Source organism: Acanthochromis polyacanthus, chromosome 11 (assembly GCF_021347895.1).
Source record: "Acanthochromis polyacanthus isolate Apoly-LR-REF ecotype Palm Island chromosome 11, KAUST_Apoly_ChrSc, whole genome shotgun sequence".
Lineage (NCBI taxonomy): Eukaryota > Metazoa > Chordata > Actinopteri > Pomacentridae > Acanthochromis > Acanthochromis polyacanthus.
This window is the reverse complement of record NC_067123.1, coordinates 22344049-22416137: the sequence shown is the minus strand read 5'-3', so window position 1 is coordinate 22416137 and position 72089 is coordinate 22344049. Positions and strand designations below refer to the sequence as shown.

The window sequence follows — 72089 nt, the reverse complement described above, 5'->3', positions numbered from 1 at the left end:
CACTGCACTGTCCTTAATTCAGGTTAAGACGTTTTCATCAACAATAATGTCTCGAACACACTCCGTTTCATATTCGATTAAGTCGCATAGCTTATGTTTTACAGCTGGAGCTAATGCTAACATCAGCATGGTCACAGTGATAATGCTGGTGTGCTGATGTTTCTGATGTTTAGTTTGTTTGACGTCTTGTGAGATTACATGCTGTCATCTGCTAATTAGCACTAAATGCAATGTACAGCTGAAGAGAAATGCCATCAGCTTGCTGGAATTTGGTCTTAAAACAAAGTAGAGGTAGTCAATGTTCTGATGCCACACCTTTTGTTGTGTCATCGATCAAATCTCATAAATCTCAAACTGAATGTTTTTTTTTTTACCAGTTTATTAGGAAAAACAATTACTTGGTTTCTAAGAGTGTTTATTGCATTTAAATGTTGGGGGAAAAAATTAGAATCCTAGATCTTTCTTTGGATATGAAACAATCAAGACAAGATACTGCTAAGTAAGGCTACATTCCAAAGCTGATTTTTTCTAATCATATCGATTATTACACATGTAAGGTTTATTGTTTGTCTTTTACTTCTGTAAAGGTACACTGGTTATACTTTGATTCTACGTTGCAATAAGTATTTATACTCCATGACAGGAATATCACTTGAAGGTTTTCCATGCAACATTGTAAAACAACTAGATCTCACTGAAGCACCGGCATCTTAGACCAAAACACACATGTGCATCGACCACACTTACCACCTCCATTTGTTTCATTTACAGCTAGACAGGTTGTGTACATGAGAGCCAATAACCAACCCAGTTAGAACCATTAGCCTATGTTAGCACTGTAAAATACATCGAATGGTCAACTTGAGTAATGTAATTTTCCCTTGACTGACCTGTGCTTCACTCCACTTCATCTGCTCCAAATGTGTCTGTTTCCACACGACGTCCACAACTCGCCAACCAAGGCGAACTGTGTGTGGAAAGGGAGAAGCAGGAAACACGCTGAGTTAAAATAAAACGAATGGATATAAATTAGGTAAATAACACAAATACAGCCTTTTAAATTATTTATTCTTTCAATTTTTTGTCTTTTTATGGAACTACGAAGCTACAAAATTGCACCTGAGGCTGAATACTCCAAAATTACTGCACTTTTGCTTTTATAATGCGATGTGGGAGGTCACTCTTAGTCTATTTATACATGCTAGGAGGGCCTCTCGTTTCAAAGGGAGGGATTCACATGCACTAACGTGTGGCCATACTGGCTGCAAAGATATTAGACTAGGGAATCTCAGAACACAAACAGATGAAGGGAGCTTCATTCTCTGCTAAATCTGCGCAGGTAGTTGTTTGCTGCTACATGCTATATTGATTTTCAAAATCTGTCACATTGCACCTTCAAGTTATACAGTTCAGGGAAACATGGCTCTATGTGCTCAGTTTTATTGCATCCCACTCAATTGTGCTTCAGGCATTTTATCCAAAATCAAAAATGTTAAATTCATAGTAAAACTAACGAAAAAGACAGAAGACGCCTGAAGTCAGCAGGTTTCTTCCTCTGCGGACATTTGGAAATGTCTTTCCTCAATTTCATGACAATCTATTTTGTGGCTGTTCAGACATTTCAGTCCGGATTTGAAGAGGTAGACTGACTGACCGACCAACATTCTCAATAAAAACACAGAGTCTGATTCCCACTGTGTCTCGCAGCCACAATGAGCCTCTAACCCCCCCAGTGGAGGGTAAAGAGATGCTCTGTTGTCATTTTGACTTCCTCTGGCTTTGCTCTCCACTACTTGACAGGCTGAGACCGAGGTAATTGGTGCCACGCATGATTCTGTCAGCTTGGACAGCAGGTAACAAGAGACAGAGAAAGACAAGAGAGACGCAGACGGACAGATATTTATTTCAAGGGCTCCTATGAAACAGAGTTTCAATAGAAAATCCGATTGTGTCTCTGTTGGCCTCCACACTCACTTAAAGGCATTAGAGGAGATTTAATTTCCTACAACTTTGAATGTAGCATGCGCATGCGCACATACAACCTCTCCCTCACCCCCCTCTAACCTCCCCCTTCTTAACATTTACGAAGAAACGCCCCCCTCCAGAAACTTCGTAGGACTCGTGAAGTTGTCTTTTACGGCTGGGTCCCCCTGGATCTTTATCTGCCATTATGTAAAAAAGATGAGCAAAACAAGTGGCCAGCTAACTACGAAGCTATACCAAAGCAACACATACAGAAAACACCTAAGTCCAAGGCGTACGTAATCTACGTAACTAGGCCTGAGCCGGAAGATTTTTGATTGACAGGAAAGGGAGCAAACCAAACGCCTCGGTCCGAGCGCATTGATTGGCTGATGTTTTTCAGGTCCTGCCATGTCCACAGTTATTTTTTTTATTTTTTATTTTTTTAGAAACCATACATACAAGTCCACTAAAGGTCAGTATATTCATTTTATGTGAATCAGACAAATTAAACAAAAAAAAAATCCTCCATAATGCCTTTAATTTGATTCCTCTCCGTTTTGTTGATGTAAAAATGGCTGGGGCAGAAAAATTATTTTAAAAAGTCATTTGCCATATTTTTGCGCCATATTTAGTATTTTCTGTTACACCATGAAATCCTTGCATTCAACCATCTACTCTCGATTTCTCAAAAGTGTGTGATCTTTCAGGAATTCAACCATTCAACCCTGAACGCTCAATTTGTTTGAGTAAATGCATGCATTTGTTTCCAGTTTCTCCCTTTACTCCACTTCGCAGCACTGCCTCTCCTCCCCCATCAGCCAGAGCCTCACATTTTTAAGCAGCATTGCAAAAAACGTATATTCCATATCACATTTGAACACGTGCATGGCATACACTTGTGTGTACAACCTAAACACACACACAGACACACACACACACACACAAACCTGGCTCAGTTTCAGTCTCAGGCATTACAATATATGGCACCAACAATTCTGTCTACCACATGAGCAGCCATTTGCGCAGAATTAGGTCAACACTACAACACCCCTCCTTCTCTCTTTCTCTGTCTTTGCTGATTACCAACTCATTTGCCTCGTCTAGCTTCCTGGTTATCAGTTCTCTTTACTGTAATTTATATAATCGGGACACCACCTCCGCTTTAAAACTTGCTACACTGCACACATAATGTGCCTAATGTAAAGATTTTTTGGCTCCATTTCACAGGTGCACAATCTGCGTTAAGACTTGAGAGCGTTTCCAGTAAAAATGATCCACTAGGAATCATTTTTGGGATTTGCTCAATATGTGATGTGTGTTTCTTTGATATGGAATTTTCAAAAGCTCAGTCTGTGATTGCTGATGGTGAAGCTGCAGATGTTCTGATCTCCGCAGATGAATTATTCCACGCGCTGCGCCTAGTTGAGCAGTCGGGCTCATATACAGTCTTTAATTTAACGGGAGTGCGAGAGGCAGGCTGAGCAGTGCAGCCATCTTGCCATCCCTGGATCGCTCTCTCTTTTCAGTCTCATCCTTGGGCATGCAGCCTCCCTCCCCCCACCACTCCATGTGCCAGCCTAGAGGGTGTGCTGGGAGGCCAAAGCCAGTGTGTGTGTGTGTGTGTGTGTGTGTGTGTGTGTGTGTGTGTGTGTGTGTGTGTGTGTGTGTGTGTGTGTGTGTGTGTTGCCAAGGGCAGCCTTGCTACTGTAGCTTTTCAGGCTTTGCTGCCAGTATGTCAGTGCCACTGCCCTTTTTCTTACAGGTCTACATTTCCCTTCCAGCCTGTCCTCAAACAAAAAACGACCACATAGGTCATCTGTACACGCCCGTATTACGACCCAGTGTTACGTTTTGACGTATGCGACCTCTAGCGGTTGAGTAAATATCGACACTCTGGAGTCGCAGGTGAAACGTCACCATGAACAAACTTTTATCTAACACTATCCCTGTCCCTATCCCTAACCCTAACCTTAACCATAACCCTAAACCCGTGTTGGGAAAGTGAGGAAAAAGCCGTTTTGCGACGGAAAAGCCGTTTCGTGAATTAAATCCCGTAATGCGTTCCTTTTCCCCGTAGGGGCGCTAACGTAAATACGCTCTCACGGGTCGTATTCCGGTGCACGGTGCATACGACCGATGCGGTCGTATGAATTTGAGGACTTGTTGTTCCCTTCCTTTGCTGCCTTCCTCCATGACCCATACTTGACCTCATTCCCTCACCATGATGCAGAGCACATGCTAAACAAATTCACCTCGTACTGAGACTGATACAAATTCTCTGCATTCTTTGGAAATGATGTGACCTGTCTGTGCAGCCCTAAGCTAAGTTAGGCTGGGGATGGTGTGGTTTAAGAGCTTGGGTTTACATAGTGGACCTTTATTCCCCCAAACCAGCTGACTGTCTTGTCCTACGTCAGCAGCACTGTAGGCTAAAACCCCATATGGTTGACAGCGAACCTGTCTCACCTTCCTCCTCTGTTTATTCACACCAAATGGGATGATGAAATGTTTTATGCCGCTAACAGCCACGAATACAAACAAAGACCCCGCATTCAATGAGTCCTCAACACTCTGTCTGGCCTATTTTTTTTTTTAAGGGAGATGACATCCCACTGGTGTGTGTTTTCACTGTGGAAGGCCTTTAATGGTGATATTAAAGGGCCAGTGTCAAGCCACCCTGAAAGAGTGAACATCCAGCCAGCGTCCTTGCACCGGCCTGTCACTACCTCTCAGTCACATCCCTTCCTAATACTGTGCACTGCGAGTGTGTGTGATTCCTCCTATTGGTGATGTGTGTTATCATGACTTTTTAGTGTGTGTTTGTGCATGGAACCTTCTTCCAGAGACACATCCAGCACAGATAGTAGTGGTGTCCTTGGAAAATGTTGAGCTTTTAATTAGATCTATATCTGCTTAACTCTCATACTGAGCTAATTAGGTGACTATGCAGATAATTTTTCCGGTGTATAATGGGTTGATAGGTTCCTTTACGGTATTAATAACAACTTACGCAGCTATAATAGTGATGAGCATCATATTTTAGTGTCTCTTGACAGCCTTAACATTTTCTCAGAGGCTTTTCAACTGTTTTAAGGAAATGTTTTACCCAGAAAACACTGAATCTTTGGAGCTTGAGCCATTTGAGGTTGCAAAGATTTTTCACAAATGCATTTTAATTTAAAAATAATACCAGAATGCTTGAAGACACATATTACTTGACCATTCATGTACTCTGGGTACACGCATTGGGGTTGACAGCTCAGTTGTGGAGTTGCATGATGGAGTCGTGATGAACCAGGAAAGAACGCACTGTGAAAGACAAGCCTGGTGTTCTACTTTCCACATCTCCAAAGGTTAGCTGGGGTCCATGTGAAATAAAATTTCAGCACCACCCCAAGTCTGAGAGAGTCCGTGTGAATCCCTACGAACACATCCTGCAGCCCAAAATTTGTGTCTGAGTGGCAACTATGTAACAAGGGCAGTACTGTTTATGCTTGGTAGTGGTGTAGAATACATAAATATGACCCAATGCACATGTATTCAGTGGAGTTTTGCAAGCAGACTACTGCGGACTAAAAAAGTAGTATACAAGGTGAAAAAGTGACTGTGGGAGTCTTTATCATTGTTTCCAAAACTTTCTGTTTCTTCCTGTCTACACAATGTAAATGGGTATCCAAACTCAATATCTTCACCTTGGAAGGGGTTTTATCAAAACGTCAGCTTTCAGTGACATAAAACTGTGTGTATGAGTCATAAAAGACTGCCCAGATATGCAGTTTTTTAAATTACCAGTGTACATGAAGACCTGGTCTGAGAGATACTAATTCAGTTTCATTCACATAGCACCAATTCACAGCACATGTAGTATTTTATTATAGAGAGAAACCCAACGGTTCCATGTGAGCAAGCAGTAGGTTACAGTAAGAAGATACAAGAAGCCATATTTCGTTTTGATAGGAAGAAGAAGAAGAAGCATGTTGAAAGCACTGATGAGTCCCCCCCCCCAAAAAAAAAAAAAAAAACACCCACCAGAACAACTGTGGTCAGTTACAACTTTTGGACTTCCACAAACAATTACATTTCAACTCCACTTTTTCTGAAAATTCTAAATTAATCTCAGTTTGTTTTTTGTTATTCTACCACCGCTCCTTATTAAAGTTGTATTTCCTGGCCAGGTGCAGTAACTTACTGGTATCTACAGTTTGGTTTTGTGCATATTAAACAAACAAACAAAAAAGATTTCACGACTCAATTAGTGGGCTTTAGTGGCACTAATTTTGTTTCCATTGGTCAATACAAGAGTGTTACCAATCTTCTCATCTAACTGTCAGGAACATATTGAATAAGTGTGTTTACCATCTGTTCCTCGAAGGGAGAAAGCTTGAAAAAGGTCTCAAAAAAAACACCTACAAGTGGCCTTGACATCTTAACATTGCTGGTGCTGCTTTCTCCCTCAGACAGCTCTCTACCTTTACACCTCTAGAAGACATTAAAATGGAGAGGAAGTACTGGAGCAGGGAGTCTGAGTGAAGGATGATGAAGAAAGGGGGATTACAGAATGAAATACCAGACCGTATGGGTTTGTTCGACTGCTCTCCCACTACAGATAGTCACATTGAATTTTATGATTATCCAAAATTTCAAGTGTAATTCAAATTCCATCTTTAGATTTCTTTCTGCTGCACAGCAAACCAAACTGCTCTGGAATTTGTAAGAGTTCAAGCCTGCACTACAAGTAACAATTTGACCTGGGGGGGTTTAACATTTAAACTTTTGACATTAAGGTTAAGGACTTTCAAAGGGGGTGAAAACATCACATGGCGATCATCCTCAGAAGACCTGACATGCTGGAGACTTCATTTGAACTCTCTCTCGCCTGCACAGTCAACACGCACGGCTTTACTCTGAAACTCATTAGACTTTCTAAGCCAAAAATACATGTGACAGATTTAGAAACCCAGTGGGGGCAAAAGTTGTGAAACCTGGTGCTCGTTTCCTGTGCTGGCACCGCATTGCTTCCTCCATTTTATGACCTTTAATAACGTACAGGCAATGGTGTTAGCAGAAGTGTGGTTTCCATTGCTTATTCGATACATATCCAGCAGTATAAGTAACCCTTGCCTTTTGTCAAAAAATGTCCCTTGTTGTGTTGTAAGGAGCAGTAAGTCCAGTTCAAAGGACTCATTAATTTGCTCGTATCAGTGTGTGTATGTGTGTTTCACCAGGCCAGACGGAGCCACTGGCAATACAGCTGCAACATTAGTGGGTCAGTGTGCCGTCAACCCATTCATCAGCACTTCTCCCTCTCATCTCTCTGCCTCCATCTCCCCTCTGACTCACCACCCGTCCATCCATGCCTCACTACCTACCGCTCACTCCCTCTCCAGCTCACTTGAGTCTGCAGTGTGTCCACATGCACAGTGTTTTTAAGTTCTGAATGAATTCCTTCAGATTGGAAGCCAAATGAGGGGTATAAATGAAGTGAGCCAATAAGGTGCATGTAATCAATGCAAATGTTAACAGGCTCCCAGCAAGGATTTAACAGATGGGAAATGTGCAGGTGGTGGCGAAGCTCGGTGTCATCCAGAATGAAATGAAAATGGAAATTCCTGAAAGTCATGCCAAAACTTTTAACTTTTTAAACAATCTTAGGATATGTAGGGTGTAACTTTTTAGGAGGATGGAAGTAGCATCTCAAAAAGGCCAATGGAGCTGTCAGGGTGATGCTACAGAACATCTACACTGGTTTCAGCATTCAGCTTTTCCCAGTAGTTCCTGAAACCTTGGATTATATTGACTTGCTTAAAAATCGATAAGGTCAGTTCTTCAGTGGCTAAATGCATACAGGAAACATTTTCAGTAATTCAGCCAAATAAAGTGGAAGTGGGTTGAGGTGTTTTTAGACACGCTTAGTGTGTCTCCAGAGATGGTAGCTTGGTCATTCCACCACTTCAACTCATATGAATACTACTGGGTGAACTGGTATTTGCACTGGAACTTGTAGTCCTCAAAGAATGTACTATATACTGATGACTTTAGTGATCCCTGGTTTTTCTTCTGTCACCACCATTTGGTTGATTTTGAATGCATTACCGTGAAATTTCGTACAAACATAGATGCTTCCTTTCAGATCATTTGTTCCCTCAACCTTCCATATATGACTGTGATGAGGTAACCCAATACCTGCTAAGCTTATAGCGTTGCATGTACTTTGTGTTAGGTGCTATTAAATTATTGTTAATATACAGGCACACTGAACTAGGATTGTTTCATTTATGGTTCTGCATTGGTGTCAGTTGGTGTAGCTCTTCACATATGTGGTAGAGACTTGCTTGTCACCCAACAAGGGTGATGGCACAATGCGTAGGTCGAACAGGCTATTAACTGGATGAAAGGTTAGCTTAAACCAGAAATGGTATGATGATGACTAATGGATATATTTAAAGGCAATGCTTGTGAACGCTAATGCAACAGGCCTGCTGAGTGACTTATAACTCTGTTTCACCTCGCTCTACAATGACTTCTGCCTTATATGTGGCAGAGGCAAAAGCAACAGCATATATACAAATGAGTAGCCTAGCCTTGCGGTTGTTCATATTTTTTGATATTGGCCCACAGTGACATTGGACAGCTACAACAGATAAACCTGCATCTACACAGCTGTACATAACACCAATATAATAACTGATGTAGCACAATGCTGGAGCTTTTAAAGATTCCCTCCAGTAAAAACCCAGACTTTTACCTTGTCTACTTGTCCATGTGAGGCCATGAGCTGAATTAGCAACGCCAAAACTGAGCATGTAGTTTGAAATTGCACTCTAGTGATAGGGTTTTACACATAGCAAATCTAAAGACCCAATCCTGTTGACTTTCATGGTGGAACTTATGAAGTCATTATTCTTCTGAAGAATTGGTTTCTGGCTTGGACATGTATGGCCTAATTACTAGTTATGCAGTGTTTGTTGGTATGCTTGAGCTGCAGCAAGTGGGTTGAAGTGATTGGAGAGAGAGAAGGACATCATATATCTGGTCATTCTAGAGGAGACAGCAGTGCAGATTTAAATCTAAAACATTAACACAAAACAGATTATCCTAAAGATCCTGCTGATGTTAAGTCTTTACCTTATATCAGCTTGCATGGCCGCTGATTCTCAGTCTTAAGATGCTTTTTGTTACCAGTAATGTGTAACAATTACAATCACATTAGTTACTTTGTGTAACAACAGGCATTTACTCTAATGTAACTGTTAAAATACTGACCTCCTATCACCAACTCTTACTGTCTCTAAAGGCATTACACAAGTACAGTTTCTGTTTTTACTCCTGTTTTATTGTCACTCTCCTTAAAGCTGCTTGCCCGCCATGCATTCATGAAGTAAACACAAAAAGACAAACCGAGCCTAAGACTGTCATATTTTTGGTCAAAGTAGCACGCAAAAGCCTGATTTCCTCTTTCGTGGTCTCCCCGTTCCCCTACTTTACTTTGACATTCTTTCTCTCCGTCACACACACTGGATGGATGGAGGAAAGTGAAGTAGAAAGGAGGAGGCAGAAGAGGAAAAGGGAGGGGGTGGATGTGTTGTTCAGTTCTGCTGAATGCGCTCACATGTATGAAAGAAGAAGCATTTATTTTAGGACTCTCGCGTGGGTGTACACAGATTTGAAACACACACCCGCGTGCACACACACACACACACACATTGGAGAAGTGAGAGCTCACAAGCCCGGAGATAGGCCTGACCTACCTTTATATCAATCTTGTTTTGAAAGCTGCTGGAAGGATGCTTTTCTCTCTAGCTCCAAGACTTGTCCTTATATCTGAATTCTCCAAGTGCATTGCACATTACTCAACACACATACACATTTATAGAAACACACAGGCAAAGCAGGGCAAATAAGGAAAGAAAAACACAAACCACAAGAGGCGAGAGCAAGAAAGGAAAAGAGGGAAAATAAAACGCGAGTGGTTCACCTCTCAGCAACACATCGCACAATAAGTGTCCACGTTGTTGTGTCATATTGTGTCAGCATTGCCACAGCGTTATTATCTGCTAGAAACTGTTGTCATGGTAATAAGGTCACTGGCATGCTCATATGTCAAAAGGGATTTATACTGGGCTGACACCATTTCCAGTGCTGCATGTGCCAGGCGTGTGTTCCTTCATGTGTGTGTATATAGTATGTTAGACAAAGAGGCTGGGTGGAAATTTCTTTGTTGGTGAGTAACAGTGAGGTTGAAATTCCACATTTAGGACAAACTGCTTTACTTCCTAAAAATACGGCCCCTGTTTCAAAATCAAGGTTTTTAACAATACCCCATAACAAACGCTGGAAGTTTTCACAGTTCTTGAAAAAATACTTTTTACAGCATTCAAAAAGTCCTCTGGCAGCCCAGCCTTTCTCTGCATTCAATTTGTATTATTCACACCATGATGCATGCATATAAACACCTACTCTGGGGAAATCCCCACAGGGATTCCCCCTCTCTGACCATAGAGTTGGAGTAAGAGGACAGAAAGTAAAAGTAAAATGTCATGAGTGCTTTTCTTGATTGGTATAACTGGTTTAGTAGTGTCTGGATTGTAAATGGAAATCCCCAAACAGTTCCTGAAAGTGACCACAAATACAAGCACTCCATAGACTCGATTATGATCAAACATGTGAAGAGTAAACTCTAAAGTTCTCCTATACCATAAAAAATAAATACATATCACTTACTATACAAACAAATACATATCACTTACTTAGCTGGTATTTAGCAGGACTTATGTACCACACAACAATCCATTGTCTAACTCTAACCCCTTGACCCCCAGCCACTGAAACTGCTTCAAAGCTAAAGTCAAGATTAATTTTTTTCCAACTCTCTGTTTGTCCAACTTGGACATCTGTCAGCTTAAATGCTAAGCCATATGCTATCTATTGTCTGAGAGTCAGTACTTACATGAATGAGTGAGCACTTAAAAGATATTGACCGTAGCTAGGCTGTCTTTGATTAAAATGACTGATTGTAATCCAGGGCAGTCACTGTTTGCTTTTCAAAAATTTAGCTTGATCATCTAAAAACTGCTTGTTTAGAACAGCAATGTCAAAATAAAGGGAACGAGCCTTTCATGAACTTTCAGCACACTCTCAGTTTCTGCTGATTTAATACCCATAATCCTTTGTCCCCTCAGTCTCTCTGTCTCCTTTCCTTCACTGGCTTTAACCACACATTGCTACATCCTCCTCTCCCCCTCCAGCCAGACTTGTGATGCTCATCCATAGGGTGACAAGGCGCAAAACAATGGAGCCTTTGGGAGACGGAGCTCACCCACAGCTCAACATCCAGGAAAACATACACAAAGCTTCATTGACTGCAGCTCAGCAAAGACAGAATGAGGGGGTGGGGTTGGGATCATCCATAACTTAAAAGAAGCAGCTGATATGGAGATAAATTACGACTACCGCAGGATAAAAGGCACGGGGCAGGTAACAGTAACCCAGATTTGAAGTCGGCATTCCTGCACCGAGGGTAGAGCTGCATGTAGCGCAGCCTCAGGGAACAACCTCCAGTCATGCAATAAAAGGATGGGAGTGGGCCATGTCAAAGGGCAGACACAGCTTGGAGTATCCCCCGAAGACGATCTGTTAAGCTTAGTGTGACAAGGTGATAACAAGCAGTAGAGAAAGTTAAAGTGTATGATTGGCTCCATTACACTTTTAGTGAGGTTCCTATTATTCGTGTTCTGTCAGTCTGAGGCGGTGAAAGGCTGGTTCAGGCTGAGAAACTAATCTGACATCTTGCCCTCTGAAACCTCAGTGGAGCTTTTGGCAAGTTTTTAAATGTGAAATACACGCAGAAGTACAAACTGCACTATGATGTGGCAGACCAATAAAGATGAATGACCTGTTGTTTACCTGCTGGTAAATGTTTGCCTTTGTGAGCGTGACATTATACTTTCAGTTTCCCCACCTTCTTATCTGACACCTGATTGAAAAGTACCTTACTTTCACATGCTCACATTGACGCAATACACAAAGAGTTAGGTGACTTCCTCTGATGAAACCTGAATGCCCCTGACTATTTATCTCATACCTGTGAAAAGTACGTCCATATTTTAAGCTGTTATTCTAACTTTTGTGTACCTGAACAAACTAAATGTATTCATTGTACTGTAAAATCAGGTCAGTCCAAATTACAATACAAGCTTTCATTATTTCTCTTACTCATCTGAATTTGTTCATCGTTGGTTCCATTAACCTTATAACCCAGATCAGGCTTGCTGATGTTATGTAGCTGATCGGTAAGTCAGCTCATTTAACTCTTGTGTGTTCAAACCCATTAAGTACACAAATCAGCCACAGCATTAATGTCTACCTCATGCTGCCAAAACAGATTTGACCAGCATAGAAGCAGGACTTCTCTGGGTTTCCTGTGGTGCCTGGACATTGACAGCAGATCTTTTAGGTCCTGTGGATTGTGAGGTGGAGGCCTCTGATTCCTGAGATGTTGTTACTGTGTGGAGGCTGCTGCAGTTGTGGTACATGTCAAAGTAACATCCAGTTCTTCACTCTAAATGTTAGTGGTTTAAATGTGTCTGACTGATGTATGTAACATATAATACTTACAATGACCTCTTGCTCACAAAGGTCCAATCTGATGTAGGAAGTCACTAGCTGGAGTCCAGTTAGTAGTTAATAAGATGTCACCAAAAATGTAGGAATTTCCAAGTAGCCAACAATCCTGAGGGCAACATTTTTCTCACTTTCAGGCACACAAAATAGAAACTGGTACAAAACAACAAGCCATGCCATCATCAACACAAAAAAAATACCACTGTAGGCCTTCAAAGCCTACATATCATTTTTTCATTCCCAGTTTGCATCACTGCATAAGCCGTTGTCCCCACTCTGCCATCCATCATGGATCTTTATCAACATGGTGACGGCTGGATGGGGCGGGGGTTGACGGTTGGTTGACAACCTCTTATCGCTTCCCCTGACTACATCTAACTCTATTACTTGGCTACCTCCACCTCTGGCTGCCTTCTTCCTCTCCCATCTAAGGCCTCGGCTCTATCGCACACCATCAGAAACCCTCGCTCCTTCTCCCTCCCCTCCTCCCCGCATTCCAACCCTCAGTACATCTATATGAACTCTCTCACAGCTGATGCCCCGATGCTTTGTGGGAGTGTGTGCGTGTGCGGGTGAATAATGTGGGTCTATGTGTAAAGGAGTACTTCTTTGTGCCTTTCACCCCCTGACGCTTACTGGTCCCATGACAATGCTTCCCTTATATGCACATAACACACAGACGCACATGTGCAAACACACAGGCGCACATTGCACAGAGCAAAGTGTCAAGTGTGCTGGCAAGGAGATGAGGAGACGATGAGCAGCCTCGCAGCCCTCAACACCGTCGTCATTAGCATCACACGGGGACTGGGATTCATGGAAGAAGAAGAAAGGAGCGCTTGATGTAGTTCCATCTGCAGAAGTTAACCATGATGCCGTCTCTCTCGCTGCCCCTCCTCTCCTAGCCTGAGTTACCTCAGGCGGGGTGAAGAAGCCCATTCACAGGAGAAGATGGCTTGAGGAGACGGGAGGGCCTGCGTGCCAGGCATTCCACAGTACACAGTGGATACATTATTATGACATTTACAAGTCCAGCTAGATAGATACAGCGTGATATGTGAGTGAGAAAAGCTTGTCCTTGCAGCGTGACTGCCATGAGGTGAGCCCAGCGAGGTAAAACCACAAAGCAATGCAGAGTGAAGGAAACTATAAAAGCCCATGATGTATGTATTTGGACTCATTTAGCCCTGCAAAAAACAGCAATAAAAGCATTTACAGCTCCCCATAATCATCCTGTTTACATTAGTAGAGAGCTGCTACTTATTCAAATCCTGAGCCAAGGTAGGAATTACACTTTTGTGAATACATTTGTTTTTTGTTCTGCCACTATAGAATTTTCTTTTATCAGTGGCTATTATGCACTATAATATACTAAACCTTATCATTGTACCACCTGCTCAGTTGTTCAAAGAAAATCCATAGTATGTGAGTTTACCGAGGCTTGTGTTAATAAAATCTCATTTGCATTGACATGAGGGATATGCACGGTGTAGGGAATGTGACAAAGCATGGCCAAAAGTATGTGGACACTCTGGTTGGGATACTTTGGAGTACTTCTGGTCTGGGGATGCTGGCAATCGAAGGAGAAACATGGTCTTCGATCTTAGTCTTGACTTATGTTCCACTCAGAATATTCAGTAATGTTAGGGGTCTACAGATTCAGTCTTAAACCTTCTGGACTGCTTTCAGGGTCATCGAGGCCACCCTGATAATATCAACCATGTTTGATATTTATGAATTAAAATCAGGATGGATACAAATAATGCCCTAACACCTGGAGCAGTGGCAACTTGGGATATTTTCTCAATGTAAAGCATTATTGTCGTTACAGGAGTCACCCACCACTTCTGAACTTTTTTGCCAAGCCAAACTAACCAGCTGCTGGCTGCTTCATATTCATCCTACAGACATGAAAGAGGCATCGATCCTGTCATCTAACTGTCAGCAAGAAAGCAAAAATTTTTCTTTTAAAAATCAACTATTCCTTTAATGTCAGTACTTGAACAATCACATACAAAGGTGTAATTTTCAGAACTTCCCATCTGTTGTTCATGTGTTTACATACTTGTGGAAACGTAATGTATATCCATGCCTACACTGACTAATTCATGTGCACATCAAGAAAGAACTCTATGTTACCAGGAGCGACTTGAACTTATAGCACAACCCACTAGTACAGTCACATGAATGTTGTATTTGCAGTTTTACATAATTTGATATTTACCATACTTATCAAATGTTTGTGGGCTTTCAAATACTTGAACAGCTTTCTTAACCCCTTTATAAATGCATTTTTTTTTAGAATTACACAATGTGGTTGAATGTCACGTCTGTTCTGCACTGATTAAGACACGTCACCAAAGTGGGCTTTAACTTAGATGCAAACTGCAGAACTTGAGGGTTTAGCATCATTACAGGCTGCTGACACGCATTTCAATGTTCCCAAGTCTTGCAAAATCAATTAGGCTGATTGGCTGCAGGAAAGATCAATTTGTAACACTGAACACTGAAGTCTTTTCCTCCCATAACTGAGATTTTTGGCTTTAACAGCTGTTGCAAGGAATGTGTGGAAGAAAACGATCAGGTGGAATGTGCATGATCATCACACTGACATATTTCGCGGCTGGTATGTTGTTGACAAGCGGAAGTGAACAACAGATCTAGTCATGGAGACATGAGGAGTCAGCGTGACACACCATTAGCCGAAACGCAGATCCTGTTCTCCAGTCGGATCGCCTCAAAAATGAGTCCCCATAGCCACAGTGAGAGGGCAACACTGAACAACAGATTAAACTCTCATTCACTATTGTGCTGCATGACAAAAGTAGGTCCATTTTACTATTCAGCTGGTGGAGACAGAGAGAAAAAGAGTGTGAGTGAAGAGGAAATTCTACATTTTCTACAAAACTTTTCAGCATTTTGCAATACTTCATGCGGTGTACCATTTCATCTGTCACTTATTTTGCACTCGTAAGAAGAGGCTTAACTGCAGTCAATAAAAACTGGTTTTGTGTTGAGTTGAACACCAAGAGATGTTTGGTTTCTGATAGTGCAACAGCATGGTGAAATGATCTCCATTTTCTCTGGGACATGAGCAGATAGAAACAGTAAGGATTGTCTGTAATCGCCTTCATGGCATAACATGACCATGAATCATGGCTTCATAGATATGACAGATAGGCTTCTGGAAACATCTGTTGTGTCATTTGATTTTTTTTTACTGAAAGTCTGACTGCATGCTGAATCAGATTGTAATTTAAAGATGTGTGACCTTTTTTAGTTATACCGAAACCAAAAGAGACATACTCAGAAAAGTCCCCCATGCTCCAGTAACACTCAGAAGTGAAACCATGACAGCAGGGTGCATTACTTAATGCCCTGGAATAAGGTGGCAAATAGAAAGTAGAAGTAAAATGAAAATAGTTGTTGATATAGAGTTGCCTTCTATAATAAAATAATTAAACCTGTTAAAAAAAAAAAAGAAATTATAGCACAATTTGATTGTAATTTTTTTCTTTGACAATAGAATGTATATTATTTATGGTGCTGGCTGACCAGAACAAGCAGTGGAAATACATTAACTTGAGATTTCAAAAAGGCAGTTTATAGGAGGTTTAACCAATTTCAAAGATTAAAAAAAAACACAATTAAATGAGACCATAATCTATACATAAATTTACAATGAAAGTAACATTAGCTGCACCTCTAGTGGAAACTATTGCTATTTGTTGACAGGGTATGGATGTACCCGGATGTTGTGTAAATGAACCACTGCAGTGAATAAAGTTAGAAAGAAAACAAACCTAGTTTTAAAGCTGGTACATCTATTTCCACTGCAGATTTCTTGGTATAAGCTAACTTGAGGTTGTAAGGGAGTGTGACAGGTCCGCGGTGATTGCAGCTTCTACATACACTTCCACACACAAATGCTGTAATAACTAATCAGTACTGTACCTCATTCTTCTCCTATTATAGTCAACTCTCACTAGTAAGAAGTTTGTTACATATTCCTTATCTTGTCTTTTTAGTGGATAATCAAGCATCACACCAAAAAGGTAAATAAACTCACACATAAAGTTCCAACAAACTGCAATTAAAAAAGAGAACAAATTATTTCACCGGTAAATGGGTTCTTACTTTTATCTTTATGCCGTGTCAGCGTTGTTTTTGTAGTTTCATGCCTATAAAAAGCTGGATTTAGTTGAGCTGAATTGATTTCGCTGCTGGGGGTCTTCTGGAGGGGCGGGGACAATTAGGGGGGTGAGAGGGGATTGGCCAGAGCGGACGGGAGGAGGCGCTGATTGGTCGTAAACCGGCAGGCCCCGCCCCCGCCTTGAACCTGCTGTATGTTGAAGCGATGCGTTGAGCAAGCTGAGTTTAGAGGGTCTCTCTCTAGCAGGGTGACAAGTCAGACCACTGGACCGACCAAGGGGACGTAGCAACCGTTTGAAGACAAAAAATTAACCTAACACTTTTCCTCGTTTCACCGCTGGATACGTAACTCGCCCTGGGGTTGGATTAACTTAAAACCCACTCTTTTTTAGTTTTTCTTTTTAATTTGCTTTAGAAGACACCGCAACTCACCGAAGACAATGGGATCCCAGTCATCCAAGGGAGAGGTGGCCGCGGAGGCGAACGCTGCTTCCGCCGATGCTGCGACTGTCAAGACCAACGGGCAGGTAATTACACCCTGCTGGCTCTCTGTAGGGGTTTTAATAACGGAGGAGACTAGTAGAAAGGAATAAAAGTTGGTTTTCTCTCATGAAAACTCGCGTTTAGCTAATTTAGTCGACGTTGAATTGATTAAACCTGGATGTGAGGACATTTGGAAGTCAGGTGGGGCTTTGAGCATCGCCTCTGAGGGGGAGCTGCTCACAGTGGATCCCGAAAAGTCACACATTAGTCGGTGAGGTGAAGTTATTTATGTGTGTTGTCCAAGTTTAAAGCGAGTGTGTGTTTATTTCTGATGGAGGTTTAACCCCAAACCCGCACAACGTGTTGGATATTGCCAGGCGTAAAGGGGGAGGGGGGCAGCCTGGGCGCACGTAGGCAGTCTACTATACTCCTCCCTGCTTAAAAACAAGCCGCCTGTCGTCTGGACACCTCTGCTGCGGACTGGGACTTTCCAAAATTCAATTTAAGTCAAATGAGTCATATTTAGTCGTCGATGAGATGCGTGTAACCATTAATAGAGTATTATGAAGGTAAATTACCCACACAGTCATCAAGTAATAAAAATGTAAATTGATTTCTGAATGACTTTTATTATTTGACTTCTACTAAATTAAGTCACATCTTTAAATATTAGTGTTTCTGTCTTTTTTCCGAGAGAAATCAACTAAATTGGTGTGTTTTTATTCTCATCGATGGGCTCCAGCCTGGTCTTTGTTGAGCCTGTCTGTCTGGTACCTCAGGCGGTCTGTGGGCAGCTACCGCCGCCTATCGGCTGATTAGAGTACTGCAAGGCGTCGCCTCTGAGCCAGGCGACACGGTGGTTAATTGATGAGCACAACGATCCTCTGAAAAGAAATGAGAAATACACAGCAGAAATAGTTTTTCTTCGCTTTTTATGCATGTTCAGAGATGTTTTGAAAGTAAAAGCATTCAAACCATGCAAACAGACAAGTTGTCTGACATTTTTATCTTTTGACCTTTCTTCCAGGAGAACGGACACGTGAAAACCAATGGCGATGTCTCTGCAAAGCCTGACGGGGATGCTGCTGCTACCAATGGCTCAGCCGAGGCAGCCAAGGAGCCCGAAGCCGGCGCAGGAGGTGACGCTATTGAGCCAGCACCTGCTGCAGATGGAGAGGCTGCCAAACCTGAAGGCGAGGCTGCGGCCAAGGAAACCCCCAAGAAGAAGAAGAAGAAGTTCTCCCTGAAGAAGTCCTTCAACTTCAAACTGAACCTGAAGAAGAGCAAGAAGAGCGAGGCTGTGAAAGAGGAAGCGGCCGCCACCGCCGCCACCGCCGCCCCCTCTGAGGAGAAACCCGCTGAGAATGGAGCTGCTGCTCCTGCGGAGGAGAAGAAGGAGGAGGTGAAGGAGGAAGCTGCTGCTGCCGCTGCCGCTCCGGCCGAGGCTCCAAAGGCAGAGGAGGGGCCGGCTAAAGAGGAGGCCCCCAAGGAGGAGGCCAAAGAGGCAGCTGCTGCTCCGGCCCCTGAGGCCACGAAACCAACAGAGGAGAGCAGCTCGACCCCCGCTCCCTCTGAAAAGAAGGAGTGATTGTACCTTTTGCTCACAATGAACTGGGTGAACTGTTTTTCAAGAGAGAGAGAGAAAATTTAAGAGTATATATATATATATTTATATATATATGTGTATATGTATACATATGTATATGGATATATGTATATGTAAATATATACACATGTATGTGAGAGACTCCTTCGACGTGCCACTTTTCGTCATGATAACAAGACGACAGACTAGATTCACTAGATCACTTCCCTGGTTACTGCTCGACATCTGGACCTGGACTGAGTTTGAGGCTGTGGGTTGGTCGCTATGTGGAAAATGGATTTTATCGGCTAGAACGCCAGCTAATGACACCCTGAAGTATAGATGGATGAAGGATGAATGCAGAAGGATGGAGTCGAAGCATCTTTTCCCTAAAAATCTACAGATCAAGATGCCTCCTTGCTGAAGGAAAGATGCTAGATAAGATACTAGGACACCACCACCACTTGAAATGACTGTTAAATAGAAAAAAAAACAAACATGAAATCAGAAAATTAAGAGACTCGCCAACTTTTTACATTCCTATATTTTAACCCAAATTTGAAGTATTTTGTGGTGTATTATAGAGAACCATCTTAAAGATTGAGAAGCTATGTCTTGTTTGTTTAAAGAAAAAAAAATAGACAATTTTGATTTTTACCTTACTATGAAAAAAAGAACACTTAAGCTTGCTATGTCCACTGTTGCGGTTTGATATGAAGCAGAGTTGTTTATCTGTCGTGTGTGAGCCTGAATCTGCTTTGTCTCTGTAAATACATTGGATTGATTTCTGTTCTTTATTTTGCTAATGTTGACAGATGTTCCTGGTTTTATTGTAAAGTTGATAATGGTAAATAAATGTTGGTTACCTGCCTGTTTATGTGTCTTTACGGTTATTTCCATCATGCATTACATTAGTTGTTACAAAGTAGCACTTTTCAGTAAGAAGATGTGGAGCCTGTTTGCATATGCAAAGTTTTTATAGCACTAATAGTAGCCTTGTAGAAGGACAGCAAGAATGAGAATCTGTCCAGTTTTTGCACAGATTGAAAATGGAAAAAAACATACTTTAAAGGCTGCTCCACTGACTGATATTTTAGATTTTTGTTATTACATTTATGGCTGCATATCAGACAAAGGGAAGTACAAAGATTAAACAATTGGAGCAACTGTGCTATTCCCTTTCATGTTTGACCTCAAAACCCAGTTTAAAGTGAAACTACAACACTTCTGAAAGATGAAATAACCATCATCTAAAGTAAAAGTAGCAATAGCATAACTTTGAAATACTTAGTTCCAAGAAAAAGTAATTCCAAACCTTAATGAAGTAAATGTATGTAAATATAATCAGCAAAATGTACATAAAGTAGAAACACTTGGCACAAAATGGGATCAGTCGGTGATCTATTTTTACGTCATATACTGTTGGATTATTATTGCTGATCCATGAACGCGCAAGCAACATTTATTGCATTTGACTGAGCTGATTTTACTCATTTTTAAACACTGTCAAATGTAGAACAGTTCATTAGAAATCATTCATTATATTCTGATAGTCTGCTGTAAGGTACCTCAGACAAATGTAGTGGAGTAAAAAGTCCATTGGAACGTATTGAATCCAAAGTAGAAAGTAGCATTAAATTGAGTACAAGCACCTTGAAAGTGTGTGTAAGTACAGAACTTGACTAAGTTTGCTTTACACGACTGGAAATTTTGATAATTTTGCCGAATTCATAAAGAAAAAAGACACTCTTTGACAGTTCAACACATTTCCTGCTATAGTATTTCCTGATCTGATGTGAACAGTGTTTTCTGTATAACTCACATTGAAATCATTTTTCTATTTCTGCTACATTTACTATTATCTCATAATAGTACCTGTGGCTACAGGTGCTGTCAGTCAGCAAAACCTACATTTTTTTTTTTTTTTTGCTTTAATACGTCAGTCATTTCCATGAAGAAAGAGCTGTGGCAGCAAATGATTTCACCCCCAGGTGATTATAATACACTGTGAGAAACCCAAGCAGTAGAGTGGGAGTAATAACGTTTATTAGTGCTATATTTGTGTCTGCTGTGACACAGTAAGTCTGAACAGTTCAAACTTCCACATCAATAATATTTTACTCTACTCATTCATTTAATTAGTAGCCATTATTAGACTGATAATCACTCAGCTTTAACCCCACAGTGGTATGTAAAGAACTGTAGAGAGCCAGAGTCGTACTGTGAGGTATGGAAAAGCAGCTGGTACACGATATTACAGGTAGTTAAAAAGTAAATTTTAGTATGCATTTCTAGGATTTTATTCACTTTTCAATACAAAAATGATGCAAGTGTGTTATGTTTCTTGAAACTTGTCATCTGGGGCCTGAAGTAATGGTTTTGAAAAACAATTAAGCTGGAAACAAACACAAAATAGACAACACTTTTACTGCTATGTTGATCAGTCACTCTGAAAGTCCAATATTTTAATAATAAGTGAGGGAACAATTTGGGGCTGCAAAGTGGCTCAGCGGTTAGCACTTTCACTTGCAGCTTGATCCCTGGTTCGCGTGCCTGCCTTCCTATCTTCCGAGGATCTTTCTGCATGGAGTTTGCATGTTCTCCCTGTACATGTGTGAGTTTTCTTCGGATACTCCAGCTTCCTCCCACAGTCCAAAAACATGCTGAGGTTAACTGGTAGCTCTACATTGTCCGTAGGTGTGAATGTGAGTGTGACTGTTTGTCTGTATATGTAGTCCTGTGATAGACTTGTCCCTGCCTTCACCCAAAGTCAGCTGGATAGACTCCACCGAATGAGGATTTTATATATATTTGTATAGATAATGGATGGATGGATGGGAACAATTTGTTACACATTGCACTTACTTGACATGTCAGACGAGTCATAATCTGTGATTTCCTATTTAGCACCCACTCACTTTTGGCTGATTGGTTTAGAGATAATTGAACACTTTAACACTCCAATGTTAGTTCCACTGACCCCTGGCCCTCTATTAGTCCCCTGGCCCTGAGATCAGCACCATTACCTCTGCCTCCTCCCCTCCACGTCCACACTCTTCCCTCCATTTGGAGGCGAGCAGCCTCCTGAAAATGGCTAACCGAACACAGCAGCCCTGCTCTGGGTGAACTGACCTAGTTCACATGGTGATATGATGAGTTGAGATCTGAGCTACATTTGGATCCAGTCTTCAAACAATTATGAATTATTTAACCAAAGCTGAAGCTCCCACTTGATACAGCTCTTTGGCTCTTGTATCAGATGCATCTGTTACCCTCAAACAGAAGATTTTTTTGTTTTTATTAATAGACTTGAAATTGGAAGCCAGATCATCACAAGGCCGGTCTAAACTGTGCGAAATCATCCACATGCTCTCACTCTGAAGATACGCGGATGATATAGTGAGCTGTGGATTATTATAAATAACTGCTCCACATACAGTTCACTTGTGCACTGTTTTGTTTTTTTCTGTATATCACTGCTTTGTTTGCACTGTATGTGAGATTCTGTCACTGATCACTTCAGAAGTGCTGCATTTCTCATTCAGCAGAGACAGGGTCTGCAGAGATTTGGAAGTTAGTGAAACACGAATGAGCTTGTACTGCAACCTGCTGGTGATTATGTGGAACACCACCACGCTGATCCCCATTGTCTGTTTTCTAACCTGCTTCAGTGAAGTTTAAGAGACAGGATGTAAACCTTTAAATCACTATCAGTGCACACTACAGTATGATAAAGGAAACGAATATTAAAAATAGAATTTATAGCTATGTTTTAAAAGAAATGCATGTTAACATCTTATGCAATATCCAGCATAAGACAAAATACATTGACCGACACAAGATGCATCTACTTCAAGATGTTGCTCTGTTAAAAAACATCTTTTGAAAAGTGGTCCTTCACTCTAGGACACAGTTTTGTTTTATATATACATACATATAAAAGATGAACTGTTCTCATGACATATACAAATAAAATAAATGTAGGAATATATATTTGCGAAAGTAAACCAGAAACTCCAAATGTCCAAGATAAAAAAAGACAAATAGATAGATAGATAGATAGATAGATAGATAGATAGATAGATAGATAGATAGATAGATAGATAGATAGATAGATAGATAGATAGATAGATAGATAGATGGATAGATAGCACACAAGAATTCAAACCAAAAAAATTGCCTAATTTAACACAGACAACTGTCATTGTCTAATTAAGACAAAAAGATATAACTGAACAATGGTTACTCAAGTACAAAGAAGTAATACATGGAGATGGATGATCTAAAGCCACTGTGTCAACCTTCTGTAGCTGACATGAAGGTTAATGAAATTAATTACTTATCTGAAGCTTGATGATAAACATTAAACAGCTATTGAGCTGAGTATCAGGCCCCTGTTGTGTTCTATGGTCCAGATCTGTACATACAGTCAGCAGTCTAGACACACTCGTCTGCCAGGCTGAGGCTGCAGTCAGTCTCGGTGGTCTTCGGTTCGTTCACCGGCGCCTCCCAGGCGGGCGGCTGCGCTTCTGTGATTGGCTGACGAGAGCTCAGCGCGAGCTCCCTGGTGCAAGACAGAAGCCGGTGAGCTCTGAGGGGTAATTGGTGTAAAATGGCGCTGTCTCAAGGAACAAAGAAAAAAGTTTGCTATTACTATGACGGTAAATATTCAACTTTTGCACCTTGGTTTCTCTAATTATTGAAGCGGCCGCGGAGGCGTGTAAATGTTTAGGGATTTTCATTTGTATTTCTCTTTTTAAAAAGTGTGCCATACGACCAGGCTATCTAGCCGGTATAGCAAGCTAACATTAGCTTGCTCGGTTGGCTAACTAGCTTGTTTTAGCTACATGGAATGGTTGGTTAGCTGCTAGCTTTCGACTGCATGCTGTAAATAATCTGGTTTTATTCCGCATTTCGAATTATTCAATAACCGTTTTAGTTTCCTTTATTTAAAATAGCATTGTAGAGAATAACAAGGACTGCATGTGAGCTAATATGGTCTTTGTGGGAGCAAAGAGAAGCCGTGAAGCTACCGGCGCTAATCACATCAGTGATCCTCCAACTTGCTAACAACTTCCGACCTGACAAGATTGATGCACCGGCTTTCAGTTTGATTAGTATTATTTGGCTAAATGAATCCGTAGAAATAAGTGTCGTTCAGTTATGCGTAATTGCTGTTCAGATGAATGAATGTTAGATGTATAATTACAAGCGTTGGAAGTTACAAGCTGTCTTGATGTAAAATTAAATGACCACACTGGACTCGTGCTAAAACATCTGCCCATTTAGTATCTGTAGTTATCGCATATAAGCCTTAGTTGAGGAAGTAATTAAAGCTAATTAAAGCTGTATGACAGACACATTGATCGTGCCAGGGTTTGATATCAGTTCATTTATGCCTCCACAATGTAATGTTCATTATGGGTTTGTTGAATCTGGCTTAAAAACAGATTCATACTGATTCATAAAATTCTCTATCTTTGTTTGCTCCAATGTATATACCATTTGATAATAACAGGGCACATTGTTATTGAAGATATTATCACACAGGAGAGCCAAGCTACATCAGTATACCTTTTTCTGATCTTGAACGTGTTTTAATGTTGGTTTCTTCCATAGGTGATGTGGGAAACTACTACTATGGCCAAGGCCACCCTATGAAACCCCACAGGATCCGCATGACACACAACCTCCTCCTCAACTATGGACTATACAGGAAAATGGAGATTTATGTGAGTTATTCCACTTGGACCCTGCTAAAATTGTAGATGCATACACCTTAAATGTTATTAGATCATCTCACAGTTGGCATTGTCTTTATTTGAGGAGAAAGCTGTCAAAAAAATATATATAGAGAGAACATTTTCAATCTGGGGTTTCTGTTCAGTGCTTATAAATTGCACACATTTAAATATATACAAGGTAAATTGGTATGTAAATTGTTTTGTGTTTGCAGCTTACACTGATTAATCACGTGCATGTTTTTTTACATTTTGTTATGAGATCACATGAGTTAGGTGGTCATTATGCTTATCTGATTCAGTGATAAGCATAAAGCAAACTTTCTTGATGAGAAATCAGTCAGGAATTGTCAAGCTTATAGGAAACCAGGGTGATTATTTTCGTGGTTGATTAATGTGTCGATTGTTTTATCAGTTAGTTGTTTTGTCCATAACATGTTAGAAAAATTCAATGTTAAATAGTCAGTCAGTGTTTTCCAAAGGCTTAGTTGACCCCATTAAATATCTTGTTTTGTTCACATCCCAGTTATAATCAGTTCACTGTCATAGAGTAGGAAGAAAGCTTGAAAATATTCGAATTTGAGAGTCTACATTTAGAGGGTTTTGACTGACCTCAGACTAGCAGATATTCCATATTTAAAAGTGTCCTTTGTATTTTCATTTGCTTTGTGACCAAAAAAATGTTTTCAGGTCAGCATTATTTTTGTTATGTTGTAAAATATTTCCTAAATATCTGTGTTGAAGCCAACAGTGTTATATTTTAACCAGATTGTTATGAAATTAGTGAAATAAGCCATGTGAAGTCACACGAATGGAAGCCTACAAATTAATTATTTACAATTTTCTAATATAAACATGAATTCAAAGGTATGAATTCCACTGAGAGAACTTGACAGTTAGTTGTTGATTGAGAATACGGGTTTAATTGTCAATAGTTTGTGACTGTCAGTTTCATATTTCATCAGCTCTCTGAAATGAGTAAAGTGGCACAACTGCATTACCTATATGTCATTAAAATATTGGGTTAATCCTGCTCCTATAGACTTGGCAACACATCCTAGCTACGACTTTGATCACACCCAGTTACTGATAGGTGGAAAAGTGCCAGCCCTGACTTTCTGAATCATTATCTTTCTGTGTGATTTCAGAGACCACACAAAGCCAGTGGTGAAGAGATGACAAAATACCACAGTGATGATTACATTAAGTTCCTGAGGTCAATCCGACCAGACAACATGTCCGAGTACAGCAAACAAATGCAGAGATGTGAGTGTTGTGTTGTCTTGTGTACAGTACGATCACACGTTCTTCATGTTCAGTTCTATTAAAATTATCTGTCTTGTTCTCTCTCTCTTTATTTTTTTACACAGTTAATGTCGGAGAGGACTGTCCAGTGTTTGATGGTCTGTTTGAGTTTTGCCAGCTCTCAACAGGTGGCTCTGTGGGTAAGTTGTTTCAACCACACACCACATGATCCTTGCACACTGTTCTCATACTTAAGGAACATGCATGACTTTGTGAACAACTTTATAGTTAAGAGTCATCATCTTGTGCCTTGGACAACGTTAAAGGATCATATTTTTCACCCCTTAAGCTTCAGTGTACCGCCGGCGGTACACCTACTAATTTGCATAGGAATTTCAAGAATGTCCGACGGCTGCAAACACGATTATACAAACACTATACACCGATGGAAAGCTTAGGTTCTCATGAATCCGCCGGTATAAACCACTTTCAGATGTGATTACCACAGCGGGTGAGAAAAACACATTTGTGCGACAAAAACGAATATTCATCCATCCGTTCTCTATACACGGCTTCAACGCACACAGCGCGACTCACATTTCCGGGTTTATTATTACACACAAAAAAAAAGATTCCCAAAAAAACGGCCATAATCCAACCTTTTACATCCAGATGACACAAGCCAGTAAACTATTTTATCCAAAACATGTCCTGAAGTTGGTATAAAATCCCCGAATCGGTCATTTTCAAGGAAATGCACCTCGCGATGCCCGTCCAATATTCCCTGTATTTTTCGTAATTTTTTTATTTAAAAATAGAATATTAGCGATTTTTTGTACTGAAAACGGCTGGAATTGACTGAAGCTTAAAGGGTTAACCATTTAGTATTAGTGAGAGTAAGAGCACACAGAGCCTGCTAAAGGATTCTTATTAATACTGTTAAGTGTTGCAGCATGTCGACAGTCTTACAGTAACTTGAACATAAAAACAACTCACAACCACGGTACTATGGAACTTAAGTTTTATAGCAAGTGTGAGCTCTAAGACTTAAAATGTTTTTATACACACTTGAAATGTATTAATCAAGCAGTCTCGTTTAGGTCAGTGCATGCCCATCAGATGCATTCTGCTTGTGTTTACTTTTCTCTAGCTGGAGCAGTGAAGCTGAACAAGCAGCAAACCGACATCGCCATCAACTGGGCCGGTGGACTCCATCACGCCAAGAAGTCTGAAGCCTCTGGTTTCTGCTATGTCAATGACATCGTTTTGGCTATCCTAGAGCTGCTCAAGTAAGTGTTTTACCACCGTTGTTTTCATTATTCAGTGTGCTGATATAGATGTTTATGTCTGATGTTCACAATAGTTTTGATGCCGAACACCAGATCGCCTTTTTACAATGACAAGGAGTGCATCTCTTAGTACAAGATTTTTAGAGACTCTTCTGACAGTGTTGTTTTGCATGGACATTTGTTTAGTTTAAGACAGACTCAGCATTTTCACCTCGCTGTGAAGGTGGTCAAATGTATTTTAAGCCACTCGTGGCGGTTCTTATGATGAGCAGATGACAAATGTATGCGGTTTTCATAGGTTTTGGTTCCACTTACCTTTTTGGGGTTCATATTTTTTCATGTGCAGGATCATAACCCTCAGAAAAAAAACAAAAGTTCAATATAATGTTTATTATAACTTGTTATATATTTATTTTACAAAAGTCAGAGGGAAAAATGGGTACACAGGTGGTTCTACATTCTGCAGTAGAGTCATTCACAGCTGCATTGGGGCATTGTTTTTTTAAATTTATTTTTGCAGAATCTGTTTACAACAGATGCTTTGTCTGCTTGCTATATATATATATATGTATATATATATATATATATATTATGTGTGTGTGTGCAGAATTGTAAATGAGACATGTAAAATAAAATGATCTTGCTGAATTATGATGTTTAGCGTAGACGTGGTCAAATCTGACAGTGTAATTTTGCTAATTAATAAACACGTGCTTTTGGAACCTGACAAATTTTGGGGTTTAGAGGGTTAATATATCATGAACTGAATTCTGTTTCCTGTGTAGATACCATCAGAGGGTGTTATACATAGACATTGACATCCACCATGGTGATGGTGTGGAGGAGGCCTTCTACACCACAGACAGGGTCATGACTGTTTCATTCCACAAGTATGGGGAGTATTTCCCTGGCACTGGAGACCTGAGGGTTAGTTTTCCTGTTCTAATAGTTGTTGCCATTTTTTTCTAATCTAAAACATCATCTGTGTATGTTGGACATATGTGAGCAATGATTCAACGATGTTTCCAATGGTTACAGGATATTGGTGCAGGAAAGGGCAAGTACTATGCTGTAAACTACCCTCTTAGAGACGGCATTGATGATGAGTCTTATGAAGCCATCTTCAAGCCTGTAAGTATTCTTTTATCATGGAAATACAATTTATAAAAAAATGAACAAAGAGCTACAACTATTCCGGCTCATTCTCTGACTAATACTTTAATGTTTATGTTTGTGTGTTAGATCATGGCTAAAGTCATGGAGATGTACCAGCCAAGTGCTGTGGTTCTCCAGTGTGGAGCCGATTCACTTTCTGGAGACAGACTGGGCTGCTTCAACCTCACCATTAAAGGTGTGAACAAACCTTACAGTCCAGGCACAATACTAATAGCTGCTCTTCCAATATTCAGCATTTAACATGTGTATGTGTTGATGCTCCAAGGTCATGCCAAGTGTGTCGAGTACATCAAAAGTTTCAACCTCCCTCTGCTGATGCTGGGCGGTGGAGGCTACACCATTCGCAACGTGGCCCGTTGCTGGACCTACGAAACCGCCGTTGCCCTGGATTGCTCAATCCCAAATGAGTTACCCTACAACGATTACTTTGAGTACTTTGGGCCGGATTTCAAGCTGCACATCAGCCCCTCCAACATGACCAACCAGAACACCAACGAATACTTGGAGAAGATCAAACAGCGTCTGTTTGAAAACCTCCGTATGCTGCCACACGCCCCCGGTGTCCAGATACAGGCGATCCCAGAGGACGCTCCTCACCCAGACAGTGGAGACGAGGATGAGGAAGACCCAGACAAACGAGTCTCTAGTAAGAAACCTCTACAAGAATTGATTTTTCTTCAAGATGTTATAAGAAATGAGGTCAGTCCGTGTCATTTCACATAGTCAGTGTTGTCCCACCGTCTCAGATTTTGTGATTTTTGAGTTTACTAATATGACATTTGAGACCCACAACCAACTTGTGTAAAATATTTTGGCAGTATTTTTGAAAATTTAATATTTTTCAGACCTGGGGGATTTTTGAAATTTTACCCTCAAATATAAGTCTTGCCTGATGCATTGGCTTATATTACTTGCCACACATCTTTTTCCACTAATATTGGAGGTCTCAAAAATTGGTGAGATGTCAGTCTAAAGACAGCTTTTTGGTAGGAAACGTGGATATCTGGTGCCCTCATACAACCTTCTCTTGAAAATCTTTTAAAGAAAACATGGACTCTGCTGGAGACATCCATTCATTTAGATCTGCTGGAAACAATCCTGCGTCCTCACCAAATGTCATGGCTGTGGGAGTTTGATTTCTGGAGCAACTGAACCTTAAAACAGGTTCCCAGATGAGATGTTGTGGGCTAAATTACAGAAATTCCTAGATCTGACAACTTCAGAAAAATTAGCCACATAGTTTTGATGAGTAAACTCGTAAAATCTGAACAAAATCCTAGATTATGCAGCAACACATTTCCTGAATTCTGTGTTTTGACACAAACCGACTACACACAAACTGGAGGGAAGGTGTGGATTTACAGTCGAATGCGTCACGGGAAATTAATGGACCATGTGGACTGTGTGTGTTTTGTGTTTCAGTCCGGGCCCATGACAAGAGGATAGCCTGTGAGGAGGAGTTTTCTGACTCTGAGGACGAGGCAGAAGGGCAGGGTGGAGGACGCAGAAATGCAGCAAACCACAAGAAGGCGAAACGAGTGAAGAAGGAAGAAGAGAAGGAAGTAGAGGAGAAGAAAGGTGAGACTCTTCACAAGACAATGTGGCATTTAACAATGTCAAAAACTATAGTGATGCATGTTTCTTTGGTTTCTAGAAGTGAAAGAGGAAGAGAAGGAGGAAGAGAAGATGGATACCTCAGGGTAAGAAACACTAATGTTGTGATGCAGTGGTCCAAGTCAGGCGGTAGTCTGCAGACTAACAGGTCAATTAGCTGCTCAATATGCTTTCATCTGATTTCTTTGGTTACTTATTTTTCCAAACACTGAGGACAATTAGAATCAGCATATGCAACATTTTTTCCAAGTATTACCAGTACTGAAAAAAACATGGTTGCAGATATTTTGCTACTTACACTTTAAATTTGTTTACATACCACTTTGCTCTGTGTGAACACAGCCTGCAGTTAAACCAAAAAATCTCGTCACATGACTGTTGGTTGAAGCTAACTCTCTTGTGGCTTTCAAATTGCTCAAAGGAGCACACTTTTTTTTTTTTTTTCAGGAACTAGTGTAATCTGTGTATTTTGGTAACTATTTTAAGATACATGTAGAATAAAGTAATATTGATTTAAAAGAGTATACAATTTTAAGCTTAATTTGATTATCCTCATGGAATGGCAAATTACACATGAGTAGTTCAAGGGCCTTTGGGAAGTTAACTTGATTGTGGTTTAAAAGAGTCTGGGTGTCATCCTCAACATAACTCTACGTAGCTTTTCAATCTCACATCAGTAACATTACCTGGTCCGCCTACTTTCACCTATGAAACATCAGTCGTCTCTACCCCCACACCGCCACCATCCTTGTCCACAGCATCATCACTTCCCGTCTAGACTACTGTAACTCTCTCCTCTTTGGCCTCCCTAACAAATGCCTCCGTAAACTTAAGCTTGTCCAGAATGTATCTGTCTGTATCATCACTCAAACTGCCTCCATCCACCACATCACTCCTGTCCTCCAACAGCTCCACTGGCTCTCTGTTCAGTTCCGCATTCAATTCAAAATCTTCCTATTAACTTTGAACACCCCCCACAACCTCGCTCCCACCACGTCTGTCCAACCTCCATGTTCCCACTCCCTCCCGTTCTCTCAGATCCTCTTCCTCTATTCACCTGTCTGTCCCCTCAGCCCATTTCACCATCACTGTCTCTGGAATTCACTACCACCCCAACTCAGAAACATCGATTCATTCCCCCATTTCAAACCCCAACTCAAAACACTCTCTTGTATTGTTTTTAATGTGTATTGTGTATAAATGAAAATGTTTGTATGGTGTCCTTGAGTGCCAAGAGAGGCGCCTTCAAATAAAATGTATTATTTTTTGAAAAGGAGAGGATTATATTAGAAATGATTTAAATATCATTTTAAACAAATGTAAGCTTTTAGGGCTGACTGGTTCACCTCAGAGTGATTCAGATCTGTAGTTCAACTCCAGGAGCATTTGCAATTTCTGCCTCTGTGCAACCGTTATGCAGCTGTTGACGTAAAAGGTGAAAAGTTTAGATATTAAAATATAAATTGTTGATTTGAAAGGATGTATTTCAACTCAACTGTTTGTGTTTCAGACCAAAAGAAGAGGTGAAGACAACTTGAAGTCCAGCACAAGGAAGAATGGGTTATGTTACTGTCGTCCTCAAGCCCCACTGATTCCTGTATTCTCCTACTGCAATGATAGGACCTTTTTTTAATTCCTGTTTTATTATGTGATCTTATCTGCAAACCTGGTTTACGCTGCATTGCTTACATTGGTGTCCAAGCTCAGTGGGTGGGTGTTGCACAGCTACAGCGGAATATATGATCGTTGGTTCAGGCCCCACCCACTTAGCACTTAATGTTTGACAGAAATGCCACAAATCCTTCTGAGCTGCTGCGTGAACCAGTTCTGCTCTATTATGAAGAAATCCCAGCCAGAGTATTACTGTTCCTATCCTGGTATTTCAGAATTCCACCTGTATGTGGGGCTGCAGCTAAAATACCTGCAGAGACGTAGATGATTTACAAGTCAAGTGCTGACATGCAAAAAAGGCTTTTATTAGTTTTTAAACATCTATTTATGATACTGTTAGAATAAGCAGCAGTAGACAAACTGTTGTTTGCCTTGCTGTGTGAATTCATCAGTGAATGCATGTTTAGAATGATGTCGCCTTTAGCATGTACATGTTGTTCTGCCTTTGCCCAGACAGTCCCTCGTCTCTGCTCAGTAACTTATTTTAAATCATGAATACAGTCAGTCCCTTTAGGCCGTCTTCCTAGATGATGTTTCCTTTTATTTTCTTCCTGAATTGTTTGTATGTTCATGGATGAGTGAGTGTGAACCTCTGTTGGGGAGTGAATGACTTATTTTAGATATTTTGTACCATTATACATAAAGGTGGAGTAAGCCAGTGAGGCCCTCTACATGTGGTTGTTTGGAGTTCTATCCTTGTGAAATGTGCATTATCATAACTTTGTTATAAAAAAAATAAAGAAAACAGATCCACTTTCGCCATAGGAGTGAATTTGATACCCAAACCTGCCATTTGTAGGCTACATGTGAGAAAAGTTCTAAACTGTCCAGTAGATGTTTAAAATACTTTCCCACATGTGAGTAGACAGAATGGTTCAACTTAACTATTACAGTGCGTAAGATTATACAGACAAAAATCTCTGGTAAGCAAGTTCATGTTAACTAAATGGTAGAGTGTTGCAGAGATCACACAGACAACTCCATTAAGCAGTTTTATGGTGGAATGGTTTCAAAACAGAAATGCATCAATAATTCAAACTCTTATCAAATTAAATACACTTAAGGATTCAGGAGTATGGGATTTAAAGTCCAGTCGCAAAATCTTTGCACATCCAGGGTACAAAAATTGAAATCCAGCTGTTCCTGATGTTACCAAGAGTTTCCAAATTATGTTGGAAAAATTGCTTTAAAAAACACACTTGTCACAAAGATGCAGTCACAAACCTCTCCTGACCTCTCTTCCTTTATTTTGAAGCAATCTGTGAGAAGCAAACACGCTAAATTCAATCACTGGAAAGACGAGAGATGAGGTGAGCTGATCGTAAATACACTGTCTGTTACTCCTCCTTCCAGACTGGACCGAGCCTGATGTTAGTTGAAGCTGTGGGGTTGAGGGGACTGGCTGTTTACGCCTCTAGTTCAAAGTCAAAGTACTGTGGGTCAAAGTAGTGAATCCTTACGTATCCGTCTTCTCCTCCACTGCTGTAACTGTAGACAACCACATCAGGAGAAAAATGTTAGTGGTGAGACAACTAAATAGTGTTAAACAGACTACATTTTAGGGCAGGGTATTACAAGTATGGCCAACTTGTACCTCTTGCCATCAGGGTGAAATGCCACACAGTTGATTGGGCCGAAATGACCTTTGACCCTGCCAAACTCCTCTTCGTAGGCAGCATGGAAGAACCTGGGTATAGCAAAGAAGACAGATTAGCATTAAACATTCTTGAAAATGTAACTCATACAAGTGATGTCATCTAAATGTTTTTCCATGTGATTTGATATCAAATAAGTGACAATTTGGTTCCTGGCGAGTACAAACTCAAAGCACTGAGCTTTAAGTATTAGGATGAACTTAATCTGGGGAACTTGCAACCAAGCTGCCACATTTTAGCTCACCTAGCCTCAAACTTGCCAATCCTGGTGGAGGTAGTGGTGACCTCCATGGCTTCTTGTCCACCTCCCATCACAACCTGAATCACAACCCATACACAAGTGCTTAAGGTTAGTAAGGACATGCTGTTTTCTGTCGCAAAGTGCCAAATCAAAGTGCACATTGTAACAGTACACGCAGCTTTGTGTGCCATTTCTTACATGATCCATAATGGGGGAGATGGCAGCAGAGTTGACAGGTCTCTCTGTTTTGAATGTCTTGATGTGGTCCAGAGAAGTGGAGTCAAACAACTACAAAGAAAAAGAAAGACATCAAACACTCAGTGGCAAAGACCAAACAAAAGTTAAATGACAAATCTGACTGAACTGAGGACATGTTATGAAGCCAAAAATCTGACAATAAGCCAATTTCATGGAAGAGAAGTAAGGTTTTAGTGACCCACATATCAACAAAGTGAGTTATTGTGGCTGTGTTTAAAGATCCTACCTTTGCCGTGTTATCCTTGGAGGCACTGATGAATATAGTGAGATCCACTGATGGCTGGATGTCATTGATCTGCCTGGAGTGTTCCTTGGCCTTCTTCAGGACCTCTCCGGACTATCCACAAAAAAAACACAGTCCCAACATCCAGTTTTAAAGAGTTGGAGCAGTCACTGTCATACTATACACACATTCTCCGGCAAGGAGGCATTTCCCCATTCTGGTTTGTTTATAAAACAGCACTGAATGCTTCAAACCTTGGCGCTGAACTGATTGATCTCTCCATTCTCATGTCCAGCAATGACAAACTCTCCCAGAGGTCCCCACACAGCACTAGTAATCTTGTGGTCACTGCAAGGCACGGACAGGTACGGCTGGTTGTCATCTGCAAGACAGGAAGAGAGATTTCCTAGTCAAACCACTGACAGGTACTGCAATGTTGCTGAGCAGCATTTTTGCCAAAAGTGTGAATATTATGTATGAAATGTAAATAAACAGTAATGTATGACTTAATCACTTTATTACATATTTGTAAAGCGCAAAATTTTATTTGTAACAATTTAAAACCAAGGCACTTGTGAGTTATAACCTAGTAGAAACCAATAATAAGAAGGCGATTGTGATTCCATGGCTAGCCCTTTTTCAAGGTCATTGTGCCTGCTGGGTAAAACAAGTATGTGTGGTATGTACCTATCTGCTGTGGATCTCTCAGGTCAAAGAAGTTCAGGTAGCACTGGTAACCCATCTGTTTGTCTGTGGAGAACATGATGATATTCCCGCTGAAGTCAAAGCCGCATGTCCTGACAGCAGAATTGGTGTTGAGTAGAGCCAGCTGTTTACCTGCGAACACAAGACACAATGCAGGCTTAACAAGATAATGGACTCATTAACAGCAGGCAGAAAAATGTACACAAGGAGTCTCATAGTTAACCGGCCCAGTTGCAGGATGTGGCATCAAGAAAACTGCGCCACCGTTTATTATACAGCTTGTTTTTACTCACCGGTCTCACAGTCCCATAGTCGACAGCTGTTATCTGCAGATCCTGTTAATACGTTTTTAGTGTCCCCTGAGAGACGACATGTTAAAGAACCACACTTGTACATGATCAGCAACCACAGTACAGATGAAGTATCACAGCGCCAGAGGATCCCCCTCAGAAGTGTTAGTTTCACACAAGAGATTTAAAGGATCATTAGTGCCTGAATTACAAGTACTGATTTATTTAGAAAAGGGACAACAAAAAAATATTTTTTACACTATTTGTGTTACCTATGGTTTCATCTGCTCAAGAATAACAGACATTTTTGTTTTTATCAAATAGTGACAATAACAGGAACAAACATAGATTTCTGTCAAATAAACTCATTGCCTTTATGATATGCAGAAGGATCAAAGATCAAGAATCAAGGATGTTTGTTGCCATTGCATTTCTACAACAAAATTTTGGTGGTACTTGTGTAATAGTGCAATGAGGTGCAACTTCTGCTTTAAAGTGATCATGTCTACTGTTGTAATTGCTCACAAAACCTTTAATTTTCTTCAGAATAAATCTCATATCCAAGCATATTTCCTAATAAAGGATACAGTCACAGTCAACACACCACACAGCTCCTGTGTGTCCATTGTAGGTACCAAGCCTCTCGCCGTTCACAGAGTACCAAACGTTGGTGACCTAAAATTGGACATTAACGAGAGATAAACAAAATAAATCATAAGATTCCAAATAAACTTGCATGTTAAATTAATCAACTGAATTAGTATAGACTCACTGTGTCTTTGGCTACAGAGAATAGCAGATCTCCTTCCCTGTTGTACTTGATTTGAGTGATGGACCTCTCATGGCCCTGGAGTAGGATGGGTTTCTGTGAAGAACAGCGAAATTATTTGTATACAATTACGAAGGTAGAAAGGTTTAAAAGGAGAAATATATTAGATCTACAGTCTGTGGTGACACATAGCATCTAACGTTGTGTTTGCTTCCTTATCTTGACAAAAATATCATCTGTCCAGTTATACAAGAGGCCGGTAAAACATCACGCAGCTACCATTAGCCAAAATGTCTTGCTAACATGAGAGCTAAGCTAGCGTTAGCCCCGGTTCATACGCTAGATAAACTGTAGCTAACACTCGCAGCAACAAAATGGCCATAATTCGGCTCAAAACATTGCTCGTAGAAAACGCTTATCAAAATATACTAACCATTTTGTCAACTACGTGTCACCAGTCGGTCCAGTATGTTTACTGCGCCTCCCGTATAGAGAGAAAAAGTGAACACTCGTGTATCAGGCGTCGGAGCTCCAGCGGAAGAGGACGACGATACACTTCCTGTGTGAAAAAGCAAAATGGTGTCTGTGCGACCCCTACCGGTCAGTACATGTAGTACACATACTATTGAAAGAGCCGAAAGCCTTCAAATGTTTTACCATGACATTTTTTTATGTAAAATTTGTTTTTGCAATAGCACCTCATTAAACTTGATGCAGCCTGCAGTTAAAAATATTTTCATCCACATCAGTTCAGGCACATACTGTATAACTGTGCAATATGGTCACTGTAAGCACATAGGGAAGTGACATCTGGAAATGATGATAATTAAATGGCATCTGTAATCTGTTAACTGACATTTGTTAAAATGCGATCAGTTTATAGATTCAGGGTCCGTGTATATTTTGGCAATTGGATTTTCCGTTCTGAAACAGGTATTGAAAAACAAAAAAATGAGTGGATATTTGATTTTCATTTTAAAATACAAAAATTAAAATTTAATACAAGGTGTTTTTTTGTGACAGAAGAGTTCAAGGTGGAGGTGGGACTACATCAGGGATCAGCTCTGAGCCCTTTCTTGTTTGCTATGGTGATGGACAGGATGACAGACGAGGTTAGACAGGAGTCTCCATGGACTATGATGTTTACAGATGACATTGTGATCTGTCGTGAGAGCATGGAACAGGTGGAGGAGAAACTAGAGGCGTGGAGGTTTGCTCTGGAAAGGAGAGGAATGAAGGTTAGCCACAGCAAGACGGAGTATCTGTGTGTGAATGAGAGGGACCCAAGTGGAAGAGTGAGGTTACAGGGAGAAGAGATCAAGAAGGTGGAGGATTTTAAGTACTTAGGGTCAACAGTCCAGAGCAATGGAGAGTGTGGAAAAGAGGTGAAGAAGCGTGTACAGGCAGGCTGGAACGGCTGGAGAAAAGTGTCAGGTGTGATGTGTGATAGAAGAGTTTCAGCTAAAATGAAAGGAAAGGTTTACAAAACTGTGGTGAGACGAGCCATGTTGTTTGGTCTGGAGACAGTGTCCCTGAGGAAAAGACAGAAGGCAGAGCTGGAGGTAGCAGAACTGAAGATGCTGAGGTTCTCTTTGGGAGTGACCAGGATGGATAGGATCAGGAATGAGTACATCAGAGGGACAGCACATGTTAGAGGCTTTGGAGATAAAGTCAGAGAGGCCAGACTGAGATGGTTCAGACATGTCCAGAGGAGAGAGAGTGAATATATTGGTAGAAGAATGCTGAGTTTCCCACTGCCAGGCAGGAGGCCTAGAGGAAGACCAAAGAGGAGGTTTATGGATGTGGTTAAAGAGGACATGCAGGTAGTTGGTGTGGGAGAGGAGGATGCAGAGGACAGGGTTAGATGGTGGCAATTGATTCGCTGTGGCGACCCCTGAAGGCAAAAGCCGAAAGGAAAAGAAGAAGAAGATGCGATAATATGACGTTTTTTTGAGCGTCATGCAATACTATGACGTTTGTGATGTGTTTTTCACGACATGCTATAATATGTTTTTCGAGCAACCTGCTATAATATGACGTTTTTTGGATGACATGCTATAATAAGATGTTTTTTGGACAACATGCTATGACGTTTTTAGAGCGACATATATACTATGACGTTTTTTTCGACGACATACGATACTATGACGTTTGTTGGACGACATGCTATAATATGACATTTTTAGAGTGACATGCTATACTATGACATTTGTTCGGCAACACGCTATACTATATCCATCCATATCCATATATCCATCCATCCATCCATCCATTTTCTTCCACTTATCCGGGGCCGGGTCGTGGAGGCAGCAGGCGAAGCAGGTCGTTCCAGACGTCCCTCCCCCCGGCAACGCTTTCCAGCTCTTCCTGGGGGATCCCGAGGCGTTCCCAGGCCAGACAAGATATATAATCCCTCCAGCGAGTTCTGGGTCTACTCCGGGGTCTCTTCCCAGACGGACGTGCTCGGAAAACCTCCAAAGGAAGTCTCCCTGGAGGCATCCGAATCAGATGGCCAAACCACCTCAACTGGCTCCTTTCGTTGCGAAGGAGCAGCGGCTCTACTCCGAGCTCCCTCTGGATGTCTGAGCTCCTCACCCTATCTCTAAGGCTGATCTCAGCCACCCTACGGAGGAAGCTCATTTCGGCCGCTTGTATCCGCGATCTTGTTCTTTCGGTCACTACCCAAAGCTCATGACCATAGGTAAGGGTTGAAACGTAGATGGACTGGTAAATCGAGATCCCTCTTCACCACGACGGTCTGGTACAACGCTTGCATGATTGCTGACGCCGCACCAATCCGCCTGTCCATCTCTCGCTCCACTTTTCCCATCACTCGTGAACAAGATCCTGAGATACTTGAACTCCTTCGCTTGGGGAAGCAATCCACTGGCAGTGGTACGCTATACTACAGGCTTTTTTAATTGACAAATTACTGTTTTTTTTTTGTTTTTTTTTAGCAACATATACATATTTGAACAGTTTTAAAAATTTCTATACTTTTACTTGTACAATAAAATATTGTTCTCTGACATTTTTTAGGCAACATATTATACTCTGTTTTCTTGAATAACATACTATTTTGACAATATGCTGGAGTATGACAATTTTTGAATCAAACGTTTTTAGAGCGACATGCTATGTTTTTAGATTGACATGCTATACTATGATGTTTTTAGATTGACATGCTATACTATGATGTTTTTAGATTGACATGCTATACTATGACGTTTTTAGAGCGACATGCTATACTATGACGTTTTTTGGACGACATGCTATACTATGACGTTTTTAGAGCGACATGCTATACTATGACGTTTTTAGAGCGACATGCTATACTATGACGTTTTTTGGACGACATGCTATACTATGATGTTTTTAGATTGACATGCTATACTATGACGTTTTTAGAGCGACATGCTATACTATGACGTTTTTAGAGCGACATGCTATACTATGACGTTTTTTGGACGACATGCTATACTATGACGTTTTTAGAGCGACATGCTATACTATGACATTTTTTGGACGACATACATATATTTAATGTTAAATACACAAACTGTTCTGTTGATAATTGAAATATTTATGTAATATTTAAAAGTTTCACAAACTTTATTTTATATCATATTTCAAGTACATTTTTAAAGTTTTTAAAGATCAAAACTTTTTTACAGTAAAATATGAAATGAATCACATTTTTAACTGTAAAATCAACAATATCAATACATTTCTTTAATACAAATGTTGAAAATGTTTTCCCGTAATTTTACAGTGGTGTCCTGGCAACCACAGCTGCTGGCATTTTACCGTAAAATTTTTTTTTTTTTTTACAGCGTAGCCCAGATCATGGGTCGCCCACCCCACCAGTTGAGCTATCTAGGTGCCCAAATGCTCACAAATTTAACAATCTCCATCAGAGACCATTTGCTGCATAAGTCTTTCTCACATTGAAACCTGCAGTGAAATATGAAGTCCTTTCTAAAGAAGCAAAGTCATCAACTAAAATATACACCGTTACATTTTTTATTGAACAAGAAACAAAATATACAGGGTCAGATAAAAGTACTGCAAAAGACAAAAAAAAGGAAACATCTTTGGTTCCTTCTCATGGTCGATGGACCTCCCTATCCACTGCAGGATTCAGGGAACAATGAACGTGTCCTGTGGGACAATGCAAGAAATGAGGTTTGCCGTTTTTATTTCAGCTGAAGATGACCGATTCCATTAGGTGTGTTACTGATGCTACATTTTGAGTAGAACAAAAGAATGTCTGAAGAAAAATGGACACGTTTGGTGGTGAAAACTACGATTCTTTTCCCCTAGGTATTCCCACTCGGCTCAGTTGTTGCACCTTTTAAAAGCATCAGACAGAAGATGACGTTCATTGACAACCAAAAAAAGAGTAGCTCAACAAACATGGTCTAAAAAAGGAAATAGAAATAGAGTTCTGCTGTGAGATATGTTTGTTTTTACAGTACATCCATGCAGGACAGTGGAAAAAAATGAATATACATTCTCAGCTAAGTGCTTGTCAGTTCAGACTGCCACAGAATAAAAACCAAAACACAAGCGTTGCATAGAGGTCCTTGAACATTCTCTTGTTAAAACCTGATTACAAGCTACTGCAATTACCAGGACTTGGAGGAGACAATCATAAAAACACAGAAATCAAACACACACACACACAAACAAATGCACAAAGATGGAGTTAGATCAAAGTGGTCCTTGTTACAAAGATATAAGCAGACTGAAAAACAACCGAGAAAACAGCCAGAAGCAACTGAACTCAAAAAGACGAAGAATGAAGAGTTGGTCATAAAAGTAACACCTTTAGAAAAGGTCTAAATTAATACAAAATAAGCAGATATATATTTTGTACAGCATGTTCTGTTAGATACATACATTTCTATATCACAGATTATGCTAAACAATAAATACAGACCACAAACAAAAATGCTGAACAAATAAAGCAGTGTGACGCCAACACAAAAAAAAGAGAGAAACATTTTGGTAAAGGTGTGAAAATTCAGAAAAAATATTGTAAATAATTCTAAACATTTCATCTGAATGAAAAAAAGAATGAAAGTTTTCCTTCAAAAATATGTAGAAATCTAGATTATTTTGATGTTAAGAATAGGACTGACTAAATAAACTGACATCTCTGTTAAGACTTTGACCGACAAACATGAAGTTACACAAGCTATGAGTGAAACCCCTTCCAACACAGACTCAAGGTGCAAATGACACAAACTGATGGAACGCGCGCACACACACACACACACACACACACACCATTCAACCTCTGATAAGTCCTCTTGGAATAAACTGGTTTGGCTTGTGTCTCCCCAAGCAGCACTGATATTTAGATGGTGCGATCAAAAAGTTCTGAAACTGTCAACAGGGCCCGTGTTATACACTTTTATGTGACAACTGGCAGGTGCAGTTTTGTGATTCCTGCATGCAGAGAGAAAACCATCGCATTCTGTGTCAGTCAGCAGCTGGATGATCCAACCTTCATGTGGAGGACCACCGCCCTGATGAGAGGTGGGTCTGCAGCTAGCATCAAGAGAAGAAACGGCAATTTTGACAGTGGAAGAGCCGCTCTTTCAAAACCAGAAAAGGCGCGATCAGGTGAGAAGCACGCTGGAAGCATACTCATCATTCACGTGGTTGTGCACCGTGAGTCAGGAATCAAGTGCCCTGAGGTCGGACTGTCAATGCCGAGTTCTACTGTAACATTCTGAGGCATCTGAGGGAGAACATTCAGTGCGAACTCTGAGGTGCTGTGTGCTGTCTGACAAACTGGCGATCACATGCAGGTTCAACAAAATGAAACCCAGGTTGAAGTTTCATTGCTTTGACACGGAGATTCAGCCTCACTGAAAATGTTCTTGATATGTTTACATAACAGAACTTCCAGAGAACGCTACAAATGTTACAGGAGAGCTGGGAGCAGTGGAATACTGCACAACGGGACTACTTCATTGGGGAAACTGCCTACAGCTAAAATAGGTAAAGTTTGATTCTTACAGTCTGAACTTTTTCATCGCACAAAGGTAGTCAGTGCAATTACACGCACACTAATAATGAGGCTGTTACTGATTATTGCAAGCATCATGGAAACAGTGTTTCTTAGTGAAGGTATGGTTGAGGCTGGGATAAGCACATCAGAGTCCAATAACTTGTCAAATCTTTCAAATTTCTCAGACATTTTATACCCATGAGTATGGTGTATATATTAGGGGGGAAAAAAACACCTTTTGGGTTGGGTTGGCAGACTGAGTCCAAAAAAAGCCCTTGGTTTCCTTATAATTTCTGTGGATAATAAGATGCTGCCTGGAGGGCTTGCAAGCACATGCTAAAGCAGCTATTAAATGAGTCATGACAATCTAATTATTGGAGGAAATTGGGTTATTGCGAACCATGTAAATGCTATTACATTAATCAGGTTAGTCACAGTTATTAAGTTACATTGTGCATGTAAATACACTGACAGGTGAAGCACAACTTTATTCTCACCTTCAGAAAGCCTTCAGAGGACACTGGGAGGACACAAGCTAACCCTTCTATTAAACGTCGCTCAGATACCCAACATAAAAGACACAAAGGTGTGACTATCCGATCAGCTTCTAGACCAGTGTTTAACATCAGCTTCATCCAGCCGTGGAGCAGTGGCTTGCAGCTGGTGGCTTATCTTTTGGTGGCTTGACGCTGGAGGGGAAGGAGGAGAGTGTGAGAGCAGCGCTGCTTCATTCCTGCGCAGAAACAGGCTGAGCGTTTGCCCCTTCTAGTAGGGTATCTGTGTCCAGTTCGGGGTCACAGTGGCAGGTGTGGGAGCAGGAGGAGGAGGAGGTGTCTGGGACAGGACAGCTGCCGGGCTCCAGCAGACAGTCTGTAGGTGGTGGAGAGGGCGAGTCAGTCCCTGGGTCGGAGGTGGGGGCTCCTGCCGTGTCGCCGTGCTGACCGCTGACGTTCTGGACCTTCTTGTTCAGCTCGTTTCGCTCGACTTTAAGTGCCCGCCGCAGCTTCTCAAGCCGCTGGACTTTCCCCTGAAGTGCGTCAAAGTCACGGTCCCGCACAGCTTTCTGTGGACACACACAAGTTATGAAAACTCTGCTGTGATGGTTGTTCTGTTTTATCCATTTACACAAAATGTAAGAGACAAACTCAATCTATCACAATATTTCAAAATATCTTCAAGTCCCTCTTCCAGATCAGTTGCAAGTAATACATATATATAGTTTCATTGTTGCAATCCACTAAAACACGAACGTGAAATCGTATCTTAACTCTAATGCCAAAACAGTCTTGGCCTCTATGGGTAAGACACACATGGGAGGATTTAGAAATACAATGCTTCTGTCCCAGTGACATTTTGATTTCAATTAAAATCCAAAGCTTCCCCTAAGGTTACTATTTTGGGATGTGGGTTTGCAGCACTGGTCGAACGTTTCCCCGTCAACTTCTCTCTCCCATTGCTCTCTGTGTATGCCAATTCATAATAAACATCTTTTACTTGTCATTTATTATCTGCATTATGTTCGATAAAGGGCTACACAGTGGCTTGGTGGTTAGCTAACAGATCCTTGGTGCACATCCCCCACCTTCCTAAGTTTGCATGTTCTCCCTGTGCATGCATGGGCTTTCTCTGGGTACTGTGGCTTCCTCCCACAGTCCAAAAACACACTGAGGTTAACTGATTACTCGATATTGCTCGTAGGTGTGAGTGTTGTCTTTATATGTAGCGACGGACCGGTGACCTGTCCAGAGTGTCCCCTGTGTCCCCTGCCTTCGCGATAAGTCAGCTAAGGTAGACTCCAGCCCCCCGCAACCCTAATGAGGATTGAGCGGTGTATCAACAATGTATGTTCAATCAGTGCTCTGTAACCGTTTCCTTGAATATAACTGTGGATAGAGGGATACAAGAATGTACTGAGTGAAATTAAGTGTATTTTTGCAGCTAATTTGATCAGTAGCAGGCTTGTAGAGCCACATAACGGTCTCTAGTACTCAAATAGCAATGCTGGATGAAGGTCTGTCCCTCCTGGGCTTGTCAGGGGCTGCAGCTGTAGCGTTTTCAGCAGGAGAGCTGCTTCTGTTTTGGCCAAGAATGCCTTCTTTTTCGTCAGCATCAGAGCTTCTCGTTGCCTCGCTGCTGTTGCCAGATTCAGATTAAATGCATTTAAAAAAGCAGATATTTTGGCATGACTTAGACGTCTGGGGCCAACATCTGCTGTCTTTGGTTGTAGATGGATTAACACTTCAGGAGCTATTAAAGCTAGGTTCGGTCATTGGACAAATATTCTCCAACATTTCAGCAAATTGCAATTCAAGGGTTCACAGATACAACTAGATTTCTTTGTACCTCTGTTAAAATAACGAGTTTGAGGCAATGAAAAGGAAGCACAACAACACTGCCTCTCTCATAGTTAGAGCAGTACAAGGTGAGAGATTTGAGTATTTCAGAGAGCTGCTTTCACTGTGGGCAACAAGAGTCAGAGACATGACAAGCATAAACACCAAAAGCTGTTTCACCTCCTCAGCCATCTCCAGCAGAGCCTTGTTGCTGCTCTCCCACCTGGAGCGATACATGGCTGTCTCCTTCTCCAGCTTTTTGATCTTTTTAGTCATCTGTAAGCACAAACGAAACAAGACAGTCGGTTCAGCAGGTAAACCCAGCAACCCACAGTTCTTCTCTCTCTCTTACGAGCTCACTGGAACAGAGACCTCACCTTCTCCATCTCCTGTTTGAAAGTGGTGAAGACTTCATTGCTCTTGGACAGAGTGGTCTGAAACTCTTCAAACTTCTCTGTGTACAGTGACAGCTAGGAGATCAATACAACACAGGTTTGATAACAGCAATGGCAAAAACATTTCACTTTCAATCTGATCTCATGCTGAGCTACAAATCTGAAAAGTAAAGACTCGTAGGAAACCTGCTGTTTGAGATGAACTTCCTGCTGCTTCATTAGCTCACACATCCTTTGAGACTCCACCGCTTCTTTCAGCAGCTGCAGAGGGAGAACCACACAAGGGAAGAGAAACAGGTATATGTGAGGAAAAATCCAGTCCTTGTTGGAGGCTTTAGGTTTATCGGTATAAAATGGATAATTACAAAATCTTTCTCTCTGTCGTGGCGTTCCTCTGACTCCTTCAGCAGCTCCTGTGCCTGGTGCAGCTTGGCATCCACCAGCTGTTGTTGCAGGTCTTTGTGCTTCACCACTTTGTCTATGTGCTGGTGGAGGATACATAAAGGTGGAAAAATAAATCCATGCCACACATTCAGTAAAAATGTGGCAATGTGACATGAGAATGAGAACTCGCATGCTGCACTTTAAACAAGCAGATGTGCTAAAACTGCTCACTCACTTCTTCCCGCAGTTTGTACTGTTCATACAGTTTCTTCAGTTTCTCAGCCAGCTCTGTGTTCTCCTGTCGGAGGCTGGCGTTTCTCTCGTTGTGCTGCTCCATCTGGGCCTGGATGTCATTCAGTGTCGCCTGGAAATGAGAAGTCACCTCCTTCCTTTTCTCTTCCTCCAAACGGGTTCTTTGCATTCCTTCTTCCTACACAAGGAAATGAGACAGTGTAGCGTACACGCTTGGCCTTTGGAATTCCAGAGGAGACGACAAATTGGATAAGAACACACTCTCTTAGGATGGGGGTCTAGAACCCACATCAAACTAGAACCCACATCCAGAATCTTCCCCTCTCCCAGGAGAAAAGCACGTTATCTGAAAGAATTACAGCTGGACATCTGTGATTCTGGTCTCACAACCCTCAGTTTGTGGAAGAAAACTGGGTATTTCTTTTACAGCAAAGGACATTCAGACCTCCTGCAGTGGGATGGAGTTCCCTGCAGAACTTTGACATCTTGAAAAACAACTTAAAAGACAATGACTCTCACTTTATGCTGCGAATGTTTTCTTTTAATCAACATTTATCCAGACCTAACCTTCCTTCCCCCAGGAATGCCATGTTGCCTCCCTTTAGCAGGATCTGATAAGAACTGGACGTAAAACTTTTACGACCCACATGGAAAGCCTGAGAGTGTCACAGTTTTACCTTGAAACATAAATGAACTAACATGTTTGTTTCTGACATGTATTTTGTGTTCTCAGGTTTACCAAAGTAACAGTGAGCATTTCCTCTATCACATACTCAAAATTCATATCTGTGGGTTATATGAACATAGAGTTATTCATTTGCTGGTTTAATCCAATTTCTTCCACAGTCCCACAGTGCCCCCTACTGACGCTGGAGGACACGATGATTTTGGAATGGATGTCATTATTAACCTCTGAATTTTATCCCCATTAACAATGTAAAAGGTGAAACTTGTGCTATTCATTACTATATGTATGACATGTAACCATATCTTTACTGTGACATATATTTAGTATCTAGAGCACATTCACATATAGATTGAATGAATTAAATAACTCACGGATTTGTTAGCTTATATAATTATGATTGTGTCACTTTTGGTTGACGGGATTATGGTGAGGAATAAACAGATTGTGTTTGCATGTTTAATACCACGCGTTTTAGTTTGTTTTGATAAACATCATCTCCCTTTTCTCCTGAAGACAAAGGAAGAGTAATCAGATTACTTAAAATCACGCCAAAGAAACACCAACTCGGCCCAGGCCCTCCAGCCCTGATAAAACGTACAACATCCTTGTCCATCCTCTCTTTTTTCCTCTTTTGATTTGCTCCGAGAACGTGCTGGTTCTCCTTTCAGTTTTTCCTTTCTAGATGCATCTTTTCTTTATCTTCTGAAGCTCCTTTGTTCCAGAGTTTGGTCTCTGGTAACTAGTTTTTTTCTTGACATTTTTATGATCTAAGATAGACATTTTTTCTCACTTTCAACGCAAGCCTGAATGTTTTTGTTCTTTTATCTATTTTTCTGACAAGAACTAACTGGAACCAGTTTTCCTTTTTCCTAAATTTTGCGGAGGCTCTCCAGTCAACATCCATCACCCGGCCAACACCGGCTAAACTAGAACGAGAGCCACCATTTTAATTAAGTGACTTTTTCATCAACCCTGGACACCGGCTCTGCTCATCGCTCATAGTATCCAACGCCTCAGAGGTCTGCTGGTCCAGATCCACTTGTCCCGAACCGAGCTCCCAGAGCAGGACGTGAACCGTTGCCATAGCAACGACACAGCGCTTGGGAAACAAAGACGTCCTGTCGCGTTGTGAAGGCGTCATCAAGTGGTGACCTCGGCCCAGGATACGGAGACTCTGACTGACAGTTCTGCTCACAGTAAGATCCACTAAGTTCTCTGTTCCTGATCTGGGTTGATTATTTAAATCCAGCCGCTTTGTTCTTTTTGTGTATCGATCGGAGGCCAAATTACTGTTTCATTGAGTCAGGTCGTCCGCTATCTGGCTTTCTGTCACCATAATCCTCATCTTTTAATATGCTGATTTGAATCTGATCCACACACACACACACACACACAATCTCACACGCACACACCCATACATGCACACACACACATGTTGCATGTTTCACTGCATATAGCTCACCTGTATTGTTTTGGTAGAATAGTTAATAAATATTTTCATTTAGACCAATCCATGGTCTTGTGCATTTTCTGTGTGTGAGAACAGAAGTCAATTTCAACCAAGAATTCTAGACTTTCAGATATCAGACTGACCAATTATATCTCAGTTTGAGTCTCCTTGAGATTCTTACTTAAATTGATAATTTTCCTCAGGTAAACTGAGGTGGTGCCCCTTTATTTTAACAAGCACAAATATAATCACTTCAGTGGTTATGCTACAACAGTATTAAGTCTCCTCAAGGAACATTTATGTTGCGTTCTCCAACAGCTTTAACCCCTGTGTCATCATGCGGATCAAAATTGACCCGTTTTAAAGTTAGAAAATGTGAGGAAAAAAAATACATTTCACAGTGAAACTTCTGATGTTCACATGTTCAACATTTTTGAGAAATCTTTGAACATTTTTGGTGGAAAAAAAGAAATGTTAATGTTTCTTAAGAGCATTCACCAAAAAAAAAAAAAAAAAAATCACTTTTTTTGTGAATGTTCTTAAAGAAAATATTTGAAATTTTACTGATATATACGTAATCATTTTATATATTTTTCAGATTTTTTTGGAAGATTTTTACTCATTTTTTTGAAAATAGTTACAAGAAGTTTCTTGCAACATTTGTGGGATTTTTTTAGAATAAAACTTTTAATGGCAACTTTTAAGGAATTATTGGACTTTTCTTCCTGAAGGTTTGGCAAATTTTCAGAAATTTGGGGAATTCTTTTTTGCTGAATTTTTGGATTTTTTTTCCAACAAAGAAACAATATATTTTGGTGCCCATAAATGAGGACAACAGGAAGGTCAAACATCCGACTCATTTCCCCTTTGCTATCACTGTGACCGGTACTTGACATTGAATGTGAAAAATTGATCAATGTTATTTAGCTGTCCGTTCTTCCAAAGCAACGGAGTTATGCATCGAGGTTGAACTCTCAGGGAGAAGTTACAGCTACAAGACATGTCATTCAATGAATCTTTGCAGATTATGGAGTATACATTTAATAAAACTATATAAAGGTGACAGCGTTGTACCTTGAGTGTGCGGTTGTGTCTCTGCAGCTCCTGCAGAGGCTTTCCAGCTTGCTGCGGGCCAAGATGGCCTTACTGTGCTCATTCCTCAGGTTGTCTTTCTCCTGGACCAGCTGATTTTGCTTCTTCTGCAGCACCCTCATCTGCTTCTGTGTGTTACGGTGCTCTTCCAACTGTTAAACACACACACACACAACTTGTGTTTTGAGGTGTTTCACCAGCAACTGAAGATCAGAATTATGCCTGTGGCTGATAAGTCTTTCTAAAAAGCAGGATATCTACCAAGCATACTCTCTGTGAAGGAAAATTACTCTTTCTCCTTACTGAGGTATTTCTTTGCAGCTGTTTGCTGATGGTAGGTACCCTCAAATTATCCCAGGGTTTATTACTTTTGAACTCTGTTCCTATTTGCTTCTCCCACAATAAGGCTGTGAGCACATTTAGGCCTTATTCTGCGGCAGATGTTGCAGAAGAAGATGCATGAGAGATGACTGCGGTCAGGAAAACACAACTTGGTCAAGATTAGCTATTGTTTAGTCTGACGTTACTGAGTGGAAAACCTGTCTCCATATTGGGCTGTAATATGAACACGGCCTTCCTCCCAACTCAATATATACCCCAAAGTTGAAGAGAATTCTCAGAAGCGATGCTGCCAGTGTTCACATCATTGTGCTGCTTTGTTGTATCACTTCTCCTGATATCAGTAAACGTTATCCTCAACCTAAGCCATCTGAGTCCCCAGAATATCTCCGTCTGCCTCCTCATCTTCTCTCGACATCGTAGAATTTCCTTAACGCTCTAATTTGATGTGATGCTGTTATTGATTACACTCATGCTTTAAGATTACAATTTATTGATCTATTTGGGCCATGAATACCATCAATCTAGGCTCATTTGGAAATATTCAATCACATGAACTTCTTAAGCAGTAAATGACTTTTCTTTTAACAAATTGTTCAAGACTGTAGTGTGATGTGACCTCAGACAAACATAATCAGCTTCCAATGAAACTGCTACTTGGAGGTTTTTGCATCGTCCACTGCTTTCAGACATTAACAAAGCTGTAGACTGTTCTGCACTTATCAGCTCTGACACTGACACCTAAAAAACACCAGCTTCCTCATGCTCACACAGCTAGAAACACACGCATAAACACATTCAGTCAAAATAAAAACTGCAGGATGTACAACCCCAACAGATCATCTGAGGACATCTGGGCTGTAGTATCCTGTGCAGCACTGGAGTACATATTGAGGTCAGGGGACACTGACTAAGATCACTGCCTCACCTTGAAGTACACAAATTCCACTGACCAAACTAAGGGCTCAGGTGACAAATAAAAAAAAAAGCATTTCTTCTTCTGCCAGCATTTAAACATCTTCTAGTCAACAGGCACAGACATATATGTTGATATAGCCATGAGCAGGGATTATAACTAACATGATTCAGATAAAACTAATAATTTAAGTAGACAATGTACATTAACAATCTATTTTCTGTAGGAGCTACTAAACAGCTGACATTGACAGCTATGACATACCTAAAACCATGCTTATTTATTCTGTTTATATACAAGCTATTGTCAGAAGTAACTGTCAGAGTTCATGGTGAAAAGATATACTTTGTGTTAACTACTCACCAGTTCAGCATACTTCTTACAGAGGCCTGCAGCTTCTCCTCAGGGGTGCTCAGTGTGTTTAGAGTCTGCATAAGAAGAGTGATCTCTTTGCCTGTACAAAAAGGAGAAGTAAAAAAACAGCGGATTCTATTAAAAGACAGAGCTGTTGGACAATAAAAAATAATAGTTTCTTTAGAGAGCTAGTCCCAGTAGAGCTGCAATGATCACTAATTCTGAAATTTGTACACTTTAAAACACTTTAAACATTTTCTACATACTACAAACTGCAGCACAATAAATATATAAAATCTCTTCAGATCCATCATAGAAACTGAACTTCTTCTTACCTAGACCCTTCACTTTTTTCTTCTCCTGAGTCTTCTTCTGCTCTTTCTCTGCACCATTTATTTTGCCTTCCTCTGACTTGTCATCTTCCCTCTCACTGGGGCCATTGAGCTCTGAGCTGTGTGACTGACCGTTGGGCAAGGCACTGGCGTCGTCCGAAATCGTTACCCGACAGTAGGTGCTGAGGATGTCCTCTAGCTGCCGGCTCAGATCGTCAGCCGTGAAACACTGCGACAGTGCAGCCTCCGCACCTGGACAGTGGAGAAAAAGCAAAATCTAGCTGCATTTCTTCTCTCAGTCAAACACAGGAATGAGACAGCAAAAAAATGAGGCAAAAGCAGTACAGTTGTCACCAACAAGTATTTTGCTATTGATTTTGTATTGTTTATTTTACAGATTAGTGGATTAATCTAAACTGTTCATACTCTTCAAAAACAGCAAAAAAACTTTTAATTTCAACATATTTTATTTGACAAACTGTGGACTATTGTATATACAGCTCAGGAAATGTGAACAAATGTTCACATATCAAAGCGCAAAACTAGCGTTAACCTGGCAACTCAAACAAGATAAAAATACATTTAAAAAGAAAACACATGATATAGGTCAGCAGTTCAACTCCAAAAGAATTATGTATTTTCATTAAGCCTCTTAGCAAAATGTAAAAGCAGGTATGGGTGTTTAACAAAACGGAACATGTACACAACGGATATTTTAGAGGCACTGACTAGCTAAAGCAACTCATTTGATCCTCCTCCTTGTGTAACTGTTGGCTGACTTTGGCAGCAACTTCGCGTTGTATGTAAATATCACTTAATTCACAGCAAAGCTATTGTGTTTACCTAATTTCTGGTAAGTTTATTGGACACTATCACAGTTATAAAAACCAAGATTTCAGCAAAACAACAGCTTAAAAATGACCGCTGACTAACATCTAATCTTAATGAGCTGCGAGGCAGTCACGACTTGATGCTCGTTCACAAACAGAACAACGAGAGCAGATATTTTGGGGAATCGGCTTGATAAAAATACAGCAATGTCGGCACTGAAAAAGAGAGAAGCAAACAGATGTAAAGTGTTTCTCTTCAGTTGTTCATGTATTATGCTTGCGGTGCCATGGCATGCTATCGAAAGTTTTTAAAGTGTAAAAAATCCCTTTTTTTCCCCAGTGACAATTTGAAGCACTCCCAGTATTTTCAAAGCAGTGGGTTATTTAAAATGTTTTCACGGAAACTGGTCAGACTCTGCTGCTGCTGCAGTTTCCGAAAACTGTTGTGCTGTCTGCAGATGACAAAAAACCGAAGGCTAAAAGTGACATGTATTGTGGGACGCACGACAAAAACATTTGTTACAGAAAAAAGAAATTAAAAACATGCTTCTGTTAAAAGAACAGCTGACTAATTTTTTGTCCATTGAAGCAATTAATTATGCTGACTTACTAGACTTTAAAAAATTAGCACATATCTAATTTTGAAAAGAAAATTGCTAGATTTTTTTTTCTACTTTGGCTGGTGTAAGCAAACTTTAAGAGGTTTTATAAGGATCTTTAACAACATATAACAGGCAAATGTGAGTGCTAACAGGTACAATATTAAAACGGCAGCTTTTAACTGACTTTGGGTGCATTTTGAATTAGTACATAATAAAGTAAAACACAGACAGATTGATATGGGTTATTGCATAGTTTCTCTGGCAAAATTTCTTCCATGTAATGATCAGATCAAATGTAATTTTATGCTTAGACAGTCACAGTTCAGATAGGCTAATGTTCACTCCCTGCATGTCCAAATGTAACAGAGATACAGAGACAGTCCTGCCAACTAGACAGAATTTTCTTCAGGAATAATTAAAAGTTCACCTTCACCTCCTCCCTCCTGGTCTTGTGGAGGGGTGTCTGTCTGTGGCGTCTGTGGTTCGGACTCTTTGGGGCTGTTGCTGTCCAAGCTGTCTTTTGCAGCTGCAGGTGACGCCATCCCTCCTGCTGTGGGTGGAGCATCCTCGCTGCCCTGGGTGGCAGACTCTTCCGTGTCTTGTTTTATCATCTCTGGTATCTGTTGCAAGTACAAACACCAGTGGTACTCAGCTCACTGACGAGGACACGGAATTACAATATTAAACTAACATGCTATGGGATAATTATAGGACATCTGACCAAAGGTTGCTGGTGCAGCGGTGTTGAAATGTAGGCAAATGACTCTGTAAAAATAAATTAAACATCATAACTGCAATTTTCTCTTCACAAAAAGCCCGATAATAAATAAATTCAAAATTGCTGCTGTCAAGAGTTGTGCTCCGCGGTGTAGGAATGTTTGATGTTAGTATTAGCACAGTTTTGTCACACTGAAATGTTATTAAGATAACCGCTGCCCTATAAACTGGCTTTTGTCGTGAAAATTGGCCCATCTTGACTATTCAAACACTCCGGCGAATTTCATAATTTAGCCAAAAACATGTTCAAATGCCAAAATATGTACTGCACTTACTGGAATGCTGCAACACCTTCCACAAAATAGTTCAGTTAGTTGGTTTCTGCTCCTGACACAAACACTGTGCCTGTTTACGTTAGTAACATTACAGTTTATCGGTTTTTATCAAGGCCAAATTCTATATATTTCCTCGAAACCCTGCCTCGTCCTCACTAGCTTTCGCTTTCCCACTTGCCACAGAAATTTCCCAGTGCGTTAGCTAGCACAAGCTAACCCTCGTCAACCGCCAGTTGCAGCTAAATTAGCTCGCACGACTACTAGTTAGCCAATGTTAGCTCGTGTATACTGGGCAGAAAAGCATAAAAAGAAAAGCAGACAACACGTGTACTTGTTTCTGAATTACGCCCTGCCTTCACAGGTAATATGGAAATGTTTACCTGAAGACTGAAGGAGGAAACAGCTACTGTATCTGTGTACTGCAGGTTTCATCAACAGCGTGAGACAGAAAAAACTCACTTCCGGTCATAACTTTGGATTCTTCTTTTTCGGTGTAACTTTTAATTGCAGCTCACAGCTCAGCGGAAGCAGTGTCGACACCTACAGGACTTAGGAAATACTACATGTATGCAGTTAGGCCCAAAATTTTTCATACCCAAAGTTCTATTGGATCAGGATATTTCCTTCACCACTGTAAAAAAAACAAAAAAACAACCTTGATTGCGTTTTTCTAAAGGATGCAAAGGGATTTTCTCCCCTCTCGCCTGTTCAGCACACTTTTAAACCATGCAGAACACCTTTGCAGCCACTTGCTACTTAAATGGATTGCATGAAGCTGACATTAAATTAGCTAAAAAAGAGCATCTGCAAAATGCACACATTTGCAGGTTCCATCCATCCATCCTCTATACACGGCTTTATCCTCACTAGGGTCACGGGGGGTGCTGGAGCCTATCCCAACTGACTCGGGTGAAGGCAGGGGACACCCTGGACAGGTCGCCAGTCCATTGCAGGGCTACATATACAGACAAACAATCACACTCGCACTCACACCTACGGGCAATTTAGAGTACTCAATTAACCTCAGCATATTTTTGGACTGTGGGAGGAAGCCCGGTTTTCTCCGGAGTGCCCGGAGAAAACCCACGCATGCACAGGGAGAACATGCGAACTGCATGCAGAAAGATCTCAGGCCCACCCCGGGATTTGAACCAGGGATCTTCTTGCTGCAAGGCCAAAGTGCTAACCACTATCCACTGTGCAGCCCCATTTGCAGGTTGCGTTAGCAAATTTATAGATGGTGTTAAGCCATGCACCAAAAGGCCAAATAGAGTCAAGTTGAGAATTATTTATTCTAATGTCAAATTTTGATTCAGAGTGAAGTTTTATATGAGCTATAGATTTCTTCTGAATAGAAAATAAATGTCTGAGTGACAAAAGACAGTAAGACATGTACTACACACTATTTGATTTTCCTAAAAAAAAAAAAACCCAGAGAGTATTACATTCCCAAAAGTGATGTCCAAATAACTCAGTTTTTTGTCTAGCCCAAACACAGAACTGATAATCAGAAGCTTTCTTCTCTGTCCAGGTGATCTTTTGTTTAAGGGAAGTGGAGTCCTCCTTGTTCAGTGTCTGATTGAGATGTTGCTACCAGAATTTCTCTGATTTACCAGGATGGCCTTGATCTCTGATCCCTAAAAGTTTTTTTGTGGGTACATCTATATCAAATGGTCACATTCTATAGTGCTGTGATTTTATCCATCGGAAATGATACGACTAATCAGCCTTGGCAGAGTGCTGCGCCCTCCGAGTGCCTTTCTTGTTAGTCAGCATTTGCCACTTTCATTGCCAGCCAGAATTTGTCAAAAATTTAAATTATAAGACATTGGTATGAATAACTTTACATGAAAATGTCAATTTTTAGGTCAAGTGGTAAATGTTGTCCCATGAGTGAAAAGAAAAACTGACAAAAACACTCAAAATTAGCTAAGTATATGTTGTTTTGCATTACTATGTTGCTGTTTGAGCTTTAAATCTTAAAACATTCCCTTAAAATGCTACTGATTCAGTAACTTCAGTCAATAATTAGGAAAACGTGTCACATTAGTTGTATTATTTTCAAATCTGCATGCAAATCCAGAAATATTTCCCTCCACCGAGTCAACATGTTTACACCTTAAGGGAATAACAAGCAACTGAATACATCACGACTCAAAGGAAACACGGTCATTAAAGGGTTGCAACATAACTTTATTTGTTTTGAACAGTATTTCCACTGAACAACTTTAAATTCAATATATTTTCTTTACATTTTTTTTATATTGTTGCTGTTTCCTGTATGCATTTTTTTTCATGTTCATGTTTGTGTGTCATGTTCAGTTGAAGTGTATTAGTTTCTCGTCACTCATTCCATACCGTCGGTAAAGTCAAGTCAAGTCACAGTTTAAGATGGGTAATTTTGAGCAATGAAAATCATAAACAAGAATAGAGAAAATAAATACATGTAAAGAAATGAGAGGACCAGAGCAGAGAAACTCATCAGGGACTGGTCAGTGATGGCATATGAAAAGTATTTCTTTTTTTCTTTTTTTTTTTTACAAACATGTAGCATTGTAAACATTTGTAGCGTAGACATTACTCGACTAAGCCAGGCGTGGCTTTAGATTTTGATAAAGACACGAACAGCTTCTAGGACGGAAGACAAGTCAGATTTGAGATATTTCGCGATGTCTGTTCAATCCCCTACAGGTAACAAGGTTCCTGATCATGCAGCCTGACTAGGACAAACTTTTACTCTAAACACAATTATCCAAAAATATAGCCCAGAATATCCTGACCAGGAAAAAGATCAAGAAAAAAGCAGAAAAGGCTTGTATCCTCACTTCCTATTTTATAGTTTTCCTGTGACAAGTTCTAATGAGGCTTTTTCTCCACTTCTCAGAAGTGATTAGAATTGCATCTGAATCCCTGTCAATGTATCAGAACATACATATAGTTTAAATTATAACACTTTTTAATGTAAATCACTGCAGTATTTCTGAATCCCAGATTTTTATCTTAGAAAAATGTCAAGTAGTTGCCCTCTGTTCACTCCAACGCAGTGGAAGGAGTGTCACCTGTGAGGGCTGTTCATGTGGGTGGATCTTTGCCTCCGGGGTGCCTGATTTTGGACAATATTATTGCAGTCTTCTGGATTATTTTGCTGATTTTCTTAAACAGTACATACATTTGAGAAGAAAGAAATCTTAGGAGAGAGGGACTGATCTATTGCAGCTTCTAATGAAAAGAAGCGAGATTAAATGGCCTGAAGCAATCTCAGTCATTGTGACTGGGTCAACACAAGCCAATAACGACCGAAAACAAAACGAGTAAATCATTTCAATCAGCCTTCAGGATGAAAAAACTTTGGTAAACTAACTTTAACAATAAGGTTAGTACCTGCTATGATAGTCGCTTAAAGTTTCCACAATTTGCATCATGTGCCTCATCTAAGTACTACAACGTCCGTCAGCGCAGACTTCCTTTTCCGCCGTAACCGCAGGAAAATGCAAAATGTTACGCTCTACTGTATCCGGCATGAAAATCAGCTCTTTGATTCCAAATATTTGCAGCTTAGCTATATGCACAGTGAAAACCATCAGAAGACTGTAACAGTGGGGACCATCACACCAATGGACTGCAGCTGCAAAGTAGCTGGAAATAAATCAGTTGTATGCAGGTAATAGAGTCCTTTCCCTCCCCAGACAATTAGACTTCCTTAATTAAATCCCATATTTCGGTGCCCACAGTAAAGAAAGCCACTTTTCCAAGAAACAATGGCAAATAATGTAACTTTAAAGATAAGGAAAATAGAGCAGCAATGTTTTGCACAAAATGTGTGCACATCAAGTAAATAAAAGATAAAAAGAAAAAAAAAATCTATAAGTCAAAGACAGATACATAAGAACCTCCAGTCTTTGTTGGTCGGATTGGCACTTTTGTGAACAGGAGTGCATTTTCAGTTTTCAGAAATATAAATATTGTTTTCCTGCTTGATGCACCGATTTTTTTTTTAAACTTTGCAATTCTGGCATTATTGTTAGGCCAAGCACAGAATTGGCCGTGAAATCGAAGACTTCAGTTATAAATGCTGCTCTACACATCTGTCATGTAGAGGTAAGTTCTTGATGCCTCAATTTATTCATGATTGACCTCTTATGTCTACCGGGAGCACGCGTGTTTCTGTGGATAACATCTCAAACTCATGACAAAGGACAGTCTCCTAAAAATCACGTACTCATCTGTGAATTAATGCTTGAACCACTGCAAGTAATAACATCTCAGACCAGGACATTATGCACTCAAGTCGACGGCTTGTGTAATATTAGCATATGGAAATAATAGACACTGCTGCACCCAATACATGCTCTCAACAAGACAAAGGGTTTTTTTTTTTTTGTCAAAAAAGAACACACAATATTCAGCAGACTGATCCAGTCATATTTTTGCGAGGAGAAACTTCGTTAATTTCGTGTGAGGGCTACATCAGTAATCCACAGAACAGGGGCTCCCAGACTTGATTGGGACATAGTCCATAGAGTCAATCAACCTCTCCCTCACACAGTGCCCGTCAGTCAAACATCACACGACCACAGTTTCTGCTCCATCCACAAAGCCTGAACACTGACCTGAGACCGGCTTCAATCCCAGGTCAAGGTCCGCACGACCGAATTGGCCATCATAAGTCATGTGGCTAGAAACAACAAAAAAAGTTTCCAAAAAGATGCTTCTGACTTCAAGAAGCATCCCTTTTCATTGTCTCAATCAAAACAGAAAACTGTCTCAATTATAAACGGAACCAAGGGCGACACTTTTCAAAATAAAGAAAATGGAATATGTGCTCAGAAACAAAAACAACAGCCCAAGTGGCTATTTTCACAATTTGGAAAGAAGTGAGCTTCAAAAATAAAACGAAAAGAATCACTATTTGAAACCAAAGATTATGGAAACTATTTTACTTGCTGCTAGCCCACTCATCTGTGTGAGGTGTGTGTACAGTGTCTGCTGGTGTTGTATGCAAGTGTGCATGAAGTGTGCGCAAATATATATATCTATATATATATGCAAATACACAAAATTCAAATATAGACTCATACTTGAATTTTTGTTGGCAGTTAGGCTTGTCACTTATCTCTGATATATCCCTAGCCAAACTCTGATTGTTACTAGACCCCGAGGGGACAAGAAGCCGCACAGACTTTTCTTGGCTATTTACATCAATACCTATACAAATCACAATGGACCCATGCAATGTCATTATCAGCCGTCATCCCCATACTTCAAAATATAGTGATACAAAATGCCATGGTTATAGATCAACTCTACCACTATACAGAACACCATCACCACACGATCACTGTTAACGCCACCAAACCAATTCGTTACAGCCCCGTTCCTGCTTTCGATCCCAAATGGTGTATAAGAGCGACGCCCAGCAAGCGTAATGTCTCGCAGTGTTCCCTTCACACTGTTCTCCGTCTGCGCCAGCTGTGTTTGGCCAGGGATACTCAGTGACAGTAGGCAGGGTAATAAAACACCATGCAAAACCCTACCGCATACAGCTGGGGAGGGGAAAGGGGGGCACGGGGCGTAGCGACCCAGCAGCAACCCGTTTAAACTAGGGTTCAGTGAAATGACAAAATCAGAAACGCCGCGTCCTATGCAATTTCCATGACTCCGAGAGGTATGTCGCCCTACTTTTAAACATCTGCCGTCCTTTGAACGTATTTAAATATAAAAATAAGTTTGGTTTGCTGCTGCTGCTGCTACCACCGCTGGCTTCCTCTCGCACCTAAATCCCCAACTATGCCTCGTTTAATAGTTAGATCACTTCATAATTCAAATGTATCGTTATTAATAACCAGCACACGACGAACATTGGATCTCTAACTATTCCACCCTCGATTTTTTTTTTTAACCTTTTAACCTATCCTCTAAAAGCCCAGTCCCCTTCACAATATCCCATTCACCAATATCCCATTCAGAGCCCTTCCTAAGTTTAGATTATTCTGTTTTCTGAAGTTTCACACTTCTTCCCACCCATTCCCTCCCCCAACAAATTTCCCCCCTTATAAAATGTTGATGGAGAGAGAGAGGGAGAGAGGAAAAAAAAAGATCACACTTCTTAGCTTGGGCATCAGACTCAGGGCATCTCTGGGTGGACATTTATGCATCTAAACTCTATATTTTGTTTCCCCCACCAGCAGATATGCAGAGACCAGCCCTCAGCGCACTCATCAGGGTTCCTCTTGGTAGCAAGCCAAGCGCATTCCATCCAAGAAAAGGAACGAAAAAAAAAATCACAAGCACTAAAAACAGAGCAGATAAATAAGGATTGGGGGGGGGAAATAGTTATTCAACTAAAAAGGGATCACAAGTTGTTTTTTTTTTTGATGAATTGCACTAAGTCAGAGTGACATCAAGAGCTGGGCATATTTCACCCCGTGCACCCCAGTCTGTAGAATCTGCATGGGAATGCATGGGGAATCCTAAAAAGAGGAATGTCCCATTGGAAAAGAAATTAAAGTGTATATAAAAGACATTTACCAACAAACCACCATTACTGCCAATGAGAGAATCTAAGAGATATCAAATGGCAGGAAGATGCCTGTGTGTGCGTTTGAAGCCAGGGCAGACTCGCACATTGGGCTATGAGGTGGTTCATCTTCTGAACGTAATGGAGTTTGTGTGGCGTGCTCCCTTTGGCCGGGAAACACAAGAGTCTGCCCCGCAAGAAGTCGGTCCACTGGCTGGATGAATGAAGAAAGATGGGCATTTTTAGGCTGGACAGCGGACAGTTTTAGCTTTCCTCCTAGGGTGGGGGTGTGTGTTTTTGGGACGATGGTGGTGGCGGACCAGGTAAGTGGGCATGGTGGTATGACTCAGGCATCTAGGGCCCCTCCAAGGGATGGGAAGGTATAGAGGGGGGAAAGTGGTGCATTTTAGAGGAGGGGGCTGCTGACTTATAGCTGGAAGCCCTCCATGGGGGCCTCCTGCTGGGGGAAGAGGAACTGCTGGTTGGCCTGGTCCACCTGAGGAGCGAGACTGCTGTCCTCGTCCTCCACCCCGAAGTAGTGCTCGATGAGGTCGAAGGCCTTCTGGTAGATCTCCTGGTTGTCGTGGCTCTGGAGGAACTCTATCTTGTCGAGACCTGCAAAAGCAAGTAGAAGAAGAAGAGTGTCCATCAGCAAAATGGATACTTTTATCTTAAGAGAAAAAAAAATGCTAAAATTGTCAAGTTAGGAAGATTCTTAAACTGATGTATACTTAAATTACAAAGATTTTTAAATTTTAGCTTATATAATTTATTGTCATTTACCCATGAATAAAAACTAAAAAGGAGTCTAAAAATGTTTACTCCTCAAATCATTTAATTTGGTATAAGTGCTCAGCTATCATGCTGGATAGTTAACAGTTAAAGTACTCAAATAATGAACAGCTCTACTCTTTGGGTGGCACTTCTTAACCCTCTGAAAGCCTAAGTATTTTCTGAGAGTTTTTGTACTCCATCAACGAACACGGCGGAGTTGTGTGACGATCAGCGTAGGTTTGTCGGTCTGTCAGCAACATGACTCAAAAACGACAAACAGATTTGGACAAAATTTTTAGGGAAGGTCAGAAATGACACAAGGGACCACCTGATAGATTTTGCCAGTGATGCGGCTTTATAGTCTGGATCCACAGATTTGTTTAAGATTTCGCCATCATTGCGAGATAGCGGCCCAGAGTCAGCACCATGTCAGCTACCTGCTGATGATCACATGATTGTGATCCTGCTACAAATCGACCGTTGTGGAATTATCGGTCAGAAATGACACAAGGAGCAACTGATTAATTTGTGGGGGTGTTTTCAAGTCTCATTAATTCCCACCACCCGTTACATATTTAGGTCACACAATTCGTTATCTGTACATAACGTACACATGTATAACACGTGCTCAGCGCAAGGTCATTTTGTTTGTGGGTTCATGTATATTAAATGGCCACATTCTGTTGCCATAATTTCTGATCATCAATAACTAATAAAGAATTTCTGCATTTCTGACAACAACATAATGGGGGAATGAACGGTCTTGCACTCCTAAGTGCTTTTATGTTTCTAACCCTGTCACATTTTGACTCACTATGGGTTCATTTACACTGTAATATAATATTCTGCACCTCTAAGGAAGCACAGGTTGTACTAAAGACAACTCAAAAATGTCTTTGGTGCTGCTTGACAGTTACATCATAAATCACTCAATAAAAGAAGAAAAGGCAAGTTGATTTTTTTAAAAATTACTTTACAAAAACTAAGAGGGAGAGGGAGAAAGCTGTCCAGCATGAGTGGCCGATGGGAGGCTTATAGCCGCATCCTACATCCAGTGAGTCACACTGCAGCATTAGTAGCACCTGTGGGTGTCACCAATACTGGAAAAAGAACAGTTTTTAAACAGAAAAGCTTCTTACAGATGAATAGTTTTAAGACAGAAAGTTGATAATACAACAATTATTCACGCTTTTACAATTTCTAGGTAACTTTGGTAATATTTTCAGAGATAATATGTCTTTCAAATCTGCCAGCAGGTTTGGGGGTTCAGGGGGTTAACAAAATGATCACCACTTGCTTGTCATTAGTTGGTTAATCTCAAATCTTCCAGGCGTCACCCTTGTATTCATTACATTCATTATGGATTGCAACCACTGACTTTTACTGCCATATGATGGTACTCTTTGAAAGAGAGAATATACAGAACTTTAACTTCCAGTAATGCTGCATGACACAGAGCACACCAAATCCACATCATATGTTTTTTCAGTTTGCATGCGTTGGTGTGGCTTTTCTGCATGTTACCATAAGCTTCTTCAATGAGGCTGCAGTAAGGATTAACTCCGGTGCCGTTGTTCTCCTGCTTGGCCTCCTGCTCGCCCAGCCTCAAGATGTTTTCAAGGCCGTTGAGAGCGACCTGAACAATCTTAGAATCCATCACGGTCAGCAAGTCACACAGCGGCTTAATGCAGCCCAGGTTCACCAGATATCTGTGTGCAAACAGAAGCACAAACAGGACAGATGTTTGACGATGGTTTCAGTGGAACATGCTTTCAGATGTTTTAGAACAAGGAAACAACTCCACTTAAAATACAGTTTTCTTCACATTAATCTGACTACTATACACAGCTTTATTCGGGTGTAAAGATGTATTGAAATTATTTCCCATAGTTTATCTAATTAATTTCATTTATCATCCAAGTTTTCAGCACATAGGGCACCTCCCTGTGCATGTCATTGCAAAAGACAAATTTTCACTTTTCTAATTACCCAGTTTCCCAATGGAGATCTTCACTTTCAGCAAGTGTTTTAATGTGCTTTATTTTCTCACAACAGACACACCAGCACTGTACAGCAGCACTAAAACATATTTATCCAGAACTATGGTTAAAGGACTTGTGCGAATTCCTGCACAAATGGTGTAAAAGTGCAGTCAGGAATATGTGTCAGCACAAGTGGTTAGAAACTAGATCGCTTAGAAGCTCTTCAAGCTATTCTGTCTGTTGTACTTCTACACGACTCTACACTGGTAGTGATGTGATTAGTTTACTGAAATAAGAGATAACAACTAACACTGTAATCCATATCAGTCATGCTACTTACTGAGTACATGGCATAAAATATGCCATTTACTTTTAAACTAACCTGATCTGTTCTGGTGTTCCTCCAGATGTGGCGTTGGTGATGGCCCAGGCAGCCTCTTTCCTGGTTCTGAATTCAGCTTTCTGTAGAATGTCGATCAGTACTGGGAAGATGTTGGCATCTATTACCGTCTGCAGAGAGAGATAAGAAAAGAGATCGAGGCAAGTCTCATAAAAGAGCTTCAGCATGGTCATAGCATTCTTAATTTAGTAAACTGCAGACTTGGTGGTCAGGGCTGTTAAGATAAAAAAAAAAAGTAAACAGTGGGTAAAAACCTCACGTTATTGCAAGCTACTGTGCTGCAGATGTATGAATAGAGGGACGTATCCATCTCTGCGAGTGGACTTCAGAAATCAATTTCAAATCAAGCATGTAATCATTACTATAAATAAATCCTGAGAATATGACAGACTAATAGAATCAGATAAAAATCACATTAATTCATTCCATCACAGAGAGTGACAGAATTCATTAAATATGTGCACATGGGTGTTCAACCGTGTATTAAAAGGTCTGTCTACCATGGGCTTGTCCTGCTGTAGACATCAGCAGTGATCATACAGAGATGAAAATAATGTGCACTGTTGACATTAACACATTAAATGTGATGTGCAGTTAGGTGGGAACATACAAACAATCATTAACACTGTTTTTGGCAAAAATCTAATTACTATAATGCTATTCATTTTGACATTCATGTCATTATTACTAAACAATACAGTACCAAAGAGCTTCAGAAGCCATGGCTGGGAAGGATTACATGAGGAAAATGTCACACAGTACGAAACCACAAGTAACACATCTATTAATTACAGTAACTACAGTGTGCAACCTCAAATCAGTATCATAACCTATGCTTTTTTCTGGATCAAAACATGCCACAAAGGCAGAATGCCTGAAAATGTTACAAATATTTCAGTATTATGATGATGAATCATTGTGGATGACATATATATTTAAAAAAAAAATCCCTATCTGTTTTACAAGCAGCAAAAAAACAAAAAAAGCACCTGTAGTTACAGTGATAACACTTGATTGCATAAGGAAATAAGGTTTAACTCGAAGGCAGCAACCATTTTATACATTTATTCATTGCTTTTTCAAGCATCAACATGGACTTTGGCACGTCCTGGGCTTGTTGATTATGGTTTGACTAACAGAGATACTGATTTCCATGGGAACGTGGGTTTTCGTCAGGCTGTCTCCAATTTATTAATAAACGTGTGTGTGTCACCTGTATTGTGCTCTGTTTCCTGCTGTAATGTTTGAGATGGTCCAGCATGCCTCTTTGCGGATGGACTCTTTAGCGCTGCTAAGAAGGTGCAGCAGACAGGGCAGGGCTGAGCAGTTCAACACCACCTATAAACAGCAAAGCAGAGGATAAAACCATACAAAAGCCATTTATAAATAGGCTCACCATTAAGTACACTGGAATAAACAATCAGTTTTTTTTTTCTTACTAATAACTAGGAACAGTGCAGTCAGAGCCAAATATTACGTAGAGCTATGCTACTGCATTGAGTGAAATATTCTTATATTGTGATCATCCTGGTTTACAACCAAACTTGTCAAATGAGCCATCATTGTGACCTCAAATGAAAGATACTGCTAGACTACATCCACACATCCAACAGCTTTCATTATAAAACTGTGTTTTAAAACAACCTTTGTCCAGATGACAGTTTCAGCAACATTTCTGAGAATAATCTATGCATGTAAAAATGCCCCAAAAAACACATATCATGATCCTACAGTTGGCATTCAGTCTAATTTGCTTTCTATAGGAAAAAATAAATTAAATAAAAAAGGTAGTCAATGCCTATAGAAACAAATAAACGGGCAGTTAGGCCCAATCAGAACATGAACCAAGATGCCTGCATCACCAAAAAGTCCTAGTTTTAGATGTCCTTAAATGACAGAGTAGCATGGATGGTAGGCATAAACGTAGCAAAAGATATGCATTTTAAAACAATTCACATTAGCAGGGATGTAGCCTTACAGACTGCAAATGCAGCTGCAGGGTTCTTTACAATGAACTACACTTGCGCTCTAGACAGAAGTCAATTAATACAACTTAAAGCTCTATTGTGTGTGTTGTTTTTTGTTTTATAAAATTATCGGCCTTATTGTGTTCGACAGGCAAAGACAGAACCATGAAACAAACTTTATTCTCACCTGTGTTTGGGATGTCATCTCCAGTGACAATGTTTCCGACAGCTCTCAAGGCAGGGGAGGCCACCTTATAGTCAGTGTGCCTGCAGAAAAGCACGTTTAATAGAGGGGGCATGTTCAAAAATTTATAGATCAAATTTACTGCGACAGAAACAACACAGAGTAAATTTTGAACTTACATGAGTAGTTCTACAAGGCGCCGGCAGACACCAGAGTCAATGACAGCCTGGATCTTGTCGTTGGGGCCATCTGAGAGGTAGGACAGAGCCCAGCAGGCATCTGCCAGCAAGTCTGGGTCACTGCTAAATAAAAGCCTGGACAGCACTGGCAGACAGGGTGACACCTGGACCGGACAAACAGAACGGATATTTACATTCAGAAACAACATTAATTCAACACTGCCAATGAATTAAGTTAAAACTTTTCAGGATAGCGGTTCAGGGGAAAAGCAGCTTGGCTTGGTGTTGAAATAGAAACACAGAGCAGGAGGTTTTCAGAACATTACTCAAATCAACTGAAAAGAGTCTGCACAAATTTCCTGCATTTTTGCACATTGAAAAACGGCTTTCTGATGCGACAGTACCAGGAAAATGTAGATAAGCAGTACATACTGTTCAAGAAACTACTGAAGACTAAAATGTAGAGATATTGAAAATATTTACATCCTATTCTTTAATTATGAGTGTCTTTGTGTTGACATGATGAGGCAAGGCGGTACCTTTTCAAAAGCAGGTGGCGGGTTTTTTCCTCTACAGAGATTAGACAGAGCCCACACTGCATTCCTTGTCATGGTCAATCTAGTGGATTTGGTCAGAAGCCTGAAATCCCCAAATAAAACAAAACAGGGGAAAGAAAGATTGCATGAGAAAAATGTTACAAGCAGAAAAACTGAATGCTTGATTAAGGTATGAAACTTACATTAATAGTGGTGGAAGGATGTTGCAGTTCAGCACATAGTCCCTGCACACTGCACTATCCCCTGCAATATTACCCAAGGCCCACACAGCCTGAAGACAAAGTAACACACAAAAACATTGGTATTTTATCTAGCAGCATGGAACAATGCAGTAAAAACGGATAAGCACAACAACCAAGATGAACACAACTTGTCACACCAATCAAAACGTGAAACTGCGTTACTTGTTCTTGGACATCCTCAAAGTCGGAGTTAAGCAGCTCTATGAAGATCGGCACTGCTCCGGCCTCAATCACCGTCTTTGTCTGCAGGATGTTCCTGATGCTATGTTGGTCAGTGCCCAAGCGGCTTCAAACTGCAGCAGCACAAAATGTGATAGAAACAAGACGCATTTAAAGACATTTTCACCATGGAGCACTTCTAACTTATGTTTAATAAATGAAAGCAAATTTTGGATTCCTTACAGCAATATTGGCTCATCTGAACAAGTGAAAATTTGCACTTCAATTCGTTTTACACTGGTAAGCCATTTGGGCATTGGGCATGAGAGGTCAAAGTAACTGCTGTGTGCAGAATGATGGCCAATCAGAACCCTTTCAATGCACTGCTTTGACTTGCTTATAATCAGATAGAGCCTGCATCAACACAATCTCACAGCGTGCTATGCATGGACTGAATGGAATGCATCTGATGCTGTCTGAAAAAGACAGTGTTACTGCACTTTCAGAACCTTCTGTAGAAGTCTCTCACACAGAAGATGTTGTAATAGTGCAGGTGGCGTCTCTATTAACTGACCTGTAGTGTGCAGTTGACGCTCTTCTTCAGAAACTCCACAAACCTCTCCACTACTCCAGGTGTGTTTATGACTTCATCAATTGGTGGGTTAGGCTCTGAAACGAACAGAGGAAAGACTACATAAAGACAATTTTGTCGAGCCTGTGAGGTGTACCGTGACCATTACTACTGGTATATAGAGTCATTCTGACTGCACAACACCCAGCACGTACCTTTGGAAAGTAGTTTTCGGAACTTTTGTGTTGTGGCGAGCTGAAGCTCTGGGTCCTCTGAGAAAAGCATCTCAACCATGTCTCTGGTAATAACTCCTTCCTGCAAGAATACATGTACAAGCACTCTTATCAATTGATCCACTCAGCACAAGCCAGAGGCTTAAAACAGGCTAGAACCATTAACAATCAAACAAAAATGCAATGTAAAACAAACTTGTAGTGTGTCCTGTGTGATCCTCTTATTGTCTATTGTTGAGCGAGGATCATTGGAAAATGAGACACTCACCGTTACTGGAGAGCTGAGGTAAGAGTCAACCAGTGGACTCTCAAACATGGCTTCCTCTTCATTGAGAATATCCACATTCCTCCTCTTGAAAAGCTGCGATAATAAAATTGTGAAAGGTCGCAGAGTTTCAGAGAAGCTAGACTAATTTTATAGCACAAAATCTCAAACAGGGAGACAAAGGATCTAATAAGTGGGTGGACAGATGTGGTATACCTGCTGCTCTCGTTTCTGTTTCCTGAGTTGGATGCCCTCCTCCTCTCTCCGGCGCCTCATCTCTTCTGGGTTCAGTGCTTTGTTCTTGTAGCGGTTCATCCTGTAGTTATCCTTGGCCGGACTGGCTGACGGCTCTGATGGACCACAGGCATATGTACCCATTATGATTAAAGACATAAGCAGGAAACAAATGCAAACATTTGTCTCAGATGAGGTATACTCCAATAGGGAAGTTTAAGTGAACGTGTGACAGACTAAGTTTGCATTTTTCCCCCTGACATCTTTAATAACAGGCCATGATGATGAAACAGTATACACGAATGTCTATATATAAAAATACCTTGTACAAACAAGCTCATGAAAAGTGGACAACACAGCCTAAAATACACACACATACACAAACACACAGCTAAGCTATTCATCAACCAGTCAGCTGGCAGCCAGAACAAACGCATTTATTCAGTGGGGTTAATTCGCAGAGTTAGCATAAACTGGTGCCCACACAGGACTACCCATTCTCAGCATTTGTGCAGTCATGCCACAAGAACAGGGCACCGGGCAGATCCCTGAGTCACCCGGGGGCTACAGGGGCGCGAAATAGAGGTGGGGGACAGCAGTGAAACCTGCCACCACCACTGCAGAATGGTGCCAACCTTATGTGCCAAAAGCTCTCCATCGTAACAGCAGTGGGGCTACAAGGTTAAATATCAGGACAAGTGTCGGAAATTGAGGCCATGTTATGGTTTGAGGGTATTAGCACCACCAGCCTTATGAAGAGCTTATGCATGTGTGTAATGTGTGCAGATGGTGAAGCCACAGGGATGGATGGCACACAAGCACAGGTTGCAGCTGGACGCTCTCATTTCTGTACTATGTTAGTTAGATTAGCTGCTGTATGTGAACCACACTGCCTGTTGGCTGTTTGGGCTGGACGACACAGAAATAGCTCTGCTGAGAGTACATGTCTACACTGGTATTTCAGAAGAGACCCTGTTGACAGCAAGGAGTCTCTGGAGCAAAGCAGAACGGTGGGAGCCGTTCATAAGTTTGTTCACTTAATTAGGGAACAAAAAAAATAAATCCTACAGCTTGTGTCACCATACCATGATCAGAATTTCTGTTTCTATTTCCTACGGTTTGGGTTGGCTGCCATTGATAAATCTGAAAGTATCTGCATGGCTGTATAGTGAAAGCTATTGTCTGGGGGATTTTGGTGACCCAATCAGACCCTTTCATTTGGTCTGATTTAGTGAATCACAACAGCCCAATCTGGTGACAAGCACCAGAAGCACTCCCAAGTCGAGAGCTCTTTTAAGTATGAAAAACTAAGGCATCCTGATACTTTTAATGAGCGCACATTTAGGATCCAGCTAAATTTTTGTGTGCATCATTTCCATTACAGGTTCAATGAACTGAGATACTTTCTGACAGATTGAAAACTGAGGACTGTCCCTTCCCATTTCTCAAATATGTCGTTTGGGCATGTAACTTACCAGCAAGGATGCTGTCAAGTACTACTGTTTAACAGGAAAAACAAGCATATCCTGTTCGGGAATGGTCTGGAAAACATGGGGACCCCTGGTGTCACATGTATATTCTGGCGTATGAGCTAGCAGTCACATTATGCAAATGTCCTCACTGATGTTAGCACTAAATGCACACTTCTGCATCTTTCACGTAAAATTCTAAAGTCGACTGATTTTCACTTTATTGCCGAAAAAGAGTAATTTAGGGTGTTACAGTACTTGTATCATCCTTACTGTGTAATTCTACCGGGTTTGAATAATGGGGATAACGAACCGAGCTAACGCAGCTAAGCTAACATTCGCGTTAGCCGCTGCGCGAACACAAATCTGTGACTATAAATCTTAAATTATGTTGTGTTAAGATATTGAATTGGAACCTTCTGAGTTGCAGAGGTATTTTCTGAAGGTTCTTTCGGCATACCCATCAAACAAACAGCTACAATACGTTTACAATGATCACTACATAGCACTAGCGGTGCACTGCACTTCAACAACTTGCTAACCTTCCCATTGTTAAGACCTCATTGTAAAGAAACACGTCAGTCAAAGTGACTGGCGACTACAATGCTGTAGTTGTCGAAAATTAGGAAACTGACATATCGGCATGATTGATACTCACTTGAGACCTGAGCTATGCGTGTCTGCCCTTCTTAAGCGACACAGCGCGGTGCTAACATAGTTAGCTGTTAGCCAAGTTTTCTCAAGTTGGCTACCAAGCGGTTGTCGTTGTTTTATCTTAAGGGATTTACAGCCAAACGGTCTGTATTACATTCTAACAGAAACAAACACTGTCCCGAGGCCAGGCAATGTGGCGAAAGTTGAAACAGCAAGTGAACCAATGTGAAATAGCAACTCATCTTGCCCTTCTACGCAGCTAAAGTGCTAACTAGCCACCTAGCTAATGAGTTAGCTAACTAGCTAAACAACAGTGATAGGGTGAGGATTTCATAATCATTACTACCGACGACACAGACGAATGTTAAACCAACCGAAGTCATATCTGGACTCTCAGTTTGTCAAACAGCTTACCCATGATGTCCTGTGTAGTTTGACTGTATCAAGTGGTGACGATGTAAATTAATTTTAAACCCTTTCCCACTTCTAGCTGTCGAGAATTTGCTCCTGTAAGCAATATGTCCACCGGACACGGAAACGTCGAAATATAACGCCGAGTTTGTGCCACCAGAGGCCGCCGTAGCTCCACGAAACACATTTACCCTCCGCGAGTCAAGGATATAATAGAGGCAATATGTAATATGTAATAAGGACTGGACTTGTTTTATTCTCAACTGGATGAACTGGTCAAAATGGTTAACATTAAGATTTTTTTCATATTACAGATTATTAGCAAAAGCCTTTATCCTGCACTTGATTGTGTATGTGTGCAGCATTATTCATTATACATGTAATACAATTTTCCCATTGCAAAATGTTACAGTACAGGGCAAGCTCTGAAATTATGAGTGTTTTTGTGTTCACATGATGAGATATGGTTTCTAAAAGCAAGTGGATGATTTTGATATAGCAGAGCTTAGACAGAGCCCCACACTCATAGTCATGGTCAATATAATGGGTGGATTTGGTCAGAAACCTGAAATCACAAAGAAGAACAAAACAATGGATGTGAGATGCATCCATCTGTCCATTATCTATACACTGCTTGATCCTCGTTAGGGTTGTGGTGGGGCTGGAGCCTATGCCAGCTAACTTGGGGTAAAGGCAGGGCACACTACAAACAGTCAGTCTATCACAGGGCTACATATACAGACAAACAATCACACTCACATTCACATGCAATTTAGAATAATCAATTAACCTCAGCATATTTTTGGACTGTGGGAGGAAGTCAGAGTATGCACAGGGAGAACATGCAAACTCCATGCAGAAAGATTCCGGGAAAGCCAGGACACAAACCAGGGCTCTTCTCACTGCAAGATGAAAGTGCTAACCACCAAGCCACTGTGCAGCCCCTCATATTAGAAATATGATACAGGTAGAAAAACTGAAGGCCTGTTTGAGGCATGACTCTAGCTTGTGGCACAGTTCATACGGTCACACTATGTGTTGCTTGTTCTCTGATATCCTCAAAGTCTGAGTTAAGTAGTTGAATGAAGATTGATCACCATCTTTGTCTGTATGGTTGATTCTGATGCTTTGTTTGGTCAGTGCCAAAGCAGCCTCAAACTGCAGTGGCACAAAATGTCTCAAAACAAGTAGTATTTTAAGCCAAATTTAGCTTGGAGCTTTAAGATGTTTCAGTAAGTAGGAGCACACTTTATTTTCCTTGCTGTAGTATTGGCTCATATTTTATTTTATTCTTAAATGGATGCATTGGTCAAAATCGTTAAGAAGAACCATCATTCCTTACACTGCCCTATCCCCTGCAATATTACCCAAGGCTCACACAGCCTGAAGACAAAAGTAAAACACAAAAACTTTGCAAACTTGTGGATATTGATGAAACGGTATGGAACAATGGAAGACAATTTGTCCCAAAAGCTAAAATGCGAAATGGGTGTGTTACTTGTTCATGAACGTCCGAGTCCCAGCCCAAGTTAAGTAGCTCTATCGGCACTGCTCGAGTCTCAGTCACCGTCTTTGTCTGGAGGGATGTTCCTGATGCTATGTTGGTCAGTGCAGCTTCAAACTGCAGTCGCAAATAGTCACAGAAAGAAAATGAGAAAATTAGTATTTAATGATATTTCTGCATTGGAGCTTTAAAATGTTTCTTTTAAAAATGAGAGGAAACTATACAATCCCTACTGTAGTTCTGGGTCCTATTTTCTGCATTGGTCAAAATGGTTTACTCACTGTCTCATTATGAAAGTACCACAGTGGTTATTAGAGAAGTGCCAAAGGATGCATGCTTTTATGTCACTGTTTCTGTCTCTTCTCGCCATTTCACACGCCCACTGGCATGGTTCAGATACCTCTGTTTGTCTTGGATCTGCATATCTCCCTCTGGTGTTAAAATGCTGTGTGAACAGCCACTGTTCCCCAGTGTTTTCCTCAAATTGAATGTGACAGAGTAATACAGGTGAGGTGCATCCATGGTCAATTTGCCCGGAGCAAGTGGTGGTAAATTACTGCACTATATTGTGATGCAGCACTGTCCTCTGACATGGGCCCCAGAAGGAGGCCTGGGGAGATACACCGGAAAAAAACTTTAGGGGGCAATGTTGTACAAATAAACCAGAGCTAATGGGGCATTCAGAGCTGTCAGGCTGGATCTTTCCCCGATTAGAAAGGGCGCAGGAGGTCAAGTCAACTGTTACACAACTAAGATGCTTATCCATGATTACAATTTCTTCGCAGCTTTGAACCATCGGTGTTCATGGAGTCAGTGCAGCCACGGGCTCTGGATGGAGCTTCACTCAGCCAAGCCAGAAGGGCTGAGAATTCATAGCCTTTCAGCAGGTGTGCTGGCGCAGAGATGAATCAAAAGACACTGCTTGCCGGATAGCAGCTCTCCACTGGTTTCAAATAACGCAAACACAAGTGACCAAATTGTGCTACAGATTCAGCATTCAGATGCTTTTGGATCCAGTCTGCAGGGCTGTAGCTGGGGCTCATCGAGTCTGATTTTACAGGGTC

General features: G+C 40.8%; 5 protein-coding genes across 5 annotated transcripts; 2 read left to right on the top strand and 3 right to left on the bottom strand.

The window, feature by feature from the left end:
- Positions 1 to 16935: 16935 nt before the first annotated feature.
- On the top strand, positions 16936 to 19676 carry marcksl1b (MARCKS-like 1b). Its single transcript, XM_022198437.2, has 2 exons — positions 16936 to 17264; positions 18248 to 19676. The coding sequence occupies exons 1-2, from the start codon at positions 17178 to 17180 to the stop codon at positions 18806 to 18808; spliced, it is 648 nt and encodes a 215-aa protein (XP_022054129.2). The 5' UTR covers positions 16936 to 17177; the 3' UTR covers positions 18809 to 19676.
- A 3647-nt stretch (positions 19677 to 23323) lies between these two features.
- On the top strand, positions 23324 to 32294 carry hdac1 (histone deacetylase 1). Its single transcript, XM_022198438.2, has 12 exons — positions 23324 to 23466; positions 24425 to 24537; positions 25695 to 25812; positions 25917 to 25991; positions 26942 to 27080; positions 27866 to 28007; positions 28119 to 28211; positions 28323 to 28431; positions 28522 to 28902; positions 29679 to 29834; positions 29911 to 29956; positions 31381 to 32294. The coding sequence occupies exons 1-12, from the start codon at positions 23418 to 23420 to the stop codon at positions 31406 to 31408; spliced, it is 1449 nt and encodes a 482-aa protein (XP_022054130.1). The 5' UTR covers positions 23324 to 23417; the 3' UTR covers positions 31409 to 32294.
- A 226-nt stretch (positions 32295 to 32520) lies between these two features.
- On the bottom strand, positions 32521 to 36258 carry eif3i (eukaryotic translation initiation factor 3, subunit I). Its single transcript, XM_022198439.2, has 11 exons — positions 36116 to 36258; positions 35686 to 35778; positions 35501 to 35588; positions 34917 to 34982; positions 34606 to 34755; positions 34173 to 34300; positions 33922 to 34032; positions 33636 to 33725; positions 33441 to 33514; positions 33136 to 33228; positions 32521 to 33029 (listed from the first exon to the last, which is right to left on the bottom strand). Exons 1-11 carry the CDS (start codon positions 36116 to 36118, stop codon positions 32948 to 32950), a joined length of 978 nt encoding a protein of 325 aa, XP_022054131.1. The 5' UTR covers positions 36119 to 36258; the 3' UTR covers positions 32521 to 32947.
- A 3431-nt stretch (positions 36259 to 39689) lies between these two features.
- On the bottom strand, positions 39690 to 53214 carry txlna (taxilin alpha). The gene is given in 13 exon segments (XM_022198440.2): positions 39690 to 42767; positions 44218 to 44313; positions 44415 to 44507; positions 44619 to 44693; positions 44798 to 44917; positions 45052 to 45246; positions 48281 to 48312; positions 48315 to 48450; positions 49917 to 49942; positions 49945 to 50007; positions 50243 to 50491; positions 52099 to 52291; positions 53104 to 53214. Coding segments are annotated over 12 exon segments (1605 nt in total). The 5' UTR covers positions 52283 to 52291; positions 53104 to 53214; the 3' UTR covers positions 39690 to 42431.
- Positions 53215 to 56848: 3634 nt separating this feature from the next.
- kpna6 (karyopherin alpha 6 (importin alpha 7)) lies at positions 56849 to 69656 on the bottom strand. The gene is given in 15 exon segments (XM_051955638.1): positions 56849 to 59855; positions 61539 to 61723; positions 62379 to 62512; positions 63615 to 63734; positions 64540 to 64630; positions 64727 to 64890; positions 65266 to 65365; positions 65466 to 65554; positions 65688 to 65773; positions 65776 to 65818; positions 66259 to 66353; positions 66471 to 66570; positions 66757 to 66849; positions 66970 to 67103; positions 69525 to 69656. Coding segments are annotated over 15 exon segments (1626 nt in total). The 5' UTR covers positions 69529 to 69656; the 3' UTR covers positions 56849 to 59667.
- Positions 69657 to 72089: the final 2433 nt, after the last annotated feature.

Coding starts and splice junctions, on each gene's coding strand:
- marcksl1b (XM_022198437.2), top strand. CDS start 17,178: ATGGGATCCCAGTCATCCAAGGGAGAGGTGGCCGCGGAGGCGAACGCT. Junction 17,265..18,247: donor CTGTCAAGACCAACGGGCAG/GTAATTACACCC, acceptor CCTTTCTTCCAG/GAGAACGGACACGTGAAAAC.
- hdac1 (XM_022198438.2), top strand. CDS start 23,418: ATGGCGCTGTCTCAAGGAACAAAGAAAAAAGTTTGCTATTACTATGAC. Junction 28,008..28,118: donor CTGGCACTGGAGACCTGAGG/GTTAGTTTTCCT, acceptor CAATGGTTACAG/GATATTGGTGCAGGAAAGGG. Junction 29,835..29,910: donor GGAAGTAGAGGAGAAGAAAG/GTGAGACTCTTC, acceptor TTTGGTTTCTAG/AAGTGAAAGAGGAAGAGAAG.
- eif3i (XM_022198439.2), bottom strand. Junction 34,301..34,605: donor GAGAGATCCACAGCAGATAG/GTACATACCACA, acceptor CCTGTCTTGCAG/ATGACAACCAGCCGTACCTG. Junction 33,515..33,635: donor TCTCCCCCATTATGGATCAT/GTAAGAAATGGC, acceptor GTTGTGATTCAG/GTTGTGATGGGAGGTGGACA.